Source organism: Calypte anna, chromosome 1 (assembly GCF_003957555.1).
Source record: "Calypte anna isolate BGI_N300 chromosome 1, bCalAnn1_v1.p, whole genome shotgun sequence".
Lineage (NCBI taxonomy): Eukaryota > Metazoa > Chordata > Aves > Apodiformes > Trochilidae > Calypte > Calypte anna.
Window position 1 is genome coordinate 113,080,494 of NC_044244.1, and position 72,089 is coordinate 113,152,582.

Consider the following 72,089-nt stretch of genomic DNA (forward strand, 5'->3'; position numbering starts at 1 on the left):
GTCTCACAAAAGGGTTTCTAGGAAGCCTCCCCTTTTTTAAATTTCAGGGAACTCAACCACAGAATTACTGCAGTGTTGTAGCACTCAAGCTCTAAGTACTGCATGTCCTTCTCTGCTCCTGGATGTTACACATTTGGGGGCATCCTGTGTAAAGCCCACCCAGTGTCCCACCAAATCACAAGGTATGCTGGCTAGAACTTGTCTCTGTATGTCTCCAAGGGACATCCCCCCACCTCCTAAGCACCCCATTCCTACGCTTGCTGCTGGAATTCACAGAAGCTTGAAGGCATTTGGGATCAGCATTTCCTTGTGGGTGGACAGGGCCACCAGTCAGCCTAAAACCCTTCTGAAAACTAGACCAGTATTCTGCAAAGAAAAAAAATAAGCTTAATGAAATAGTCTTGAAACAAATTTATAAAAGGAAGCTTGCTCGCTCTCTCTGCTAACTGCATCCTGGCTTGGATCCAGGGAGAGCTGCTGCTCTCTTTATTTCATCCAGCTGAAGCACTGTCAGGGCATGTCTCAGCTCCAAGAGCCACAGTCAGAGCTTTAAGAGCCTGGGAAGCCTGAGTAGTTAATCTTGAACACCTTTGTTGCTTTCCAGCTCCTTAGGCAAGGCACAAAACAAGGTGCCACCTTGGAGATGCTGCTGTTTCTAGAGACCCCTTCCTCCTTTGCAGATTGTTCAGGTGCAGACATCACATGGAGTGTTACCTGCAGCTGATAAACTAAATCTTTAATCAAGAGATGCGTTTTTATCATACAACCTGTGGGACTGTTGTCTTTTATAACCTGTCTTCAGAAAGGCAGTCCCTTGGGCATAGGCCAGGCACAGCCTTGTATCACGATTTCTGTGTCCAGGGAATTTCAGGCTTTCCCAGGCAGGAACACAGAGAATAACCACCAGGTTAGTAATTTTCCCTGCAAGCACCTCATGTACTCTCTGCAAATGAGATGCTCCTTGCACTCCAGCAGGACAGCCTTTAATCCTACATCCACTGAGCTGAAACAGCTCTGGTGCCAAAAAGGGTCTGTCCACCTTTCCCCTTTCCAGCAATGCTTCCACTCCCCTTTTCCCCTACAGCCAGCACTGACACAACCATGTGAACATCCCACTCAAGCCAAACACTTCTTCAGCATATGTTTTGCTTGCTGAACCCCCTGAACCAGCACACCATGGAGCCAGACACACAGCAGTGTCAGTACTAAAGAAGCAGCCAGAGCAAGCGGTCTGGTTCTTTGGACAGAGGGAAGGGGAATTGGACCTCTCCCTTCAGCAGCAGCCCACGGTTAAGTTGGCTTAACCACTTACTTCATTCTCTGTTCTTACAGCATGAAAGCTACATTTCATGCAAACACATAAAACTACTATCATGGGCTGTACAAACAAAGGATGCAACCAGAGACACAGCAGGAGGGTGGAGGGTGAGTTCCTAACCTGATTGACCGTATAGTGGCCACAGGCTTTAACACCTTCATTGCTGAGTCCACGGAGATGTGGCATGCTGACACTGAAGGCTTACACACCTTTAGCATGCACACAGGTTAGAAATGTATTCATTTTCCACAATAAATGCAATTCTACAGCTCTTTTTGGGCTCATAATCTTTCCATTATGTCCCTTCACCATTCAGGGTGGCTTGTCTGAAAGCTAGCAGTGGCAATACAGCCTCCAAGACTTCGCCCCTAATACAGTTAGGAACTACATTCAAATGCCTCTAGGACTGTAGGTTTGTGAACTTCCACGTAGCAGCTGTTGCAGTAGCTCATAAAATGTTGCCTTGACCTCAGCAGCTTCATGTTTGGTTTTGGTGAAAACAGCAAAGTCTTTCTCAAGGAGCTGTTCTGTCATCTCTGCTACAGGATTTGATAAGAAGCAAGTGGTAAATGTCACTGGCATCTTCACTTACCAGTCAGCTGAAACTCAGCTTGATACTTTTGGACTTCCACTTTTAAGTGCTTGTTGTTCAACTATTTCAGCAATTTAGATAAGCTGGAAGAATGAAGCAAGGACATACAACAGCCTTCTGGTAATGAATTTGCTTCAAGCTACTTGATGATACATGAAGAAAGGCATCTAAATCTAGCAATGACAGATGCTGAAAGCTACCACTGGTGATGAAGACCTGTACTCACCACAGTATATCAAGTTTAAAAGTAGATCTGAAAAGTGCTTGGGAGCTAGTGAGTAAAATGCTGGTATTTTACTTTAAGAACCGTGATTGGAATGGTAGATGTTGCTTTAATAAACCATGTTTTGTACCTACTCTTAGTAAATCACAGAGAAATTGACAATCTATACAGGGGAGGAAGGCTAGAGCTCAGCTTGCAAGCAGACTGAATTACTTCTCACTACAGATTTGAGGTTATTGGCAGACAGCCCATGTTGCCATTTAGTCCTCATAGCAAGCATGTTTGAAAAAATATTTTCCATACAGACAGACATACAGTAGCCGCTGAGACTCCAGAGAGCTGTCATATAAGCCCTCCTGCCCTTTGGAGGATGTGGAGTGATTTCCAGGTAATCCAAATCAAAACAGAAACTGCAATTATATCTGTACCAACAAATTGATAGTTCTCCACGTGGTAAATAATGAAGAGAAAGGCAAAATGTTCCTAAAGAATGAGGAGAAACACACTGCTTCCTTTTCTGCCAGGAGCTATGAGCACGTCTCCGTCTTGGAAGAAGAGGAGCATTTCTGACAAGGTACCGCACCCTGACCCCTCTAGGGCCTGGTGGCTTTGCCACAGGCAGTAATGACACACACACTCCCCAGTCACCATATCTGCATCTACATGGACAAGGCAGGAGTTTGAAGTCATGTAATTGTGATTTAATACTGCCATGTAATAGCCTGCTGAGTCTTGGTAACTGTTGGTGACCAGTCCTATTCCCGCAATGACATCTCTGTTCTGCACTGCTGCTCTTGCAGATCTGTAACTCTGATTGTATATGGCCAGAAGAAGTCACCAAACTAGAAAGGTAAGCACATTTTCACTTATTGTAGGGCTGTAAGTAAAAAGATCATTAGACTTGATTGTATATTTGTGACAAATACATAAACATTAAAGAGCAAAGAATAACAGTGAACTAATTCTACCTACCTTCAGATAAATCACTGCTTGTGGTTCACTGGATGTTGGTTTTTTTTGGTTGATTGGTTTTGATTTTTTAAATTTTACTTTTTAAAGCAATATGTAAAAACTGCCTGAAACATCATTCCTCTATTAGGTCAAATCAACACAAGGAGGGGGTGAGCATTTTGAGGACCGACCCTTCCATGGCACTTGACATCCAATGTCTAGAAACAAGATGACCAGGATGCAAAAATCTAGAGCCAACTTCACTTCCACTCACAGTCCTGAAACTTGATTTGAATAGAAACTAATATGTCTTTAACAGACTAATGACTTCATCTGTAACTGGGGAAATGTTAGGCAGAAGAAAATGATAACTGTAATGTTTGCTCATACTTGATTACTATTTATCTTCCTCTTCTCCTCTCTTTTATATTTTAAACAAGAATATCCTCCTATTTAAATACCTCTTAGGTTGCTACTAAAATAATCAATGAAACAATTTCCACAAAAAAACCCACACAGATTTACTCATTAAGGTATCTTCTTTATCTTTCTCTTCTGGCCTACGCAAACACACTCACCTATGAAGTATTTTTAGCAATGTATTTTGGTTGTGTGTTAGTCCCCCTTTAGACAGACCCTTAGGCTATTGCTTTTTTGAATGATCAAAATAGAATTGCACCAGCTTCTGGATGACTAATTGATGCAAATTGTACTGACACAGCTGCTGATTTTCCTGCTTTAAATTTCCAACTGTTTTGATGCAAAAGTCATTAAAAAGAGAGAATAACTTAGTAAATAAAAATGCCATTTTTCATGTTGTTGGCCAGGCTGAATCCACTAATAACTTTCAAAGTACTTTAAAAATTATTTTCTTTTAATCAGCTCAGCCAAAATTCAGTGGCTGTTGTTTTAACATTACTGTGTCATTGTCTGGTTTGGTCTAGTTTGAAACTGTGTCTGGACAGGAATTTGTAGAGTTGCAAGATCTATGGTGGTATCAGTACTCAGAACGGAGTGAGAGAGGCAAAGGGAAAGGAGGGAGAGGGGCAGGAATAGAAGAAAACCAGGGTTTTTATTACAAGACAACATATCTGTATTCAATATTAATCATATCACTATTAATCAGAAGTACCTTCTTGTTTTTTCATGTCATTAACAGACTGCTTTTCAGAAACCAAAAATCCTGTGAGAAGATCCAGAACAATGTATCTACATAATTATTTTCTCCTGACTTTCTCCCCAAAAAACCTCTCTTCTGCCAAATAGACTTTTAATACTAAATACTAACCTTCCTTTCACAACCCTTCTCCAAACCAACTTTGCCTTTTCCAAAGCCATTTTGGCAAAGCAGTTGTTTGAATTTTTACAAAGGTGATGAATGAAGAGCCTTGACCACCTCTGGCCCCCTTCACAAGAGAGCTGTGAGCTGTAGTGCAACACTGAGCAGCAACCAGAATCTGTAGCACAGAAGCAAGAAACTGTGAAAACCTGTAAATTAGAGATTTAGAATAGTTCCTTATCTACAGTCTTGTGTACGAAGACTGTGTGGTAGAGAAGAAGTTAGCACCACTAACACAGTGCCCTGAATGGTTCTGGGTGAAAGACTCAGTCATCTGTTTTCCCCCAGTTCAAGGGCTGATGGTGAGCATGGCCTTGAGGTGGGATGAGAGCCAAGGCTGCTGTCCTGGGGCACCTGCAGGAGTAGGGGAAGGGAAGGTGCCAGGTTGAGAAATGCTACTGTCTCCCATGCCACTTCATGGCCTGAGAAGCTGACAAGTCCTTCAGTGTTGCCTAAAATAGCTGGAGCACGTAGACAACTACTTCAGCAAATGTGCCTAAGGTGCTCAAGGGCAATTCTCCTGGGAATCTTCACTCTTTCCTTACCCAAAACATTTGCAGGTCAACATGTGAGGGAGTTTTAATTTAATGTTAACAGGAATAAAAATACAAGCATAAGTCTCATGATGATCCCCTAGAAAAACAGGCTGTCTTGTAGCTGTAGCCTTCCTCTTCACCAGACTCCTATTGTCCCATGTACTCTGTTAGTTCTTTAATCTCAGTAATAGACTCTGTAACATAACATTTTAAGAGCATTGGAGCTGGGATCACAGCATTTTCCCAGAGCTAGGGTGTGATTACAACATTCAAAGATGTGATACCTTAATAAAAATAAACTAATCTGCTACAACACAGGGAATATCTTGAAGCATGTTTATTAATTTTACTGGGATTATATGAACTGCTCAGATCTTTAGGTTTGTCTTGTATTGTGCTATAATTTATGCTACTGTGCAAGGAAAACGAGACCTGATTCCAGCCTGCTTAATCTATCTATGCATAGGTCAAGGATTAAGTGTTATCAGTGCATTAATAGACTTTCCTGGAGAGAACAAGAATTAACACATCATCAATAAAGGCAACCTTGCTAAAGTTAAAAATTGTTGGGTTTCTGAGGTCTGTTGCAAAGTATGCTGAGTACATTGGCTCTCAGCATTTTGTACCTCTGAAAACTCACTTCCAAAGTGAAATTCTGCAGTGAGATGAGAGCACAGGCCATCTGCAACAAACCTGTCCTGCTGACCAGCCCACAGGCAGTTGGACTGGGGTATCTCCTCTCTGTGGGAGCATAGCAGAGAGGGAGCCTCTGCCTCACAAGGGCAACAGAGAGCCCAAGACAGGGTACAGTGTTTTACCTTCGGGACATTTCTGGGTTTTGGTGTCAAGAAGTGAAACAGGGTGAAGATGTGAAGTGAAGGGTGCCCAGTGAAGATCCTGCAAGAGGATGTCACCAGAACTGTGTGGATACTGAGATCTCTGTGGGTTAGGAAATTATTTACATTCTATTGTTTAAAATCTCCCCTGCTCTGTTGCCTAATGATGGCAGCCTCCCAGGATGCTGCTTGGCCTCCTGTGACCCAGTCACAGAACACATACTGTTAGCACCTGTAGCCACCCACATTTCCATTCCAGATCCCAGGGGGATGGGTGTAATCAGTGCTTCATTGGCCTGTTGTTTTGTTTACCCCCACTTTATATGCAACAAAAATGTGTGCTGGGTTTGTACCCCATGCTTTTACAACTATGTTATAACTTGATAAATAGCTGAAATCAGCTAGACTTGGGGGGCTGGGGGTGGTTAATATTCAAGCATGTGGATCAGCCTCATGGCTTTATATTTATCTACACAAATTCTCATGTCCTGCTTACCAGGTACAAAAAGGCATTTGGAAGTGAAGCTTTATTCCACACAGAAAAAGATTTGTTTAACCTGAACAGTGTTGCTTAATGCTGACACTGGAAAGTCAGAAACCTGCAAGTCAGCAGGTTTCTTTTATAATCTCTTGAGGTTCTACTTCAGCTGTTCTCTGCCCAGCTTAAATGTCTATTTGCCTCATCACTGCCAATTTATTGTCAAGGGTAAAATTACCTACTCTAAATCCCTCTAATTACCTCACTTTAAGAAATTATTAAGATGATTTTTAAAAAAAGAAATAGGTGGGTTTTTTCATGCCTCCAGGATTTTACTGAACTAACATCCTTCAACCCTAAACAGAGGCTAAGGCAACTTATATCACAAAATGCTAAATTACAGTAATTGTATGATTTTGAACTGAAGTTACAAAAGTGGAGAATTTCAAAGATAGATCTGAAATTCCAATCTAGCTGCCTCTCTTTACAGCATCCTGCAAGCACAAAGACTACAGCCTTTGCAAAATAGAAGTGTACTGCCTACAGATCAGAAACCCATGAGCAAGGTCAGTACCAGCAAACCAAACAGGGCCATGGCCTGGGCTCAGACACCACCCCTGAATGTGCATAGTGCTTACATGTTAGTGTGCTCCCTGGTTTAGGTTCATACCCATCATCACTCTGCCATGCAAAGCCCATGCATGGTCCAGAAGCAGCACTGAGCCATGGCTGCCCTTGCTATGCTGTACAGACAAGGACATCTGCTCCCTGAGAACAAAATGCAGCAGAATGGGAGCAAAGAGTATTACCTCGTGTCCCTCAGTGAGAGAGACCTTACTCCCACATGGTTTACTTCCTAAAACAGGCATAGCTATTTAGTATTTTTATAATTATAAGCCCCAGGGAAAATACTTTATCTTTTGCATCTTGATTTCTTTTCCTTTTTCTCCCTCCTGCTGTAGACTGAGCTGTATCCTCAGTGCATTCTTCCACTCCCCTTAGCATGTCAAGAAACTTAAGTGAGTCTGACTGTGCTCTGATCAAGCTCAGCTCCTCAAGGGAACTGCGCAACCCAAATAAAATTAAATGTCGGGATTAAGATGAATAGGGGAGGATGTGATTAACACAATCAATTAACACAAGTTCTTCTGTGTGGAATAAGACCTACTGCATCTATGGTAAGTTGTCATTAAGTTACCCATTTTATCATCAACTGACATAAAATGACCCATCCACGTCCCTCTTTGGAGTCAATGCCTGCAACCCAGACAAAAGTAAAAACAGGTATAGCCAAGTTGAAGCCTTCCCACTGGCACAGTCATGACCCAAGTGCTCTTGGCAAAAAAGGGCTCATTTGCCCTATGACAGGGCCAGAAGCTGAGTTCAGATACTCACTTTTCCAGGTTGGAGATGCCTGTGCACAGGCTGAGTATCCTGCTAGGCCATGTTTGTGCAAATCTATGTGGGGAAAAAGGCGATGGGGAGCAAGAAACATGTAGTCTCCTACATCAATTTAAATATACATCAATTCCAGCACAGGGTGTCAGATCTGCAAACACTGAGTGTGGAGAACCCACAGACACAGTGCAGTCCTTGGTTCAGTTCTTCAGATGTCTGCCTACAGGAACTGAGGAGGGACAGTAAACTGTCTTCTTTAACATCTATCTGTTTTAAAGAGGAATTAAACACTTTGCTAAGACATTGACAGACCTTCTCTGGAAGCAGAGGAGTTTAGGAACAAGAGGCAGCCTCTCACATCTTCCTGGCTGCTATCTGTTACCATCCCCTTGCACTTCTCCATTGCCTTGTGTGTTCCATCCTTTCTTCTAGGCTGTTCCTCCAAACCCCTGTTTTCGTTGTTGCCTTTGTAATCACAGGTTCCTGAAAAGCCTTCCCACACACCCACCACCTGGAAGGCCCAAAACAAGCAAGGTCTTGCAAGGTCTTGCAAGGTTACCTCCAGCCATTTCAAGGCTGAGGTAACAACAGCCACTGCAAGAGCAAGACATGGGTTTTAGTCCTGACTGATGTGATCCCTTTGTAAGGGCCATTTCTGAGGCATGACAACCCCTCCCCAGCCAGCAGCTTTTCATCTCACAAAGTGTAATTTCCGTCACTCTTAAAATTAATACCAGTTCCAGAATTACTAACAGGGTTTGTCATATTTATCTCTGTAAACCGCAATCTTTAAACCTGAATGTGTTGGGAAATACCTTGAGCACGCATTCCAAGAGAGCAAATCTCTTCAGAAAGATTACAGGGAGATGAAAAGATGGGTAAATACTCTTCCATGAAAGCACATAGAGATATCAAAGAGGAATGAGGTTGCTTTTGCTCCTTTTGTTTGTACAAAAGCTGTTTGGCATCTATATTGTATGTGTTTTTTTGTTTGGCAAGTCTGCCATATGGCTTTTTTCTTCCAACTGCAGCCCTATGTTTTCTCAGAAACATAAATCAGAATGGCAGGTAAAATAACAAGTCTTTTGTGAAAAATACATGCACCTCTAGTGTTTTAAGAGCCTGTTGATGTAGCCTGTATAAGTTGTGTTTTGGAAAGAGTCCAGAGAGAGATAAATTTCCTTCACCCCCTTCAATGCATTGCTTTTCACCTTACAAAAACAACTTAAAATATTTACCTCAATTAAAAGTGGACACCTGCCTTATTTCCATAAGCTCTCAGTGCTTTAAGTAAAGCAGATGCTGTTGAAATTGTACTCTTTCTAGTAATTTTTGTTATCTAGATCCTCCCTTTAAAAAAAAATGCATGTCCTTACTCTGTGTATCACCCAGTCTTCAAGAGGGTCACAAAAGGCCACTGAAAATAAAATTATACACAACATCTGGAGGCTGCAGAGTCTGCAGTGCCCAACCTCCTTCCTGGGCTAGAGTCAGCTGTGCATCCTGCTGACTCAGACCTGCCATGCTTTCAGAGGAGTAAAATATGACTAAAAAGTGCTAAAGTAAGTGTTCCTCTATAATTAAAATTCACCAGCTATGTCTAAATGAGCTCAAAATACCTTTTCCAGAAAACACCATTCCTATAAAATGAGATTTTCCTTTCAGAACAAAGAATATTTTTAATAAATGAGGGCAAAATCACCTGTCACAACAGTTCTTACAAAAGATAGAGATTAAATTGTTTGAGTCTCTAACCTGACTTCTGTGAAGTTTTTCCTGGCCATGTGATGGTAACAACTTACCCCCCCTCATGAGTTTTCCCTGCTGTGCATGGACCCTAAGGCCAGGTTCCCTTTGCACCACAGCTTTAGTGTGGGTGACCAAGAGTTGTGGTCCCTCTCATTACCTGAGAAAGCAGCAAAAATCAATGGCTTCTTTGTACCTCTTTGCAGGATTATTTACATCAAAAAGAAGGTCACGCAGTCTCAGAACACACCAAAACACAGCATCCCTGCTCCTTTAGAGCTCTTTCAGCCAATTCCTCTGGTTTCTTCTATGTCACAGAAAGCTTTTCCCCACTGTCACCATGCTCCTGAACGCCAGGGGAAGGCAATGGCCCAGCAGCAGTTTTGCTCCAGAGGCTGCCTGCAGAACCCATGCGGCAACACCCAGAGACCAGGCTCAGGCTAGGAGAGATTTCAGGGGAGGTTTCAAAGGGGCTGCTGACTTCCATGCAAGTTGACCAAGGTTTCTCTGGTGTGATTCTCCCAGCTAGCTAGTTTTCCAGGCATGTTTTGTAAAATTACTGAAATTTCTCTTGACCTTCAGTAGCAACATTTTACTCTATTTCATCATATTTATCTTGTGCTAAACAGCATCAAAAGCATGCAGATGATCACAGAGGAAATCTCTCTCCTACTGGCATCATTTCAACACAGTCAGAAGAAAATCTCAATCTAAGCATTTTCTCAGGTGTTCAAGAAGCTATATTAGGAATATGGCCTTGAAGGAATAAAAAAAAATTATTCTGTCTTATTTCCAGTGTGAAAATATTTTATAATTGTCCTTATTACTGACCTAAAACTCAGGCCAGACTGAAATATGAAGAGTCTCCCATGTGGCAGACATTCATGGTCATGCTAAGCATTAAATGGATGGAGGAACAGATGAAAAAATGATAGCTGCAGATACTAACACTGAAAAGCATTCTGTATGTTCTCTGGGTTGAGAGGAGGGAAAAACATTATGGAAAGGGTGAATTGGGAGTGGGAGGCAAGGGCTGAGCTGGGACCTGCTCTCCTACATTCTTTTTTTTAATGAAGAAAAAGAAGGATCTAGGAGAGTGGCTATGCAAAGAGGCAGGGCAGTTGAAATGAAAGAGATCAGATCCCAGGTGTCCCTCAAAGAGCAGAGTCAGAAGAGAAAGTCTCCACCTCCAGAAAGTATACCACCAGATTTTCAGGATGCAGAAATCCATGAGGCAGCTCTTGGGAGCTGAGTGAGGTTGCAGGTTCAAGTCCTTTAAGGCTGAAATGCCAGGCTCCTCCATCCAGCACTCCCTCCCTGCCTACCCTGTGAGGGGGAGGAGCACCAGAGCAAGCTCCACCTTGCACAGCTGCAGCACAGCTGGCAGCACAGACATGGCTGGAGAGCAAGCTCCTCAGAGCATGCATAGCTTTGTTCTTCTCCCAGTGGCAAGAGCCCTAAGGGATTTTAAACAGTTAAGCTACATTTGTCATGTGTTTGAATCATGCTCCATTTTTCCATGTTTTGTGTTTAATGATGAAGTGGTTACCCAGCAAGACAGCCCCACTCAGGCAAACCCTTAAAAGCCATGATCACATTTGCCTCCAGCTTGGCTTGCTAAGACAAAATAATGGAATAATAAATCCTCCTCCCCTGTCACTGAGGAGCTTTGTTTTTCCAAAGTTAAATAACTTGGTGGTCTGCGGCAGTGCACAATTTACCCTTTCAGTATGTGAGTCACAATTGACTGTAATTACTTAAATAATCCAGTCCCTGAGCCCCATTTACAGTGGGCACCATTGCACTGTTTGGCATCCAGCCCATGATTTGTAGACGCATCTGAATCTCCCACATGCGTGCCTGGCTTGCCTACATAAAACTTAATATATTCCTACGCTCCTTCCAGAAGTCATATATTATTTACATCATCTCTATTGCAAACATACTAGAAGAGCTCTACAGTTTTCTCTGGAGTTCATCTGGCTTTTCATGTTTTCCGTGCCTGAAAGTACATTAAACATTCCCACTTCATCCTGTATCTCCCCTTTTCTGACAACACAGCCTCTTTCACAAAGAGCAGTACTCATCCTGTAAGTAGATGAAGGTCTGTTTACTCACAAAACACAGGGTGACTCCTAAGCTAGTAATTCTGAAAAAGCAGCTGTAATGGCAGTGAGAAACAACAGCAGAAACCTGATAGCAATGTTTCCTTGATAATGTTTCTAAACATTTGAACAGGCTTGACCGGAAGTGAAGAAAAACTGAAAAAAAAAAAACCCAAGAAGATAGCAGGAAGAAAACAAGATGAGGTTGGCTCTGCAATTATGGCAGCTGGTACGTTCAATGGGGAAAGCCAGAATGGAGAAAGAAGAGGAAGGCAGCCACACAGTGTTCCCACGTGCATGGCTGGGCTGCAAACTACAGCCTTGCAGCCACCCTAAGTTCAAGGAAATCACTTATGTGGCTTTTGAAGTCTTTGTCCTCAAATGGATCTTCTGTTGCTTCAGATATTGATCAGCTTAAAAACTGTTCTGGGCAAACACAAGAGGGAAAAATTCATCTGGAAGAAAAGTGGAATATTGCAGAAAGTAACATTTCTAGAGCTCACATTAAAACCAGATGTTCAACTCAAAAGTATTTGTGGTCAGGGACTATGTTGAGAAACTAACTGCTATAAATGGAAAAACCCAGAATTATAGCACATTGGATACAAGAAAAAATTACAGCAAGAGAAAAAAGAAGTCTGAAGAAGGATATATTAGGTGTCTTGCACTGACAACTGTTATTACAGGTTACTATCCAGGCAAGAAAAGGGTTGTATCCAGCTCCCACCTCTTCCACAGATGTGCTGCTGGATTTTGATCAGACCACATAAGCTCCACTTTAGTGTTGACTAAGGACTTGAGGGCTTTGCCACACTGGAGAGTTTTATTTTGCACTCTCTCTGTGCCTTAGCCATGAGTGCTGGATTCAGTCCATAGGCAGCCACTCCTGGGAAGGCTGGCAGGGCAAGGGCTGGTATGGCAAGGCACTGCATATCCATTTCTTCAAGGCCTCACATGAAGTGTGAGGAGGAAGAAAGCATCTTTCAGTCCTTCAGGGCCCTTCCCAGCCCAGCAGATGCTTCCCAAGGTGAGGATCCCCTTGTAAATGGGGACTGGGGTATTTCCGTCTGAAGAGCTGCAAGGGACAAATTTACTGATAGATTTAGGTCACTCACATGGTGTGGTGAAGGAAAATATGGAAAAGCATAGAAATAAAAACCAGTAAACACTCCAGTCATGAATTCTAATGAGAAAAAAGCATAATAAAAGAACAGCCATACTCCCCCCATACACAAAAGCAAAGATTCAGATGGCTCTATACCCTGATTGTGATTAGAAGGAAGCACTCAAATGAAGCATATGAGGAGTAATGCAGACACTGAGTGATCTTCCCCTGCCTCCCAGCTTCTGGTCAACAGAGTGACTTTAGAGCTGGAGGGCTTCATCCTGAACATCATTTTGAAGAGATACTGATGTCCCTGTCCTCTGCAAGTTTACCCCATCTTCTTTTGAACCCATTTATTATGTTGATCTCCATAATATCTGTAGCCATGAGCTGCAAAAATTCACCCCATGCTGGGTGATGAAGTGTTCCCTTTTTAAACGCCCAGCTGATTATTTCATCAGCCCTCATCCTTGTAGTGTCAGGAATAATAATTAACCTCTTTCCTCAACTACCCATAACCATTTGTAATGTTATCAGGCTTCATCTTCCCCAGGCTGAAAATACCCAGCATATTTGGCCTTTCCTCACACAGACACAACTGCATTCACCAAGCTTCCTTCTTCTTTTTTTTGGGCCACTTTCAGCTCTCTGTTTAGAGCTGTGGTGATGCATCCCCTGCATGATGTGCAGGATGCAGATGCATCCTGAATTTATGTGGTAGCAAAAGTATCTTTTTCGATTTGCTCTCTATTCTTTTCTTAATAATCTTTTTGACCGCCACTGAGGAATGAACTGATTTTCACAGGGAATTATCAGTAAAGACTCCCAAATCTCTTTCCTGAACATTAGAATCTAATTTAGGAACTGTCATTCTGCATGTAGCCAGGGTACTTTTTCCTTTGCATCTATTGACATTGAATTTCTTCTGCCATTCTACTGCCCAATCACTAAGCACTGTGAGATCCTTCTCCAAAGTTGAAGATGAGAAAATTGATACTGAAATCTTGCCAATTCTGTGTTAAATGCATTTGTAATTTCATAGGAAGCATAGTCAATACGTGAAGAATCCAACTCAGCAAAAACATACCTTTTACTGTCAAAAAGTCATGGGAAAGTCATATCATAGAGGATCTGATTTCTAGAGAAAATAAATTATTTTCTTCATTTATATATGGCTAAAGGAGTATAGCTTTCCAATCTAAACTCTGAAATACCTAGGATGCAAGCAAGGCTGGAAATGGCAATTAGGTGGTCAGCATCTCCTCATTGTCTCAGAGGAAATAAGCCTACACAATTCAGACAGTACTGACATCCCAGTCAGGATAGTTATATCCTGACAAGACTCTCAGGTCTGATCAGACTGTGAGCTGACATTCTTCAGTGTCCTAACATCCTGGTGTAGGGTACACTGCGGGCTTTGCTGTTTGCATCCCCCTGTACCACAGGTGGCTTTTGCTCACATGCTGCACCCTCCTGAAAAGACACTTTGGAAGTTATTTTAATTGATAATTTGCTGTATTAGCTTTGAGCAACCTGTATAGGCCATCCATATCTCCAAGCAAATAGTTGTGTCTCCAAAGTAAAGTCATGTCCCACTTGTAGAAGAAGAAAAATGTTATGTCTGTGCAGCAAGAGAGCTAAAGAGGACTTGCTACCACTGTAATGAGCAAGTATAGGCATGCATAAGGTAAAGCAACTCATATAAATGTACACTGTTATCTGCATAAGCCAAGAGGTAAACTGCTTGGCTACAGACGTCCAAACAGATCCTGCCCATGAAAAAGGTGTGGCAAGACCTGGGAGAGATTCGATGCTGCCTCTTGCCCTTCTCAGGCAAAATGCACCAGATTACTGCAGGCTTCCCCCCTTCTCCCCTCCCCATTGCCTTGACTCTAGAAGCTTTTAGTAAGCAAGTGCACAGGCTTGTGCTTTAGCATACATTCTTTTACTCATGTTAAAGGTGAGTTTGCTGCAGTCGGTGTCATCGCAATTCTGAAATTTCATGTGGAGTACTTCTTACTGGACTGCATTCAATTATTTATTCAGTCTCTATTTCTGTCCCCGTGAACACAAGAGCACTGACTTCAACACAGGGAGTAGCAGGCATACAAGATAGAAAGAGAAAAAATGTGAATTAAATTCCACTTAATCTCATTTAATCACATTTCCTCTCCTCCCTGCCCAAAAGAATAAGTTTTAGAAAAGAAATAGACCACGTGAAAAGGAAAACTATTAAGGAAGTTTCAAAGTCAAGATCATGCCAACTAAGATTATCTATTTCAGCACTTCCTGCCTTCCTTATCTCCTTTTAATGAACCTATTTCTGCCCTGGACCATGTGTTTGCCTGGCAGACACAGTCCCATTTTGAAATTTCTCTTGGTTAAATAAAAGACTATGAAGTAGTGCCTGGGATCAACACTGTTGCTACCTATTCCCTCTGGCAAAGCTGAGAGCACTGTGTGAGTGACGCCAGGAAGCAGATGTGGAGCTGGAGTAATGTAGAGGAAGGGGCTTGATTCAAAATGCTGCACATTGAAGTGGCTGATAAAACAAAGTGGTTGATCTGTTTTTATCTCCCTGTTTCTACAGTTCATATGCCTGGACACAATCCTGGAGACAGAGGGAGCACAATCAGCAAAATTTCTATTCATTCTTATCTTCTAAAGTACAGATTTAAAATCCTCTTGTGCAGCCTGACAAAGAGGCCATTGCTGGGTGACAATAAACTTGCTTTCTAGATGGAATCCATTTTTTTATTAAACATCTGAAAATAAATCTGATAAAATTTGCAAAATCCAGAAAACACAGAGGTCCCAAATGTGTGTTATGCAAAAGGCAGCAGTTCTAAAAATGTGTAGCTTTAACTGCCAAAGATTTTATCTCTTATGAAATTAGTAGCAATGTGATGCAGCCCTGGACAGCAAAAAGAGAGATGCTAATCCACTTACTCAACAAAGACTGTCCTCCAAAAAGTACAGAGGCTTGGGCTAGGGCAAAACTGAGCTTGAACAGTTCCTCTTCCAATGCAATAAATTACAATAGGGTTGTTACATAAATAGAAGAGTTGAAGGAAGGAAGGAAAACAAGATTCCTATGCAAGACAGCAAACAGGAATGAGTAGGACAAAACACCTTTATCTAGGCAAGAGAAAAGCTTGTTGGTAAATACAGGAAACTGATGCTATGAATAGATAATTTCACAGCTGATTCCTTTTCTCGCCAATTGTTTCCCTTATTGTGTTCCAATAATTAACATGGAAAAGTCTTTATTCATTGTAGGAAAGCTGTATAAATAAAAATTAAACAGAGACAATTAAAAACAATTGCAACAATGCTCTAGGAAGAGAAAAAGAGATAAAAGGCAGTTCAGAAGAAATTCCTCCAAGGCCATCAATGGCAGGGTCAAACCTCACTCTCTGGAAAAGAGTGTGTCTGAGCTTCCTTGGAGATGATGCTCTTACCTGCTGGTGCATCCCCCTACCATTGCCTTCACCCAACATAGGACCTGCGTTGGGCCTCACTGTGATGAGTCCCCAAAAGTCTTTTCTCAGACACCAGCCTGGTCCAGCTGCCAGCACCACAGTGCCCTGGGTTGCAGACAACCAGCAATGTGAAAGTAAAAGAAAAAAGATAAACACAAGTGTTTATCTTCTGTCATAAGATCAACTGAAATGCAACACAGTCCTAAGCAGAGAGAAGACTATCTTAGATGTTGTTGCCAACCAGTTCACTTTCTTACTGTCAGATGAAAAATGCTGGCAAGTCTTCATCTCTTTCTGTTTGACTGCTGAAAATGTTGTTTTCCAGAGTTTTTTTCTGTCAAAGACATGCTGAAGTGGACATAAACTGAGGTGGATGCACAGAGCCAACCCAGACACTGCTGGAGGGACATGCAGCACCATTTCCCCAAGCTGCAGTGATGCTGAGCATGATTTCCTCACACTTTCTTCTCTTGTTCACAGTAATTATAGTTCCCAAGGATGGTTATGCTCTGGCAGGCAGGGTGCATCTTCAGTGCGGTGAAGAGGCGAGGCCTGAAAACAGACATCACAGCTTTTGTTTCTAAACAGGGCAGTCACAAATGAATCTGAAACGTTACAGCACTAAAATGAAAAGCACATATCTCTGGCAACAAATAATTATGTACCAGCTTGCTATACCAATTAGCATCACAGGATTTTTTGCACCTCTCCTCCGATCTGAAAGAGAAGAAATACAGGTTTCTGACAGCAGAATATGGAAGAGCATCATTCAGCATTGTTAAAGACCATCTAATCAGCTGCTTCCCTCCCACACTGGCCAAAGAAGGATTTGCTTCTCAAAATACTCTTTTGTCTCTGTAACTCTTTAGGAAGGATTTTCTACTTATTGTCTTTCCCTGGCCCAGACCAGCTCCTGTCTCAACTGGGCAAAACATCCTTGGGAACTAAAAAATCTGTTGTGAAACGTACCTTGAGAAGTGCTGGGAATATTACATCAAAACACTGTGCTTCAATGCTGCATAATAAATGCTTCATTTCAGAAATAGCTACATGTTCTGCCTGACATCAAAATAAACAATTCTTATGAAATGACACTATTTATCTAAACAAAATCTTAGGGATTAAGAAGTCTCAAAACAAATAAAAAATATTTCAGTTTAAATAAAATATTTGAGCTTCATAAAAGAATCCTTAAAAATACTCTTTTGGCTCAACAGCAGGAGAACATTTTTCCATCCCTTTGGTTCAATTGCCATTCTGACAAAACTAATATTCACCTCTCTCTCTTCTGCAGCACAAAATCAAAGCAAGAATACCCCTGTCTTCCCATACAATGCCACATTCTTTCCTGAGAAGAATTTCTGTTGAAGCTGAGATGTCTTGAGCAAAAAATCTATAAATACATATTGAGGAAGGTGACTGGGGACAGCTGTGAGATGTATAAAGGGCAATTTTCCCACTCAATGAGAGCAGCAAAATTGGATTCAATTTATTTCTCTGCCAAAGACTCATAACCATATATCCAGATGTCTGTAATTTTCCAGAAGAGGAACACCAACCCTCCGTCAGCAGGGAAGCTGGACTTTGTCTGGAGGAACTCTTGTGCAGCCCAATCTGGAGGTGATGGTCTGCAGATCAGATTGCAAAGACAAATGAGAAGGGCAGAGCTGGAATATTGCTCCACATTCCCAACCCAAAGGTGCCACATCAGGTCTCAAATAACTGAACATCAAGCAGACTGGGAAGCTCAAGAAAATGGCAAGAGGGTGACAAGTGCTACCCCAAGTTCATAGGGCTGACCTTGCTTCTGCTGGACTGTCTTCAGGATGATGGGGCCCTTGCTCAAACTCATGGCTGACAGAAAATCACAGCACAAATCTCCTATCAAAATTACTGCCACTGTTGGACATTTTAATAGATGCCTAAGGTCAAATGTGCATCCAGCTACCAATGCCTTCACACAACAGGCAGGAGAGGTCCTGTAAGTCAAGATTTAAAGACATCTGTAGAAAGCAGAAGGGAAAAGTCATTGCCAATGTGGTAGCTGTACCTTTATCACTGGATTATTTGTGATAAGTTTATCTGAATATCCAGGTATGAGAGAAAATGACAGATTTTAAGTCAAACCTCTACCTTATTATCTACAGTAAAAACAGCTTTAATTTTATGTATGTAAATATCTTCTGCTTAGACATCATATCCACACTGTAATTTCAAATAAAAAACATTTAAAACTGGAGCTAACAAGGCTTAAAGTTAAAAGCCTGATGATTAATCCATCACTTCACCTGTCTTCTGAAATTATCTATGTTTAGCCAAATAACTTATTAAAATTCTACATTTACATACAGCAGCACTGAAAAAAATAATACACTGTGACAAATGTTTCCAGAGGGGGAAAAAATAAGGATTTGTAAACTATTGAGAAAGCTGTAGTGAACAAGAAGCTCTCAGAGATTTCATAAGCAAGCTTATGCTCAGCTTTCTGAACAACACCTTGCAAATTTTCTGAACACATTCAGACTGTTGTTCATTTGTGGCTGTTGTCACCGGCAAGGAATCACAGCGAGGGCCACTGGGGTGGCTTCTATGTTTTCTCCCCCTAGAGAAGATTCACACCAAAGAAGATTCACTGCAAAAAGCACACAGCTAGAGAACAGAAAAGTGAGCACAAAAAACTAGAGAGAGCTCAAAAGCACGTTCCATCATGAAGCATGGTGTAGGGCTGACAAACACTGCCCAGCATAAGTGGAGTTTCTTACAAAAGCAGCCTGAGAATACGCAGAAGAACTGACTGGGAGAAGACCAGGAGCAAGCATAATAAAACATACTGCCAGCTTGTGAAACACAACCAGAATAGCACAGAGTGCTGTGACACATAGTCAGGGAAACAGGCTCATTACCTCATGCATATGTTTGGAAAATGTTTCCGAGGGAGATTTTCTGGCGATAGGTAGGGTTTGTTCCTCTCTCTCATTTAGCTAGGCAACACTTTCACTCATTAAGAGGAAACATAAACCAGTGAAAGCAAAGCCTGTGACATTTGCTGGCTCATGTCTAGGTTTGAGCTGGGTGGCTGAAACTGTGTCACCAGACCTGTGAGCTCTTTCTGAGGTACAACAGAGTCAGCTTGCCCACAGAGGAGGACCTGAAACTACAGTCAATTCAAGACATTTTTTCACACATTTACATAGAATGTCTTGCACTTCTCTCACAGTATGCCTGTATATAAAACTCTTAAAACCTGGGAGGGGTGATTTACAAGCACATGACAGCAGGGCACCAAAGGGAAGATAGAGGTTGTTGAGGGAAGGTTGTTCCTTGGGCAGGCTGTGTAAGTCATTCGTTGGCCAGGTTTATGGTTTTTGCTGACTGTTGTGATGTAATGATTAAAAGAGGCCCGAGTTGCTATGGATTTTCCTTCAATGATACAATCTATCAATGTCCTGTTAGTTCTATTACCATTCTATGAAGTTGGTTTTGGACAATGTCTAGGAAATGGGTGGAGTGTGCCATGCTCTGAATACTCCCTGACATAGCTCTCCTTGTTGTGGACTTGGTGGACTCCTAGCTGTCCACTAAGACCTCAGAGGCCTGGTCTGGGCAGCCTGTGAATGGTGAAGGCACCAGAAATTCAGTAGCACAGTTTATGTTGGCATTGGTCTTTTCAGTCTGGTATGATTTTGCAGTCCACATTTTAATCCCAACATCATGCAGAACTTACACTGCAGAATGAGCCAGAGGTGCTGTCCTATTTCAGTGCTGTTAATGTAATTTTTTTCCATTCATTTATTCAAGCACCTTGTAAGCCTCAGCTAAGATTTCACCGTGACAATCTTGCAGCAAGCTCTGCTATTCAGCTGTGTTGGTTGGAGGAATAGCTCCTGAGCTTTTCTGAACCTTCTAACCACTGTGTGGCATTTGTTGTGCCCCAGTTTTTGAATCAAAGAAAGTCTTCTGGGAAGCTCTGAGCAGTCCCTGCCCACCCTCTCTATACCACTCACAACCTGCAGTGTAGCCCAGCTCCCACTCAGCCCTCTCCTTTCTGGGCTGGACAGACTCTAAAGCAGGACAACCACCTCTGAACACGACTGAGCTGTGACAACAGGCACAGAGGAGCACAGTTTGCCAACCTCAGGCATGATGTGGTGCATTAGGTACTCTCTGGAGCTAATACAGTCACTGTGCTGCATGCTACAGTCATGCCTCAGACACAGAAATCCCTGGTCCATTGTCAGAAGGTTTCAGTGGGTTGTTACCTGGCATGTCCTTGCCCCGGGACTTCTGGTTTCAATGGAAAGCAATAGTGGCAGCAGCTTTCCAACCAGCTCCTTTCAAAACTTCAGCCTTTTGCAGGCATGTTTGTTTTGACTGCTCCAAAGTTTCTTCTTCCTTTAATAGATGGCAAATATATTAACCAGCAAAAACAGAGAGTGCATATGATCTGGAGGGACAAAACAGATGGCACATGAGTCACTCCCATTTGCAAAGTCAGTGATGAAAACATGCTTTTGCTTTAGCATCCTGCTGGAGTCTTTTTCAAAAGACAGTCACAGAGCTCTGCCTGGCACCAAGTCCCTGCAGTCTTCCAGGTGAAAAAGGGATTGCCTCTCAGTTTCTTTCTTCATACATCAAAAGTGATCCAGGAAAGGGCTTGGAGACTGTTAATTCCCCAGCAATGATGCGTAGGGCTGAAGTGATGCTACCAAGACACGGATTTTCTTCCCCAGAGCCACAAGCTCTCAATATTTCTTCAATATATTAAGCTTCCTTGTTAGGTTTTTCTACCTGCTTTGCTATTTGCTTTTAATTCCCTATGCCTTACAGCACTAGGTATGTTCCCTGTTTTCTTTTTTTCCTTTTTTTTTTTTCCCCTACCCCCATAATCCTTCTGTGGGTAATGGATTTTGTATGCTAACTCGCACCTCTGAAATATCATGAATGACACAAGTAGGAACAGAAGACATTGGTTATGCTCTTGCCAAGAAGGATTGTCAACCTAAAGGAAATAATGATTATTTGTCCTGTATAAATGGGATTTCTGCCATGAACAATATTGGAAGGAAAAGGCAGTGAGCATTATTACTTTGCAGTTGAGTATTCATTGTGTTAAAACAAAAATAACCTAATTTTCCTACCACCTGGAAACTACATTATATATTTGAGTGAGAATACAGTCCTGGTCTGCAAACACATTTGCACTTGATTACTTTTACACATTACAAGAAATTTCCTTGAAATTCAGTGAGTATAACATTAATAGTCTTTATTCATGTCTGCAGATGACAGTCTTGGCTTACAGGAATAGGCACAATGTAGTTATTACTAGCAAACTAGTTTAGTCATTTTTACCTCATAATTCAGAGAGAGAGGTGATTGTTGGAATCAAAGGCATATAATCAATTACCATATTATTAGTTATTTCTGATTTAAGCCACCAGATCTGAAATTCTCTATATAGCAAGATTCTCATTTGCCTTCATAACTCCAGATATAAATCAGATTCTTTTTACAAAAAATAACAAGCCACATTTATTCCCACAACTATCTGAAAATTAAGACTCAGATTTCAAAGAAAAATTGCAATTACTGCAAAACAGAACATTTCACACACAAATAGATGTGAAACCTTCTAAAAATCAAGATACATACACAGAAACATGATCATTTTTTTTCCTCTTTCCTTTTCACACTGACACAGTAATACTCATAACATCAAAATTGTTCTGGTTTTGATTTTCATTTTCCTTTTTATAACATTCAATAATTTTAAATTTTCTTCCCCTCTGGAAGAGGAAAATTAAATAGTCCCTCCTTTGTGTCACACTTCAGGTATTAGAAAGGTTTTTCAAAGTTTCAATGGCAACAAGCATCAGAAGCACTTGAAAATGCAAAAAAATTTGCTTGTGTGGGCAGAGGTGCCTGCTAAGCTTTCATTTTTCTGTCCCCAGTTGCAACGCAATATTTGACACTGTTAAAATTTCAAAGTAATCAGACATCGGTGTTTTAAATGTTCACATAATTTCCTTTAGAAAAAACTGTGTAGTGTCAGAAAGAACAACATTCAGAGAAAATCCTGATGGTGGCAGATGCTGGTTATTTGCATTGAAGTGTCAATAGTAATGAGCACCCATAAAACAATGGTTTCTGAGTACTTCAAGCAGCAATGCTCTAATAAAGAAAAATAACTTGCACAAGCCCCATAATCTGTCTCTTACAGTTTCTCCTCTTAATGGAGAAGATCTGGTAAGGAGAAATAAATATTTTAAAGTGGTCACCGATGCTGTGTGCCCTCATCTTCAGACATCTAACCTATGGAACTTTAAAGGTATCTGATTATCACCCATTGTGCAAGGCTCAAACATGTTTCATGTGCAAAGCCTTCCACCAGCATATTTCTTGGTACCTGCAACATCATATATGCAAACCACACCATAAAATAGTCACACATGCACACAGATTTCACAGACCAGCAAGCAGAATGAAAAGTGCAGCCATTCATAAAGTTAAGAGAAGAACTAGTATAAAAAGAAAGTCATAGATACAAAAAAAAAAAAGAAAAAAAAAAAAAAAAGAAAAAGTCTGTAAGAAAAGGAAACCTGATTTCTTTATTGCTAATGATGCAATGCAATCCAACTCTGCACTAGTAAACTGGCTTTGATCTTTGTCTGTCTTACCCTTCTATGCACACAAATATAATAGCTGATTTCTGCTGTGGTAGCAGTGTTTTCTACTGCAAGCGGAAGGGATTCATGGCCTCTCAGGCTTGGGTTGGTGCCAGGTCATGGATCTGTTGCCAAAGTCTTTGTAAATGCTGTGCAGTCACTTTACTCTCCAGCACTGATGTAGTCCACCCCTTCTTTGGTCCCTTCTGCCTCTGGTCATCCTGGGAGAGGGGTCTGTAAGACATCACATGCAGGCTCTGCCCAAGAAGGGCTTTATTTACATGATTCAGGTAGCTCAAGTAGAAGGGAATGCACTTTCTCACCTTCTACATACAGATAACTTCCAGCAGAGTGTCAAGAGACAGCCTGAGCCCCACAGCTTTTGCTGAACAAGCAAAACAGTGGAATTTTGAGGTGTAAAATGTAGAAGAAAATCCTCCTTCAGGTCATATGTAAATGCTTGTGAGCAGGTGAAGGTGCACGACTTCAATCAGCCTGCCAACCAAAACCTGCAGAACAGAAAAGGTATCAACAGAAATCAGAAATATTACAAACTTTAGCAAATTGGCTAAGCTTATCTCAGAACAGTACAGAACAGTCTCAGAATAGAATAATGTCTGAGCTGAACAAAGCTTAAAAAATTCAAAAAAATGGAAATGGGACAAAAATATAACTGAGTGGCTTACACATCAGTAACTACGAGCACTAGTAACTACCAGTAACTACCCTAAGCCCACCATGCCTTTCTGCAGGTAGCATGAAATACGGCTCTGAGAGACACAGATAACTTGACCATATCCACTTCAATTCGTGGAACTGAGGCATTGACATCTGATTATGTCTTAAGGTATTGATACTAGCTATGCTATCTCTTTGACAGACAACAAAAAAAAGATATGTGGCCACATGGTGAACAGCTGCACTACCTCACTGGATGACATTTACTTCTTGCCTCCAGAATGGGAAAACCTTGGTATTCATACTATCACCTACATTTTCTCCATCTGAGGAATGATGTACGTATTAGGGAATCACAAGTTGCGACGTTACTAATTTTTTTCCTTGCAGAATTCTCTTTGAACAACAAATCTTACTTTCCTTTTCATGTTATTCCATATGAAGAACACTATTTAAATAAAAATAGCATAGCTTTGTTTATTAATATGAAGCAATGAAGTACCTGCACATGTAATCTCTGGGTCTGGAAACTTTAGCACCCCACTTTGAATGTGGAGAAATGTGGAGGTACATGTCCAGGACAGTGGAAAACTGCTATTAAAAGGAAGCTCCTGGTTTGAGCCTGTGATGGAGGGAAAGGAGAGATTGTATCAGAGTTCGTTTTTCACCTCTATCATAGGAGGGTTTGAGTGAGGGATGTCATTTTGTTAACTTAATTCACTAAGTTATTAAGGAGGGAGCATTAAAATAAAATGAAGAGGCTTTTCTATGCACAAGATGGGTATAGGTCCCTCACGCAGGATTGATGGTTATGCTGACCACAGCTGTCAGAGAGAGACTCAGGGTGGACCACTGCACAGCAGGGCATCCTTCAGGTCCCTCACAACCCCTACTCTCCTTTGGAAGTCTGCAGAGGTTCTGGTCCACCTATCACAGTGCTGAACCAGCCCTTGTCCTCTCTCCTCCCCATCCTAGTCACCGCCTTCTCACAGGGTGGGACAGGCATGAGGGCACAAGGCCAACTCAGGAATGAGCCCATATGTCCTAGGAAGAAGGTGGTGTTAGTTGGGCATCCCATATGGCACAGGGGTGAGGGGAGGGACATGGTAAGTGAAGGAAAGCACACATCCTACGCACACACCCTCTTAACACCATGTGTCCTCTTGGGCCTGTGTCTTCTACAGAGCCCCTGGCACAGCCCATGCCCTCATTTCTGTTCCAGTGCTGCTTCAGGCTTCTGGGAGGAAGCTGAAGGTCACAAATACCACCCTGCTTTCCTGCTGATGGCTCCCTTTGGAAGTGTTTCATTTGTGCCCATGGTAACAGCAAAGTCAATAGGCCTGTCCTTATATACATACCTTGGTCACTCACAAAAGTGACATCAGAGAGGGATAAAGTCAAAATAAATTTTGAATGTAAAAATTACATTTTTTATTCCAAAACCACTTCAAACAGACAGGTTAATGCAGTATTCAGTTTGCATATCCATCTTAGCTTTAAAATTCACTTTCATTACACCATCAGGACCAGCATAAAAGATTTTAACTTTGTAAAACATCTGCTATTATCAGGATTTACTTAGCTCTCTTTAGCTATATATCATGGTGCAAAAGGGAACAGATCGAAGGATCACTGAGCTCAGGACAAGACTCGTGCTGATTCAAACCACCTGGTAAAAGTGATTTCCTTGAGTACAGGGCAAAAATCCCACAAATCACTATAAACTAATAAAAATGTACAGCCTACAGGAATACAATGAAATATGATAACCAACTCAAACTGTTGAATGAACTCTACATCCAACAGCTGCCCAGACTCCTTCGTTGATTAGTCAACACCATGCAGAAACGCTTCACGTGAATAATTTACTGTTCACATAAAGATCACGCTATTATAACATTTTCCTGTTCACTAAGAGATAATAAAAGCCATACTCCAAATCAATATTTATTATTTTAGCTTTCCTTCCTCCCTACTGTTAAGCCTGACAGGATTCTCCTCCCCATTTACAGCCTGCCATTGCTAACTGAGCCCCTTTTCAACCTCCAAGATAAGTATCTGTAAAAGACCCATATATCATGATAGCAATAAACCAATCCCTCTAGGCACTTAATCACAATGGAATAATGTCAAGGTTTGAAGACAAGCTGCTCCCTGAGGAGCAAAACTACTGAACCTTAATTTCCTGCAATTCAGTGTCCCACAGATTTCCTCTTCCACCCCAAATAACCCTTCTTTTCTTCTAGTATCATACGTTCACCACATGCTCTCCAAGTCCTTTCATAGTATCCTCCGTGCCCCTGTAGCATTTTGCCTTGGAAGATCTCAGGAATAATGTGGCCAACAGGTCCAGGGAAGGGATTCTGCCCCTGTACTCAGCCCTGGTGAGGCCACACCTCGAGTACTGTGTCCAGTTCTGGGCCCCTCAGTTCAGGAAGGAGATTGAGGTGCTGGAGCAGGTCCAGAGTAGATCAAGGAGGCTGTGAAGGGATCCAGCACAAGTCCTGTGAGGAAGGGCTGAGGGAGCTGGGGGTGTTCAGTCTGGAGAAGAGGAGGCTCAGGGGAGACCTCATCACTCTCTACAACTCCCTGAAAGGGGAGGGGGGGGGGGTCAGGATCTTCTCCCAGGCACCTATCAATAAGACAAGAGGGCATGGACTTAAGCTCTTCCAGGGGAGGGTTAGGTTGGATATTAGGAAGAAATTCTTTACAGAAATGGTGATCAGGCATTGGAATGAGCTGCCCAGGGTGGTGGTGGATTGTCCATCCTGGAGGTTTTTAAGAAGAGACTAATGTGGCACTCAGTGCCATGGTCTGGTAACCACACAGTGGTGGATCATGGGTTGGATTTGATGCTCTCAGAGGTCCTTTGCAACCTGGCTGATTCCATGATTCTATGATTCCATGGCGGAAATTTCACCTTTGAATCTTGGCTCTCACCAGGAAAAAGTGAGAACGTATTCTTAAAGCCACTTTGGCATCAAGTGGTCATTTTGCACCCTTAAGATTATCATTTATATGTTAATGGCATGTTCAAGGCTGCCATTCAGCTGTCAGTGAGTCCCCAGATAGGTACTGAAGTTTTCTTGGGTCACATCAGCAATGGCTCAAGACTGAAAAATCTGTCAGGCCTCCTGCTGCAGCTGGGGCTTTTGGGAACTGAAATGGAGCCTGGTCTCAGCACAGCAACCAAGTTTGAACAGTGGAAAAAAAGCCAGTTTAGTAGTGTTTTTCACCAAGGTGTTTTTCACACCTAGGAGAAAGCCCCGGCCCCACTGCTGCCACCAGCACAGGACGTGCACAGGACACAGGAGAACAGAAGCATTGCAGGGTGGGGGAGGTATGTTAATCTTCCTGGTCTTGAGATGTCTCACATGGGAAACCTATTTCAGGAGACTGCTCACAAATAGGTATCTTGCACAGCAGAAAATGAAGAAGAAGGACTTCATAGCTTCACCTTGACCCCAACATAAGACATAAGCACAACACTCTTTACCAGCTTGGGTCAAGGCTGGCTGGGAGCTCTTTACATTGTATGAGACAGAGATCTGCTCTAGCTTACTTTGTACATCCATCTTGATCAGAAGAGACACAGCTCATCTGTCATTAGCCTCCCCGTGTGACTCTCCTCCTTTGCAGTGGGGACTCCTCCATGTCCTCACATGGCATAAAGAGAGGAAGGAGCTGTCTAAAGGCATAAAATCAAGAAATTGTGACAGAGATGTTGATAGAGACCATAAAACCTTAAACCTCCTATAGAGCAAAGCACTCAGAGGCAGAGCTGAGGCAGCACAGGCCTTTCCAGCCCTTAACCAAGGGCTATCAGTGAACATCTCAGGGAACCGTGGGGTTGAAATGCTGCTGCCCACAATGTGCAGGAGCACATCTCTGCTACTTGATGTCTTGCACAAACCTCTCCACTTATTCCTCCCTGAGCAAGCCTCCTTCACCGTGTACTACAGCCCTGGCAGCACTTTCCTGTCTCTGAGCAGAAGTTCAGGCTCTGAAGATGCTCAAAGCTGCTCAAGAATGACAGGACACATCACGTCGGTAGCTGAGGAGGTAAATTGTGGGAGTGAGATTAAGGTGAAAAATGGTAGAAGTGACTGAGGCCAGGGTCTCACGTGTGGTGACGGATCTACTCCTACCCCAATGGCAGCATAGCTGTGTGTGGTCACACTGGGACACACGTCAGTGAACAGATACAGATGGAAAAAAATTGTTCATCATATTTTTCAGATGAGACATGTCTTGTTGATAACAAGATAGACAATGACAGGAGAGAGAGAAGGCACAAAGGAGGGTCAATGGGGAGGAGAAGGAGTGGAAGCTGATTAAGATGGCTGGTAAACACCAAATCCTATCTTGAAGTCACTTGGCATTCCTCGGATCTCACTGGAAAAGGGGATCTGGATTTCACAAACACACACAATTTTATTATTATTTTTACCCACAGTTCATATCTTTGCATTATTGTAATTTCTTTTCAGCTTTTCACCTTTGGGGATATAGTGTGCATGTGTGTATGTTCATGAACAAAATGAGAGCTGAAGAAAAAATAAAGGGCAAGGCCAAAGAATGTATCTCTTATGGGTTTCCCAAATAAATAACTTCATTTCCCTGATAGAGACAGCCCTTAGTTGACTGGAGTTCATATTGCAGTATTGCTGTATGGCAGATGTTTGATTACTTTTTGAGCAAGCTAAAAAAACTGTATTTGTCTGTCACTTATTCTTTTTTCAAAAAAATATCCTTACATCATTGAGAAGAGAGAAAGGGGGAGGAAAAATCTATACTTCCCTTGAGATTACACAGTGCATTTGAACTATGAACCTTCCAAATGCCTTATGAGGAGACTTTTCAAGAATTCCGGTTATTGAACATTCTATAAATGTCTTCATTTTATTTTAAATAAAAATAAATCTAAGTCTCACTCTGTGCAAGAACAAAATGTGAGAGAACACATATTGTGCAGACACATATTGTACAGTACTGCCAACATCTGCTGCCATAATTAAAGAAAGCAGAATTCAATGCAACAATAAAAATTAGAATAAAATGCTGAAAATATGACTTTTCATTGTTTGCATTCTGATGGGCAGCCTCACATAACACACTTGAAGAGTAAAAGGCTTATTTTTCAATGACGAAGTTCTGGTGCTCTGGGCTTCAGCAACTCTCATTATCTTAATCTTCTATCTTAATAAAAGAAAAAATCTTGTATATTTTTCTGTGACCTTATGGGATACACCCACAGGTACTGAGGGAACTGGCAGATGTGGTTGCTAAACCACTGTCTATTCCAAATGCCATGGCAGTCTTGTGAAGTCCCCACTGACTGGAAAAGGGGAAACATAACCTCCATTTTCAAAAAGGCAAAGAAGGAGGATCCAGAGAATGATAGGCCAGTCAGTCACACCTCTGTGCCTGGTAAGATCACGGAGCAGATCCCTCTGCAGGCACTGCTGGAGCAGAAGAATAATGAAGAGGTGACTGGGCATAATCAACACGGATTCACCACAGGCAAATCATACCTGACCAACCTTGTGGCCTTCTATGAAAATATCACAACATCAATAGACAAGGGGAGAGCAACAAACATCATTTACCTGGACCTGAGCAAATGCTGTTCCACACAACATCCTGGTTTCCAAGCTGGTAAAACATGGGTTTGACAAATGGACCTCTTAGTGGAATAAGAACTGTCTTGATGGCTGCACCCAAAGAGTGGTTGTCAATGGGCCCATGTCTAGGTGGAGGCCAGGGATGAGTAGAGTCCCTCAAGCATCAGTGTTGGGACCTGTGCTGTTTGACATCTTTGTTGGTGACATGGATGGTGGCATCGAGTTCACCCTCATCAAGTTTGCTGATGACACCAAACTGTGTGGTACAGATGACATGCTAGAGGAAAAGGATGCTATCCAGAGGGACCTTGACAGCCTTGAGAGGTGGGCCCATTCCAGCCTCATGAAGTTCAACAAGACCAAGTGCAAGGTCCTGCATCTGGGTTGAGGCAATCCTAAGCACTGATACAGGCTGGGCAGTGACTGGCTTGAGAGCAGTGCTGAGGAAAAGGACTTGGGAGTGCTGGTGGATGAGAAGCTCAACATGAGCCAGTAATGTGCACTTGCAGACCGGAAAGCCAAGCAGATCCTTGGCTGCATCAAGAGAAGCGTGGCCAGCAGGTCGAGGGCAGTGATTCTCCCCCTCTGCTCTGCTCTCGTGAGACCCCTCCTGGAGCACTGCATCCGGTTCTGGAGCCCCTGTTGCCAGAAAGACATGGACATGATGGAGTGTGTCCAGAGAAGGGTCACGAGGATGATCAGAGGGCTGGAGCACCTCTCCTGTGAGGACAGACTGAGAGAGTTGGGGTGATTCAGTCTGGAGAGGAGAAGGCTCCAAGGAGACCTTATTGTAGCCTCCCAGTATCTGAAGGGGACCTACAGGAAAGCTGGTGAGGGACTTTTTAGGATGTCCTTTTTAGGACAAGGGGGAATGGATTCAAACTGGAGGAGCATAGATTTAGAGCAGGTTTTAGGAAGAGGTTCATCACCATGAGGGTGATGAGACACTGGAACAGGTTGCCCAGAGAGGTGGTGGAAGCTCCATCCCTGGCAGTGTTCAAGGCCAGGCTGGACAGGGCTCTGAGCAACCTGATCCAGTGGGAGGTGTCCCTGCCCATGGCAGGAGGGCCGGAACTACATGATCTTAAAGGTCCCTTCCAACCCTGAAAATTCTATGATTCTATGATTCAGACTTTCACTATCTTTTACCTATATGTGTTTTAGAAATAGAATAAATTATTATCACAGAAACACACCTTATTTTTCTGGTAAAAAAGCATTGCCTCCATGTTAGATAACACATTGCTAATGCAGCATAGTAAGAAATTATTCTTTTATATCAAATTTTATGAAAAAGAATGGGGGTTTTAGGTGTTAGATTAAGAAATTGACTAGGTTTTTCAGAATAAAACAGCGATAAATTATAAAATTTACAAATGAAGGGTCTAGAAAGTCCTTAGAGGCATTTGGTTGAGATTGATTGTGGGTATTATTTTTGCATAGGATCACATTAAAATTTGTACTGTTGCACTGTTAATCCCCATATAAAATCTTATATGCCTAGAAAGCAAAATTCCAGTCTAAATGTTTTATTCTGCCTATAATCTGAAGTTAAGTGGTGTGCAGCCATTTTTTATAGAATAACTTCTCCCATTGGTCTGAATGACAGATTACAAATAGAAACCTTTGCCCTGAGGAATTTACAGTCTGCTAGATGAGTTATATTACAAATGGTAAAATAATGTATCCAGCAAGTTTGGGGGGGGTTTTGATTCCACTTTTTAGTGATGAAACACCAACACATCTCTAAAAGGAGTTTGCTAAATGATCATCACTACCAGGCAAACACCTCACTGGAGCATATGAAAAATGGCTACCACTGGAAAAAAAAAATTCTGGTAATTAAAGGCCATGATTAGCTCAGAAAAGTGAATTTGGCAGCGTCAGCCAGCTCTATCTAAATTTAAGATGGCTTATTGTAGATGCCATATTTTTCATATATAATGCTCTCAGTTACCACGGGATAATGAAAACATACTCAAATTCTCCCACCTGGGAGTTCTAAATTAATCTATACACAGTCTGAGCCTTGTGTTTAGCAACCAGTGTGCATTAGTCAACAAGAATCAAGGGCATTTTTCCCGTGCCTGAGAGTTAAGGAGACTTAACATGTCAATTTTTCTAACTCAGTTCTTTACAATACAATCCCATCACTGTATAAATTACTGATAAATAATAATCCCCTTAACACTATCTTCACCTTCCATTAGCCAAAATGTTCTTAACCTTAAATTGCAAAATGAAATGAAGTAATATTGCTCTATCATATATTAAATGCACTGTTCATCATTTTACTATTTAATAAAAAAATGTAACAGGATTAAACCTGTGGGTTCACTGTTACAGGATTTTAATCAGCTTCTGTGCTGCACGATTTCAGCTGGAAACAGGGGTGAATGAAGGCTCACAGATCAAGTTTATATTTAAAAATATTTCTATATACAACCACAATTTTATTTGATTAATTATTTTGGAGATGCAGTTAGCTTTTAGAAGTGTAAATCAGTAGAGGCTAACTTTTTATACTATTGCTATTTACATTTCTGTTACTGTTAGTAACTCTAGCTCTATTTCACATTTGACAATTATATGTAATGTGGGAATATTTTCTACAAATTATAATAAAAATGTCAGATACCAGGCTAACAAAAATAGGGCGAATAACACAGCTCCACCAACTAAAATATCCAAGCCTTTCAAGAAATCCCCCATAAAAAATGTAATGTACAAAGATTCCTCCCTCAAAGAGCAGCAAACTCAGCTTCTCTGATGACGGGAAGGATAGATTATTTAATCATGAACTGAGAAGAGAAGCTTCCGTCTTTGTCACTGTCTGAGATGACAAACAATAGTGATGTGGTCTGCTGGCAACTTTCTCTATAGATTTAATCTAAATACCACCTTTGCGAAGTGGTGGCTTCCCCATGTTGAAAATACACCCAGGGCCTTTCTTCTGGCAATACTGTTTTTTTAGATTTTTATTATTATTATTATTATTATTATTATTATTATTATTATTATTATTATTATTATTATGTAAGTTTGGTTGTTTTTTTTTTAGTTTTCAAATGTATAGCTCAAAAGAAATTCTGAACAGATATAAGAAATTATCACATAAAGTTCATTGCTTACATATATACCACAGACACACATACATATTTCCCTTAATTCCTACTGCTTTTTTCTTCTCCATCATCAGTGAAATTATTCTAATCTCTGTCTTTCTTTAAAATTTTTGAAAGCTGTGATGAAAGCTCACATGTTTGCCCAAGGTCAGTAAAATCAAAGAATCACAGAACTGTCTGAGTTGGAAGGGACTTTGAGAGATTATCTAGTCCAACTCTCCCACTAAAGCAGGAGCACCTAGAGCACGTTAGACAGGATTTCATCTGGGCAGGTTTTTAATATCTCTGGACAAGGGTATACCAGTGCCTTGTCACCCTCATAAAGAAGTAAAGAAGTATTTCTTATATTTAAATGGAACCCCTATGTTCCAGCTTATGCCTGTTGCCCTCATCCTGTCACTGCGAACAAATAAGTAGGGTCTGGCTCCATCTTCCTTGCACTCAGTCTTTAGATACTTGTAGGCATTAACAAGATCTCCCTTCAGCCTTCTCTTCTCCAGGTTAGGGTCCCAGCTCTCTCAGCTTTTCCTCATAAGAGAGATGCTCCAATCCCCCACACCTTTGTTGCCCTCCACTGGATTCTCTCCAGTAGTTCCCTGTCTTTCTTGAACTGGGGAGCCCAGAACTGGTTGTAATATTCCAGCTGTGGCCTCACCAGGGCAGAGTAGTTAGGGCAAGTAATTTTTGTTAAGTACACTCCCTTTGCATAGTTTGTAGGTTCCCAGAATTCCAGTCTTCAAAACATCAACATCATTGAGCCTCTAAAAGGCATGCAGACAATTTGTGCCTTGTATATATGTAAATACCAAGCCAACATACACTTCATTATTCTAAGTGAATCTTTCCCAGGTCTATGTTCAAATTTTCCAGAGCCCTGGCAAGAAGCAGGTTTGCTGAACTCAAGAAAGATCAGTATTTTCAGCAGTGACTATGACTGGTTTTATCCACCAGTCAAAGCCTGGAGGACAAACAAAACATAGAGATTTGTGCCCATGCTCCAGAGGATTATGTCTGATTATTTATCGTTTTAACGTAATTTTCCCAGTTCAATTTTTCTTGACTGCTGAAACTCACAACCAATACCTCTGACCACAGAGTGTATGCTTGTACTGGATGCACCATGGCATTTCTCACCAATTTCAGTGCTTCTGGTAATTATCAGCCATTTTTAAGTTGGATCTGGCAGCTGGTTAGCTAGCTGTCTTACAGACTTGTTTATTACACAAAAAAAGTCCAGACAAGCATGGTACTGAACAACTCTTGACAACTACATTAATTCCAACATAAAGTTATTTGCATGAATGTAAGAAATACAAAATGTTACCAGGTTTTCATTTTCAACACCTTTTAGATGTCTGTCTTATACTTTAAGCCGATGCCTGATTTACAAAAATGAGTCATTGCAAAGGACTGAGTCAAAATGCTCTTGGCTGATATGAGAACAGTATTCACAGAATGTTTAGTTTGGAAGGGACCTCCAAGACCATCCAGTCCAACCTTTGACTAACACCACAGTCAAATACTAAACCATGTCCTTAAAGACCAGGTCCAAACACCTTTTAAATGCCTCCAGGGATGGTGACTCCACCACTGTCCTGAGCCTGACAGCCCTCTCAGTGAAAAAATATTTCCTAAGATCCAGCCTAAACCTCTCCAGGCACAGTTTCCATCCATTCCCTTGGGTCCCATCACAGTTTACTAAGGAGAAGAGGCTATTTCCCTCCTCACTCCAACTTGAGGTAGTTGAAGAGAGCTATAAAGTCTCCTCTCAGCCTCCTCTCCTCCAGACTAAACAGCCCCGCTCCCTCAGCTGCTCCTCATAGGACTCCTTCATATTAGCATGGGATTAACTCCTTTCTTGGCTACAGAAAAGTCAGATTTGATGTTGCCCATTTGGAAGAGGTGTTTAAATGGATCAATGATGTCTTCGTGGAAGACACACAGGGGTGCCCAACTTTTGCTTTGCGGTAGTGAATACTGCCTAGGGGCATCCCAAGCCCACACAGTATCCTTGAGACAGTGAAAACCTGCCCTGTCAAATAATGTGATGGGAAGCCTGGAAGTGTCATGACAGACTTCCCAGGTGGATCTCACTGTGCCTGAAAGGGGCAGGGTTCAGCAGTGGTTTGTCTTCTGTCCCATGGGCCACTGTACAGCTATGGACCTAGGGCTGTCCTAACCTGTCCAGCTGCAAATGGGACATCTGTCTCCTGATTCAGGGGAACAAGCAGGGCCAGCCCTTCTCACCCCACTGGTTGTTGCTGCAAAACCAGACAGCAGCGAGACAGACCCTTAGGCTGCCCTTCTGCAACTGCTCCTGTGCAATTATGCCTAAGTTAAGTATTTGCATTCACCTGTTACCAGGCACTGGCGATGAATTCATAATAAAACAAACTTTGATAGGCTACAGCAAAAATGCAAACAGATGGCACAAGGCTTCGAGCCCAGCAGATGTGAAGAGCTGTCAGAAGCAACTGGGAAGTGCTTTGCCTTCACAGTGTGGTAGGACAGGATGGCTCTGGGCTATGCCACACAGCCTTGCTGAAGGCATCACACCTTCCAGCTGATGCAGGCTGCAGCACAGGGTTCCCAGGGAGCTTCATTAGAAGCTGAGTAAGGGGTATCTTTTAATAAGTGAAAGGAGGGGGAGGAGAAGGGAGAATCACTTTCTTCAGCAATTGGATTCACTCCAGAACTGCAATGTGATCACAGGACTCTGTTTCTGACTCAAGCGTAGAGGAGGATTATAACTGCTCTGAATTTTGTATTAAATGGAGCACGTTAGAAAATCCTGCTCACATCTGAGAAGCTGCCTGTCTAGGCATTAAAAAAGCATGCCTCTTTAAACTTTACGAAAGTAACAATGGATGCTTCACTTTGAACTCCCAATTACCAGCGTTCAAGGGACAATAGAGCCATGCAAGGAGCTTGCTATGTGTAATTGATGTTATTTATTACATTCTCTTCCACTCTCTGAATATCTACAAGCAGGCTGAAACTGTTACATGCATTTGTTTATTCAAATGCTTTTGATTAATGCTATGCAGATTTTTTTACAAGGTGTATTTATTCATCATAAATAATCAAAATCTGTGTAGTTTTGTGCTTAGCTGTAATTTGTTAGGGGAAAAGAAATGGTTTAACAAACTAGTAAGACACAGAAATACTTGTAGGCAGAAGTTGCTTTCTATATTTATTTATCTGTGTGGCTTGAAAATTGACTCTTGCCCAATATTCATGTCAGGATAGCTATTGTTCCTAAAGGTACAGCATGCAGACATTGAAGCTGTAAGCATGTTCACTCAAACTGAATTAATTTAAAAAGTCAGCCACTGTTTGCATACTTTTAATTACATACTAAAATTGGCAGTGCAAGCAATAGGAAAAAAATCCAAAGAGAGAAGTCAGGCATGCCTTAAAAATTAAACTGTTTGCTAAATCCCCAGCAGACATTATCAGAGTTGGCCCTGAAGGATAAAGAGCAGAATAAAGAAAACCAGAAAACAGTTCTCATTTTTCCAACTTCCCAAGTTGCACCCAGTGGATCTTCCCTGCATCACTCTTGCTTTGTGGAGACCACCACTGTGTTCACAAAGCCATTTTCTTTGCCTGGAAAATGTGAACATTCCCTCTGAAGAGCACTTGAAGTGTAGCAGGGGGAAATACTGCAGTGGAAAGAGGTTTCTCTGATACTAACCATAATGGATTCCTTTTCATTCCTGCATCAAGGGACTTGCTTCAGAGCAGAAGAGTAGCCAGGATCCTTCAGAGATAATCACCCCTTTCCCTTTTGCCCTGTATCAAATGGAAACTAAAAGGAGATTTATTCTTTTTTTCCCTTGGCCTCTGCTCTGAGGCACCCACCTCTGGGCCACAGGGGCTCTGCATCATGTAGGGCTGGGGTATGGGGAATTTGTGGGCTAAGAGTTAAAGCAGGAGAAAAGAGAGAGAGGACCCCTGGATTATAGTCTTTGCTCTGAGATAGAGGTAAATAGTCCTTTACAAAACTTCCCCTTTGAATTATTTTTTCCATTCCCTACCAATCCCAGCTTATCTCCCCAAAACGGCCTTCACTTTTAAAATCAATTTATAAGTGATCAGACAGCTAAAATAGCTTCTTACAGTAGGTGTCTCTAGTCAATGACTGATTTGCATTAAGAAAGATATGACAGCCAAGTGTGAAGAGAAAAGAATGATAGTTTAATTTTAGAAAAATTCCACATTCATCTGAGAAATGATTACTAAGCACTGTGTATGTTCATACATAAATTATTTCTAAAAATATGAAAAGATATTAAAATGCTAAATATTTTCTTGCAACGGGAGCAGGAAAGCTGCATTCAGATGCCATGTCTTTCTGTGGGAAGGGATGGAGAGGACTGATGCCCCAGGTAGACACTCAAAGGTCCCATGGCACTGAGGGTGACACTGAGGTGACACCAACATGCAATTCTGGAAATAAATAGCAAGGTGCCCAAGCAAGAGGGCTGGAGGGCAGCGGCAGCCCACTCTGGCTGTAACCTCTGCAGAGCCAAAAGCAGCTCCAAGGAGAGTGACACAGTCGTCAGGGGGACGTGCCAGGGAGCCAGGTGCCAGCTCCTGAAATAAGTCATACAGCTTGTCAACAGAGCTCTGTCATCTTTACCCAGAAAAAGACTAATAGTGGGCTGATGCTTGGCACTGACAAATTATCAGGTTGCTGGGACTGGGATTTGGATTCATTGTCGAGTTTCGTTTCGATTTTTTTAAGGATATCTTTATTTTACCTGAATAAGGTCCTTTTTCTTTTTTTCTTTTTTGTGGTTTTTTTTGGTCCTCTCATGGTCTAAGCAGGCAGAAGGCAGCCTAAGAACTCCCACAGAGGAAGCCCAGACCTTGCCAGGGGCCTTTGCACAAGTGCAGGACATGTGCAGAGGCAGCAGGGTCCCCGCTGCAAGATGAATTGTAAGCTCAGAGCCTACAAGGGAAGGAAGGGAAAGAGTCAAAAGGTGAGAAAGGTGTGTGAGAAGGGAAAAAGACAATGAAAAGGTTGTTGCAAGACCATTAGAGCCTATATTGTTTCTTACTGGATGCATCTCATTTTTCAGTGTCAAGGAGAGGGTATGTACATGTACACACTGACACACCTTGGGAGAACAGATATCACTCACTGGCAGTGACACATTTTTATTAGCTGGATTTCACAGAATCATCCCTTCTGTAGGGAATAACTGCATGCATCGTAGCTCAGGTTTGACATGAACATTAAAGGCAATACGTATTTTGATATATCAATCCAAATTTGTAGGCAGCAGAGGTCAGACTCGATGAAAAAATGTTAAGATTTGTTTTTATAAAAAAGTTAAGCTTGTGGCCCTCTGATGAGGATCCTACTATCTTACATAAAGGTCTGTTTCAAACAATCTAAGCTTGTGTTATCTGACATTTTAATTAGCCTAATCTCATTGACTTGGAAACATCTTGTCTTCTTGTATTATAAGGTGTAGAGCATTTGACCCTCAGACCATTTTGGAAAGACAGCAAATTTCCATTAGTGTTGACTTCATTTCTATAAACTAGAACTCCGTTATTTCACATATTAACTATACCCACCACCTAACTACCATGAAGTACAACACAAATCTCTTTCCTGGCTCTATTCAGAAGAAAATTGTTGTATAAACAAATTACACTACATGGACAGACAGACCTTTTTTTCAGGATTTTAGTTCTTAGGAGACAACATAGAACAGGAACTTCTCTTTCCAGAAAAGTATGCCCATGAGTATCAGCAGAATTACTCCAAGTTCCCTGACACAGACTTTCAATAAACTTCATACCAGAGGTAGGAATAAAGTAATTCTTTCTTACATGGACTGGTCGAAAGACTGAAAGGCAATGGGAATCTTCTAAGCAGACTCAAGAGCAGACATTGTTCTGAGGAGGCACCTTCAGCTCCTTAAACATTTACCAGTCTTCACCCTTTATTTAAGCCCCTTCTACCAATCTCAGTGTGAATTCAAGAAAAGCAGAACACTTCCAGAAATGCTGCCTTTGGGTGGGTTTTTTTAGCTTCACTGCTGAGACCTTCAATGACTAGCAATTGCCACAGCAAAGATACCAACCCTTGTTCTATGCTGCTGAAGGGTTATCAAAACATCATTCATTACTGCGTATTGGCCTGGGCCAAACCCACCTCATTGGAGCAGTATGTTTCCATGAACTCAGCACAATGCAAGCACACTACTTATTCCTTTGCTAATACAGCACTGTCTGTGTAAGGGATTTCTTTGTCTTGTGAAAATAATTAAACTAGCCTATAAAGAATTACACCATTGTAATGTGGCATAGAACCATTTCATTTTCTTCAAATGTGCTTTGAAATTATGCATAATGAAAGATTTTTCCACCCAGGACAATAAGGGGTAAGTTCCTTTTTTCACATAATTTCCTTTTAGAATTTTTTTAACAGATTTGTCCTGAAACAGGCAAATAACAGTTTAAGCAAAACATTTTAGACAGCAATTTCAGACACACGCAGAGTGGTCAAATTCTGTGTAACAGAATGCTTCAGTGGTAAATAGATTATGCTTTCTTACACCAAAAGCTGCATATCTAATTTAGTACTTGGCATTCTGAGCAAGAAATTAAAAGATGGCTGGAAGTCAGCTTGGGTTTTTTTTTCATCAGGGAAAACGGTTCATAAGATGGGTTTGAGTCAGCTGTCTGAAACTGGATTTGAAAAGTGCCATTCTCCATCCAGCAATGGCTCCAATTTTCCATTGGTCAGGGTGGAGCCATATTCCAGGTGATCATCTCCAAAGATTCACATTAATTTGTTAAATCTGTTTTCTTTCACAACTAAGACACAATGTATGGGTTTTCACCCAGAACTTCTATACAACAGAATGTCCTCATTGCCTCCTTTTCTCTTGACCAATTCTTGATAAAACTACACGCCAGTGCTTTTGAAAATAGCTCAGCATGCTGAAGAGTAGCAGGACCCACATGCCAGAAAATATCTCAAATATTTTCTTTATCTCTAGATGAAGCTAAAAAAAAGAACATCTCTCCTTTCTTCTCCAGGTAAAATCTTCTTTATTCACCATGTGGAAAGGGAATTTAATGATGTCCTTTCTTTCCAGATACCTCCTTTTTCAGGGCTGCAGCAGGATTAGTTTTGTCCAGACCCATGCCCCCCCTGTTCTTCATCAAACCAACGATGCTAATTTAATGGGCTGTTCCTGTGCAGGAAACACTCTTGTAGATCTACATCCCTGCCAGAAGTATCTATGGGATGGATTTTCCCCACCAAGAGTCTCAGAGAAAGCCACTGAGATAGGAAAACTGAGCCGCTTGTCTCTATGTAGGTGCCCCATGATATTAAAGTGCTTTTCAGTCTTTTGCTGCTGGTCGGAAAGGCCTGTGTACAAAATACAGATTCTGCCTTAAAGGCCTGGGTAATTAATTTTTCATCCTTACCTGACCACACAGAAACAAGGCAAGATGAGCTCAGGCTTCAACCCCACTAAAGAGTCCCCCAAAGGTTTTCACAGGACACACACACTTCAGAGAAGTGGAGCAAATGACAACATAATATGGGAAGCCATTGTCCACCTCTCTGGGTAGGTCTGGACTCCTTAGCCCTGGACAGAGTTGTGCCCAGACAGCTCTTTCCCCACCCCTTGCATCCATATCAGGACTGCCTGCAGGCTCAGAGGGGATATCTCCACCATCCTTAAAGGGTAGTCCTGCGAGGACATAGAGACATCACACATTCCTAGCCCTACTTCAAGTGTTTCTACCTGGCGACAAACAAACCAGACCCCTCACAGTGCACAGTTAAGCTTCCAGCCCCAGGGTGGTCTCTGCTGGGTGAGAACCTCGCTGCTTTGAAAGCCCGCTTCTCCCTGAGGTTGTACTTACATGGAAAATGGATGGGCTGCAAATATGGCCCTGAACACTGTGGTCATCACCTTAAATGACTGTCTGGCACTGTCAAATAAACTTTTGCTTTCTTTGCACATCTGAGCAAAGCCATACAATTTTCCAGTGCAAGGTGACATTCTGCTATTAATACATGACTATGGGAGCCAAAGACCTACAGGAGACCCACTGTGGGCATGAATGGCAGCTGGAAAGAGATTAGCACTGCTCTCTCATTTACCCAGCTAAAATCCAAATATTTACTCCCAAACTGAGTTCAGTTGCAGCTAGTACGTACCAGCTGGTTATCCCATTGAGCAAAGAAAAGAGGGAAATGGATTTCTTCCTGTTTTCTTTGCTGGTCAAAAGATTAAAAGCAATATAGTGGTGTTGGTCCCTAGGTATTGTCTGATTAATATCCTGTTAGCCAGCTGCCAAATAGCCAAATTCACTTCTCTATCTGAGAGACTGTTTCATAAGCTTAAATGGGCTTTATTAGTATAATACTAATAATTCAGCACTTATAATCCATAGAGAAGTTTGTAAGTAAATATAGGCATGCATTGCCTATCAAGGCTCACTTTTGCTTTTCTTCTGTGTAGGCAAAGAACTACAATGCATCAAATATTTCACCACCATAGTCAGGTCAGAAGGGTCTAACTTTTACAGGAACAGTGTTATGAAGCAAAAAGGTCAGAAGCCCTGGTAATTCCTTTCTCCCAGCAGCATCTACAACCTTGTCCCTACTGGTTTGCAGTGGTGTTGATCAGGTAAAATGGAACACAGAGAAGTTTTCTTCCCTATCTCCACGTTTCTTGTCCGGTTAGTGAAGTAGGACTTTTCTAGCTGAATGCTGTCTGCTGGCCCATAAATCAGGTCTTTCACTTGTCTGACTCTTCTAGCACATTTCACATTAATAACCATCCCAAATTCTCCAGCATGTCATTTCTTTGGTCTTCTTTGTAGCAGAGGTTTACAGCCAAGTTCAGTTTAGAAACCACCAGCAAGACGCTGGAGTCAGAAGCCCAGAAGGTAACTGAGATAATTTTTTTCATTCAACGTTATTCATCTGTTCAGGAGTGTAGTTATGACATGCAGATCTTTTGCCTACTCTCTGCATCAGCCACTCTTGTCAGCAGGGATTTTAGAGGAGATAAATCCTCTCTGTCACCTCGGGCAGTAGTTGCTTCCCAAATAGTGCTCCTTGAGGGACTGGCATGGCACAGAAGAAGATAAATGTTCTGAGGATACTCGCTAAAAATACCGTGTGTTAATTCCCCAATTAAAAGTCTCAGGAGGAGTATAACGAGTGATCTGTTAGCAATTCTGTAGGTTTGCAGTTGTCTGATATCCCACAACTGGGAGCTACTGCCCTCAGGTAGCAGCTAATTGGGCCCCAGTTACCACAGAGCCTCACAGACCTTAATGTGTGCATCCTCACTACTGCTCAGTAAAGCAAATAAGGACTCATTTCAGTTCAACAGACTGGGAGCTGCATTTCAGAGAAAGGGGAAATTGACTTCACAGCATTATACTCCACATGCAAAAACAGAGTGAGTCAAAATCCAGGTCCTGACAAGTACTTTCTACCTAGGGCAGAAACTGGCCACAGAAGGTTTTTTGGGTCCAACCTATTCATTTACAAGGACTGCAAAAATGCTGCTTCCATGTCAATTCTTTTTACCTAGCTTGTCTCAACGAGCTCTGACAAAAAAAAAAAAAAAAGAAAAAAAGCCTTTTCTTGAGTGAAGATCCAGTAATTGCTCTGTCTTCTCTGTTTTGTATTACGTTCTGCCTCTGTCTCCACAGACAGAGACAGTGCTTCTTCTCTCACACAGGCAGGCACGCAGAGCTCATTACCTCTCCCTCCCGGGCTTGGTCTTTTATTCTCATAAACTGCTGTAATTCAGCGTTAGGGGGTGCTTAAGAACTTGCTCTCATGGTTTTGGAGGCTTGGTACAACCAGGGAGCTCTGTTACTTGTGAAGCTTATCTTGAATACAACATGGCTTTAAGACCACTCACCCCCTGCAAATGCACTCAGGCTGTAGCAGTGCTGAGATACCTAAAAAAAATTATTTTTTTTTTTTAAATGCTTCATCAGCATTGGTTTCAATAGGATCTGGATACTTAATCTGCTTTTGCACTTCTGAAAATCCTATTAAGTGCCTCTTTACTTCTCTAGGTGCCTAAATATACTTTTCTTAATTTGGGTCTAAGTGATTTGCATCCGTCATCAAGATTGTTGAGAGCACGGCTTGAGGGGAGACGCCTCCCTGTCACAGCTCTTCCGTGCAGTCTGTCACTTCTTCAGATACCTAAACTGGGAACCAAGATCTTGCAAAGACACCGTGACAGTGTGAAATATGTCTATTAAACTGCAAATACTCTTTGTCCTGTTGCCTCCTTGTCTCCCTACACCTCCCATCCTGCACTGAGCACACACACCCTGCCCCCCCAAAAAAGGCCTCACCGTGGGGTTATCAAGGCTTCGTCTTCCTTTCCACCACTGAGCCAGACTTAGACTGCTCTCTGTAGCCAGCCCCAGCTGCAGATGGAGCCCAGGCTCCTCAACAAGAGCAGTGAGATGTATTTTGAGAGAGGTTAGGGGTGGTTTGAGTGCTCAGGTGCAGCAACCGGGACAGAGGCAGTGTTTCACCAGGCTAACAAATACAGCCCTTACAGAGAAATGTGACCAAACCAGGCAGTGTGCATAAACATTTACTTCTAAGGATGTCCTAGAGAATTAAATGCCTGTGGCTCAGGAATGTCTGCTCAGCTTTTCTTACCCTTCTTGGTTTGCTGGTACCAAAAAGCAGTCACAGGTAAGAAAAGCTGAGGGAGCACACATATGAGAGGCTCAAAGGAGCTGAGGCTCCGTGACAGGGTTTGTGTCAACAGGACAGCCAAATACTCTGGAGAAATGGCACTAAAAAGGGGCCTGTGCCTTTAGACCCATCACTGGATGAAGTAACTGCTTCCTGCAGTCACTGGATGTAGAATGGGGGATAAGAAGAAAGAGAAATGGCCGTCACTAGACTCTCCTATGGGCAACTTCTTTGGAAAAATGCACCCTCCTGCGGTCTTCAGAAGCTCTGCCCGAGTTCCACTGCAAGCCTTGGTCAGAAAGGAGAAGAGAGGAAATTAACACCTCTGGGAATCATAGTTTCAACAGTCTTCTGAGCACCTTTTGCTGTTCTAAAAATGAAAGGAAATTTTGAAAGGAAGATTAAAGTTAGGATGGTCTGATTTTGATACAGAAGAACAGCAATTTAAATAGACCAATGAAAAATGGGAACATATTTAGAGATCTAAACATTCTTTAAGAGAAATATAGAAAAGTGAAACACAGAAATGCCCTGAATCTGGTCAGCTAATTCTCCTATTACAAACCCTATGTTGCAGCCCAGAAAGTTCTAATAATCCAGAGCTTAAAAGTCCACTTGGACTTTGCCACTGATTGCTCTCTGTATTAATTCAGTTTGCTAATAACCACAGTGCAGCAGCTGAAGTTCACCAGCATTCACAACAGCCCTACGACACCCAGAAGTGCAGTGTCTGTCCTGTGTGCTCAGTCAACAACTGCTGCACTTCCAGGCCTTCCCTTGCAAAGCGTTGGCTTGAGCAAGACATACAGAACGTCTGTGCTTCAATGCCCTGTCTGAAATACCATAGTAACAATAATGGCTCTGCATAATCCTTATGGATTAATTAATTATCAGTTGCAGTGGACACTGACAATTGCACTGTTGACAAATCACCTTTTGGGGAAGAGTGAATAACTCACCCTTTTGAAAAACCTAGCAAGCTACAATTTGCTGATACTCAACAAACAGGCAGACAGCCCAGATCCAGAAAAAGAAGAAGAACAAAAGAAAAAAACCCAAAACACCTCTGATTTTGCTCATCCTCCCATTGTATCTGTCTCAATAAGCAGAGAGAGGAAGAAAGAGTTACATTTGTTCCTGGCAGGAAGTGATGAGATGGTTCTTGCCTTGGATCTGCCAGGCTTGCAAGGATGATCTCCAAGCTGGATTTCCTCAGGGAACAAATGTTAACTAACAAACAGAGTTGGACAGTCTTTCTGTCTTAGAAGAGGAGCAGGGCTTCCCTCAGTACTGCTTTGGAGTAAATAGTTTACATGAGGGCTAAAGCCAGGGGCCAGAACATAACCTAATTAGGCCAGAAAGGGTGATTAGCTCTTTATTTTGAAGATGTTCAAACCATGCATTCACATTATACACTGCCCTGGGAGAAAGAGGATGCTGTTTATACTCCCAGATCTAAGGGATCAGCAGAGTTTATTTTCCTCTTCAAATGAGGGCTTGTTCGACTTACATTCTTTCAGCTGTGATTGGATCTGTTTATTTTCACTCATCTGCAGGAAATGGGAATATTTCAGTCTATTATTCTGAGTCCAGGGAAGCAGTTTGTGTTGCTTAACCATGGCAAATTAGTCACAGCTTTCACATGCTACCTCAAAAGATTTGTTTAATAGCGGTACCATTAGTGACAAAAGGATTTACAGAAACCCATAGTGCAAATTCTGCTTCTTGAACCTTTTCCAGAAGGCATGAAAAACTTTGTTAAACTCACCCAGATGACTGGTAATCCATCATGGGAGATGGAGTTGATCAAGTTCTCTTTCTTCCCAGCAGGCACCTCCATGTATTGATGCTGAGCTGAGGGGTTTAACGCAATATTTTCAAGCTCACTGCTTCTTTACTCTATTGAATTAGCTGCTGATTTGTGAGGGAAGCAAAGCACTGAAAAAGGAAAATGCAGATGGGAGAGAGGAGAGATGCAATGAGGCTCCCCACATCCGGCTTCTGGTCACACGAGTGGCAATGGGACAAAGACATCTTCACAATACGTGTAGCACACCCTGCCAAAAGCTACACTGGGATCTCATTTCAGTGTTTCCAACTATTTGTTTGAGTTGGCTTCCTATTTAATTATAAAATGATCCCCTTTGCTAGAGTTTGTTAACAGGATTTGTTTGCATGCTTTGATCTTTTATTTTTAATCATCTTCTAATCTTGGTAAAATTCTCTGTTGATAAAAGTGCTCAAATTATAGCAAATGGACTACGAGATGACAGTATTTCCTAGAGAGGGTTTTAAATCCTTTGAAGTTAAGCTTTTTTTACAGTCAATTAAATTATTTAAATTATATCTTACTTATTTTAAACTTAAATCAAGACTGTTTTCCAAATGGTGGAACTTAAAATTTTTACAGAACCCAGGCAACTTCCAACACTGTGAATCTAAATTTTATCTTTTGACTACAGTCAGTGGAAGAAATAATCAAGAATGCACCAAACATCAAATACTGTGATGAAGACAGAAATTACTGACAACCAATTACAAAGATATGGAGCAGCAGAAGGTACAGTGGATTATATACATTATGGGATACCAGACTAGGTTACTTAGGGATGTACAATAATAATTTAGATTGTTGATCATAATAATCTCATGCTGGTCTTAACTGTCTGGCTGTAATTTAATGCTTCCCCAGCCTGTTTTCTGAATGTGTTTTCTGGTTTTTGTACTTGTTTATAGTTCACAAATTGTTCGAGGCAAAGTGAATTTTGCTATTTGTTTGCACCATACCAGCTCTCAAGAAGGGAAAGGGAACCTCCATGATCTCCTTTGCTGAAAATAATTAAAAAATCATTAGTGGATGCAGTAGAACTCCTTCTCTAGCAAAAACCAACTCAGCTGAATTCTAGTTAAGTTAAACAATATCCCCCATCATTCACCAGCTTTCATGATGGATTATGGAAAAGTTTTATGGTGTTCAAAAATAGCATCATGCTCCTCTCTCCTCCTCCTCTTCATCCACAGTACTGTCAGCTATTGGAAGATTGATCTGCCACACACAGAAGTTCCCCACTACAATAAACATAATCCTCCAGTTCACTGGTTTAAGTGAGTCCAGATGGATTAGTTTTCAGAGTAATGAGGGGTTAGATGCTTCCCAAGATATCTAGACAGCCTTCCTTCATGGACTTTTAAGATGAGCCACTACATGAGAAGTTAAGAAGTGCTCTGAGACAAGCAGCTGCCTGGGGCCATTTCTCATTCAAAACCCAGGGAAAAAACTTCTTGAGGTGCAAATATTTCTCTTGTTTTTTAGTTTTGGTTTGTTGGTTTGTTTTTTTCCCCAAATAGCTTAATTTTGTATCTTCATTATTACAGAAAAAAAAAAAAATTCTGTTCCATTTCCAGACATTCCATGTGATTTCCAGGGCAGCAAAACATACAAAGGCAAGATCACTTTATCTTCAGGGTTTTCATACAGTGGAGAAATGATAGCTCAGAGGGTCATGTGTATAGCATACCATGCATCCCAGTGGCCTGGCACACTGTTGCCATTCTTTGCTGTTTGAACAGTAAGATGACTCAGTCCCTAACAGACTTCCAAAGATTTGTCAGGCTCCAAAACCACATGCAGGTAAGTCCTACTTTCATGCATCCCTGTTTTCATGGGCTCCTTGGCCAGCCACTGCCTCCTTGTGCCACTTGTCTTTGTGAAGTGGTTCATGAGTCAGGAAACTGGGAGAGTGACAGCCCAAATGCTCAATAGCTGTATTTTCCAAAATTGGAATGCCCCAAACTTGCCCCCTGTAATGTAAATAATAGTTCTGGGTCCTGGAAAAGCTGAGGAAAAGCAGCCACAAAAAGCAGCTCTTCTTTTTCCACCTATGGTCCTCCATCAGAAAATCTTCTGAAAGGGAAGGTCACAGCTGAACTGTGGCAGTACCCTTCTTCATCTGATAATTCCTTTGCCTGAAGAAAACAGGCACTGGTTAAATAAAAAAAACATCTGTCTTGTTGAATTTTTGTCTGTTTCTAATGAGCCCCTTGAACAGGACCAAAGAGTCCTAGACAGACAGTAATTTAACCAGAAGCTTGAAATGAGCTATTCTGAAGTTGGAAGATTTCAGTATTTCAATACAATTTTTCTATTGTTCGTAGGAAAAAAAAAAAAAAAAAAAAAAAAAGTGGTTAAAAACTGATTAGATATTTACTTCTCCAGCAAGACCAGACCCACAGGGACAAGCATTCCTAATATCTACTTGAGATTATTAACTACTTTCTAGCCTCATTAAAAACTGGACACATTTCTGTGGAATTTACTTGTAAGTTTTTTGAGACATTTTTAGAAAATCCATGGGAGTATAGCTGGATTTCCTCAATACACACAGGAATCTATGTTAAATTGGCTAACAAAGATGCTTGGATTGGAGAACAAATTACACCACCCAGTCATTTACAAAATGCCTACAAGAAGAGAAAAACAAAGGCTTTTGTACATTTTATTTCTGTGAAGAGAAATGAAACATTCTTGTCTCCAGAGATCTTCCAGTCCCCATTTCCATTCTTCAGTTTTATCTTCCCTCCATAGATTCAGATTTCGAGGATCAAAATTAACTGTTTTTATGAGAAGAGGTGTTTTTATGGCAAGTGGAGACAGTGTCAATCAAGGACCAGGTCCCTGAACATGCGACCATCCACAGCAAAATGATCAGCACAAGCAGACAAGCTGCCCAGAGGCCACTGGGGAAGAGTGCCCTGCAGGAGGTTCCCCTGCAGCATTGATGTTTCCAGCAAAGCAGGCTTCTGAAGGTCTGATAAACTATAGCAATCTAATCAATACAGCAGTGGGGGGTCTATATTGTTGTTCATCTCAGGCAAAAATAGAAGCTTAAAAGCAAATGTCTCTCTCTTGTGACTTCAACCTCTTGATCACATGAAAGTATCCACATCTAGCAAAATTAATCTTTAAGGCTGCTTGCATTTCCTGAGCTGCTCAGGAGGGAACACTCTTCCCTTTCTCTTGTACAGCATCTGCCCAAGTGAAGGGTGGGAGCTCAAATTTTGTTTTGCAAGAGCAGTTCCCCTGATGATGAGGACTGGGGGCAGCACTTGCTGGGATGAAAGGAGAAAGAAGTTGCATGTGTTGAAGTTGAGGGGCTCTAGAAGAGTCCAGTAGAGACAGGGAGGCTTAAGCAATTCACCTCAGGGAAAGTGTCTGGCTGTGTTTTGTCTTAAAAAAATATCCCAGCTGTACGTCACGGATGTGCCCTACATTGGAACCTGACCACTAAAGTTCATCCACATCTGCTATCTTTTAAGTATACTTCAAGAAAAGTATACTTGATATGGCACTCAGCTATTTGTGCTTTGGAAATCCAGCTCCCTGGGAGTTATTCTCTCATTCTGTTTTATTAGTTTTCACAGCCTCTCAAGACCTGTGCAGTTCAGCTCCATGGTAACTCAAGAACTTGCTTAGTTGCCTTACATATTGATATAGACAAGGAAAGCACTGTGCTAATACACTGTTTGAACATCTCTAAGATATATTTAAAACATCTAAGATGTATGTCAGAGTAGGATTTACAGAGGACACAGAATAGCATTGCCTTGCCTTACTGTCATAACAATTGTTTCTTGGGAAGTTCTACCAAGTCACTGATGGCTTTGCAACAAAGGAAGTCATGATAAACTTTTGTCCACACTGTTAAGCAACGTTCATTCTCCCTGTCCTCGAGAGATGACAATTTTTAAAAGTTATTAAAAAGTGGAAGAAAACCAGAAGAAAATCATTTCACAAATGGCAGCAGTACATGCCCATGTTTTGCCCTTACACAAGTACACAGAATCAGAAGCATTACCACAAATAGAAAACTTAGTCAAGCTTTCCTCAGGGGTGACTAACAATAGGACAAGGGGCAATGGTTATAAATTGCAGCATGGGCAGTTCCATATAAATATTAGAAAGAATTATTTCACTGTGAGGGTGACAGAGCACTGGAAAGGCTGCCCAGGGAGGTTGTGGAATCTTCTTCCCTGGAGACATTCAAAGCCCACCTGGATGTGTTCCTGTGTGACCTGCTGGAGATGAACCTGCTCTGGCAGGGGGGTTGGACTCAATGATCTTTCAAGGTCCCTTCCAACCAGAATATTTCTGTGATTCTATGAAAACATAGAGAAGCCATAGCAATGTCTCACATAGACCTGTTTTCAGATCCCTGGTTCCTGAAGTTTCATCCTGATGCTCAGTCACCAGCTGGCTAGGTCTGTACATAAGCTGTTCATCACCTTGGATCTCTTTGTGGGTGTTTTTGTGACATATGATTGGTCCCAGACAAAAAAATGGGCAAGCTGTATTTCTGGAAGCATTGTGGGGATTCATTAGTTAATGCCACAAGGACCTGGCATGGAATATCTAAACCCTTAACAGTATTCTGTTCCTTCTCACCGTTGTTAACTTCAAATATCCTTGGGATTACCTTTTCTCATATCAGAAGGAAGATTACTGGAAAAGTAGTAAAGCCTACCAGAAAAAAATGTTTTTCCTACAAGTTTTGGAGGAAGAAATAAAGCTGCATGTTATTTGTATTGAGCATGCAGATTTTCAAAGAGCAGGAGAAGGATCAGCTTTTGCTATTTCAGCTGCAGCTAGTGACCTGAGTCATGCTAGAAGAAGATGAGATATTTGTTCCAACACAATATCAAGAAGCTAAAAGCCTGTAACAACATGTTCTGAGATCTTCTGGCCTGGTTAATTTTTCAAAGGACAGTTCTACTTTGAAAAGCCCATGTTTGAAAATTGCAAATGAGTAATCAATGTTGTCAAAACACTGTACCCATCATGCCAATGAGCTTTCCACCTACTGCCATTTGGATTTTAAAAACCTTGATGCGTAATCAGTTCAAAGCAACTCACACCACAGAAGATCAGCCTTAACTGTTCTGGTTCAACACACAGGAGAGGCCATTACAGAAACACATCTCTCCAAGGCAGCTGACAAAACAGATGAGGTGAAGTACCTAATGTCAAAACAGAGAGAATAAACACTGGAGAGCCTCTCAGGCCTATGAAAGTATTTCTATTGAATATACCTACATCTGCTGCTGAGCACAAAACCTCTTCCAATAGCACCAAAAAGCTGGGAATGTGTTGGAACAGAGGGGAGAAGACCACTGCAGATGGCTACACTACTGTATATGACAGAATAAACACAGTATCATGACTTCCTCTTCTAGCAGAGGTCATGCAAGTACAGGTACCAGTCACTGGTTTCAAATCTGCAGGTGAAGAACTTCAGTTGGTAGTTTCAGAGAGTTCCCAGCAAGGGTACCTTGTCCTCCTGCTCTGGCAATCTTTCCATCTGAAAGACACTGTTGTACAACATCAGAGATACCATCTTGGGTGAGTTTTAGTTGGTGGTATGCAACTTATTGGCTGGTATATGTTCATATGTTGTCATAACAGCTAATTTCTGAAGTTAAAAGAAAGGTATATGCAATAAAAGTGAAAACGGTTGGGTTTTATCCATGTTTTAAAATCTGTATGGCTCTCTAAGATGAAGCTCTTTATTGCTATTGCTATTACTACTGTAATTATGCTTTTCATTTTGAAGAGACAAAAGATATGAAAAGAACTAGGAGCTGAAAATAAAAAAGAAAAAGAAAATTTCCCCAAATATATATGATCTATCAATTCCTTATCCAATAAGTGGCCCATCCATCAAATTCATCTTTCCAATTTAGAGACCAGGATGTCATGCAGGACACTGTTGGATACTTTACGGAAGTCCAAGTCGATGAACTCTGTTGCTCTCCCATTGTCCACCAATACTGAAAGCCCACTACCCCACTGCAAAAGGCCACCAAATCTGTCAGGCACGATTTGCCCTTGGGGAAGACAGAATGCTTGCCACCAACCACCTCTACGTTTCCATGTGCCTTGACAGGTCCTTCAGGAAAATCTGCTCCACGTTCTCACCAGGCAAAGAGGTGAGCCTGGCTGGTTGGTAGTTCCTCAGGTCTTCTTTTTTCCCTTTTTGAAAATGGGGATTATGTTTCCCCTTTCCCAGTCAGTGCCAACTTCACCAGTCCCAAGTACAATTTCATGTAAGGCAGAGAATGGATTGAGATATAATCCTGAGGAACAGGACTTCGGGTTGTTTTTTGGTGAGACGCTCAACATGAGCCAGCAATATGTGTTTGCAGCCTAGAAAGTCAACCATATCCTGGGCTGCTTCAGAAGAAACATCAAAAGAAGTTCAAGAGAGGTGATTCTCCCCATCTATTCCACCCTCATGAGACCCCCACCTGAAGTACTGTGTCCAGTTCTGGAGCCCCAAATACAAGAAGGACATGGAGCTGTTGGTGTTAGTTCAGAGATGATCATGAAGATGATCAGAGGGCTGGACCACCTCTCCCACAAATACAGGGTGAGGGAGTTGGGACTATTCAGCCTAGAGAAGGGAGGCTCAAGGGAGACCTTATAGAGGCCTTCCAGTACCTGAAGAGGCTACAGAAAAGATGGGGAGGGGCTTTTTACAAGGCTGTAGAGTGATAGTACAAGGGGTAATGGTTTTAATCTGGAAGAGGCTAGATTTGGATTAGACATTACAAAGAAATTCTTTAGTGTGAGGGTGGTGAGACACTGGCACAGGTTACCTAGGGAAGCTGTGAATGCCTCATCCCTGGCAGTGTTCAGGGTTAGGTTGGATTGGGCTCTGAGCAATCTGGTCAAGAGGAAAGTGCCCCTGCCCATGAAGGGGTGTTGGAATCAGAGGATCTATAAGGTCCCTTCCAACCCAAACCATTCCATGAGTCTATGATTCTATATATAATTGTGCAACATGTAAAACTATGCCTACTACTGCAGAAAATAAATTGACGTGATCAGGATCCAGATCCAGCCTATGTAGATAAAAATGACTAATAAAAGATACTTTATTTCTGCAGACATCTGTTGTCTGCTACTAAGTAGGGAACTAATTTCTAATTACATAGATCTTACATTAAATGTTTGGCATTATTTGGAGTATCCTGCATTCTGTATCTTGTTTTAGCTACCTAACTCATCAATATTTTGCTTTTCTAGCAAAGTAGAGCCAAACTATGCTAAGGCAAAAATAAACAGCCATCTGATATGTAAGTAAACAATAATATAGCAACGGTAGTGACCCATTATTTAAGGTTCCACAAAAATTTTTGCTTTAAAGTTCATTATATTAAATGATTCAGCACATTTTTTCTCTGCACTGCTCTGTGGTGAGTTCTGAATCAGAGGAAAATATTTGGAAGTTGCAGGTTTTAGAAAGAACTGCTTTGTCAGAACACGAAATCAGCAATTTCTATTAGGTTTTACCTATTGATTGTCCAAAACAGACAAAATTGAACTGAAGTTTTCTTTCTGTGCATCCTGACAATGAAAACAAGGAATATATTTTTGCCAAGAGCCACAGGGAGAATTTGCTACCAAAGTGATCTCCACACTCGGTATAATCCCATGAAAAGCTTAGGGAAGCAGTAGAAGTGCATCACCTGTTGTATTTCTAATTCTGTCTTGTTTTGACAGATGGAAGTTTTATGTATGCCTGGGCACCTATATTAATCAAATTTCCATGAAAGTCTCCTATCTTTGCCCTTGCATCTCTGTAATGGAAAGTAAAGTTCCCAGCCTATAAAGATCATCCTGAATGCCACTTCTAGCTTATCCCCTTTTATGACTATTCCTGTCAAATTTTGGCAATGAATACACTCAAGCAGTCATTTAAATTCTGCTGCTTTCCTAGAAAGGGAATTTGCTATAAATTATATTGGGTAGCCTCGACTGACTTATTTGTTCTCTTTCAAATGCCTGATCCTATATGTGTTTCCATGTGAAAATTTTTTTCCCATAAGCATTGGTTCTCCAAGATTTGGAAGTGAAAATACTTGATTGGTTGATTTTATTTAAAAAAAAAATATGTTGAAGACAGCACATTTCCATGCAATGTTTCCACCTCGCTTAAATTCTACACTTTCTACTGGGAAAAATATCCATTGGGATAATAGATATTTTTCCATTCTCTATTCATGGAAGCAACAGTACATCTTCTTGAGGTTTCTCTGCAGTTCAGATGAGGGCAGTTTGTACCAATCAGCTTTTTTACTGCCTTAAAATTAGGCATAGGCATGGGAGATTCAAAGAGAAGTTCCTTGGTCCCAACTGAGGGAGCATTAAATTATGCTTAACTTCTTTTTTAAAGTACATTTACATGCTTCTCTGGGTTGGAGTTATCAGTTTTGACCACAACTGAAGTTGTGCAAATATCATCATGCAGAAAGCGAATGCACAAACTCTGGAGTAACATTTCATGCGTCAGCAAATTAGAAACTTCAGCTATTAGATGGTGAGCATGCACTGACATGGGGCAAAACTAAGGATGTTGCAGACTTTGCACTGCCTTCTACCTGGGTTTTTAGTACTTGTTTCATCTCTATTAAACAGCCTCACTTTTTTCAAGAAAGATAAATTCTTGCAATTAAATCAGCTTTACAGTTACCTAGTTTGGGAAGCTCTTTATGGATCAGTGCATTTTCTCAAATTACACTGTATAAATATTATTAAATGTGAGGTGAAATTATGCTTAGTGAGTAAACCAAATATATGTGCAAATAAATAGATGATCTTCACCAAGAAACCCTTTTCTGAATACATTCAGACATATCCATTAATTTGTCCTTGTGCTGGCACTGAGCCATAATTACACCTCAATAACACAATGAAGAGCACACAAGAATATAATCCCTGGGTTTTAGTGCAGATTGTACAGAGCAGCATATAGCTACAAGGCCACAGCATCAGATCCTGGTCCTGGCAAAGACTGGAAGGTCCTATTCTTTAAAATTCATGATCGCCAATGCTGAGATTTTCTTTTGATTACTTTTTTTAGAGTTTTTCTTGTTTCAGGTGGAATATTAAGGAGACACTATTTCCACCAGTGTTGGCTCAAAAGATTATGAATATTTCCATCTACCTGCTAGCTCTGTATTTTATCCTGTACCCATTCCACCTACTTTGAGATACCCAACTGACATGTTTACTTTAGAAACCTCACCACCCAAGATATATACATCATTTGCCATTTAAAACCTGGTGTAGTCACCTGGTGGCAGTCCCCACTGGTCCCAGAAACTCATTTTTCAGCCTGTAACCTGCAGGCCTGGAGGTATTTATGAAATAGTTCTCAACAGTATTTTCAAAGGTGAAAAAAAAAGCCCCACAACAAAAAATCCCATAGTCTCCACCTTATAATGGTAAATTGAAAGGAACTGTATGTAGTGGGAGGAGCCTTTCTTGCTCCTGAGGCTCGACGAGCTGCTGGTCTCTCCATTGCTTCACACCAGAGTGAGCTTCTCTCTGTGGGTGTGTGTCCCACCTTTATTGGCCCCCTGGTAATAGGGGGCCTGTCCTAACCTGGCACAGGTAGACTCACACCCACTCTTTGGCAACTCGAGGCACCTGGTTTATCTTGTTTCTCTACATTTCCCCCTTTTTTTTTTCTTCAACCCTGATTACAGAATTTTTACAAACATTTAACCCTGATTACAGGATTTTTACAAACATTTTACACTTAAAGCTTACAGGATTTAACCCTAGCTTCTAAGACTGACACCGACTGACACAAACATACACTTATAGCTTACGGGATTTAACCCTAGCTTACAAACATACACACAACACTGATAAACATACACTTATAGCTTATGGGATTTAACCCTAGCTTCTCACGACACAACACTGATTACAGGATTTTTACATATTTTTTTTCAACTGACACAAACATACACCTATACACTTATAGCTTACGGGATTTAACCCTAGCTTACAAATACTTTTCACAAAGTCTCTGCCTTTCCGACTTGAGTTGTTCTTCTCCCTCCTGTATCTGCTCTTCTCTTGGCTTCCCTCTGCTCAGGGGTTTCCAATCCAAAGAGCTTGCTGGTCATACCTTTCAGGGAGAGTGTTAGCCCAGGCACTTTTTCAAATCAGGGAGAATGTTCCTGTTGCCAGCTCCTCACACTGCTGCTTCTTTAGACGTCTGCATGTTGTCCGCATTCTCCACCAAACGTAGTGGGAGGAGCCTTTCTTGCTCCTGAGGCTCGACGAGCTGCTGGTCTCTCCATTGCCTCGCACCAGAGTGAGCTTCTCTCTGTGGGTGTGTATCCCATCTTTATTGGCCCCTTGGTAATAGGGGGCCTGCCCTAACCAGGCACAGGTGGACTCACACCCACTCTTTGGCAACTCGAGGCACCTGGTTTATCTTGTTTCTCTACAACTGTAAATCAAGTAAGAATGAGAAAGATTTTGTCTGCTCTTACCCACAGCAGTGGCTAAGTAAGTAATTTGTCCTGGCTTTGCTGTATAATTAGCCAATTCTGGATGCTCTGAGGAGCAAGATTTCAGCAGACCTTAGACATCTTTGTAAGGCTGTCCATACTTCTAAGCAGAACATGAAATACTTTCTTAGCAAATGTCTCATCACAGTTAATTGCATCCAATTTTTCAGAAATATTCACATGGTTATCTCATAAGCACAGTATAAAATCATGAAAATAGTTGTAAAAAGAGTAGAAAAAAATAAGGACAACTTACATTTTGCCTCTGCTAAATTCCTAAAATCACCTATCTGCAAAGCTAGTGATACAATGAAGGGTGAGAAAGCCGAGGACAGCTACAATATGTTGTCAACATCGACAGAAACAAGGTGGCAGGTAGCAGGTTAGATAAATTAACCCAACGTACACATTGTGGTTTCATTAAAAATAGAAACAAATTTGAGTTTATGAAATTGACTTTAATTAGCTTTCATACTGATATCTAAAATTTTCAGAAAATGTTGGCAGAAAAAACCCTAAAGACAATATTGTAAAAAAATTTTATTTTTTTGTACAACATAATCAAAATTGAAATAAGCCTTAGGTTGAAAATCAGAAATATCATCTGGCTTCTAATTAGTTGGGTAAAATTTGGTAATTAGGTAAAAATGAATTCATATTACATTGTGCTTTGAAGAAAAAATTATAATAAGTGATGAAACAGCTTACTTGCTGTGCTTAGCAGAATTCATGTTGCTATATATTCAAAGATACTGACAATTTTTTTAAAAACTATGTCATTAAAAGAAAATCCTTACTTCTAAGTAGAAGGTAACCAAGGAGCCAGTGAAGTCACTGGCCTTCTGATCATTCATACTAGTGAACTTGTAGGTTATTGCCTTGCAAGCTCAGTTTTGGACTTTGTAAATCAGATATTTCCAACAAAGATCTGATGTTAAGGGAATAATCCAAGCATTATAAATCCAGGCTATTCCATGTAAATCAGCTGCAGTGACCTCCTGGTTTTCTTTTACTACAACATATAGACACAGCCTTGGTAACTTACTTTGACAATCAACCTTGCCACCCTACCCTCAATTTTCTGGTACACAACACCTCTTCCACAGTTATTTTTTTTTAAGGATGTTTCAAAGGCTTTTCTTTTAAAAAATCATCAGAAATTAAGCATGAAGGCTTTGTCAATACAGCCACACCAGTAAAGATCACACAGCATAGGAATGCTGTACACTTTTACCATGGGTATGAGTTTTGAAGGTATGGATATTTTTGCTCAGATATGTAAAGCTAGAGGAAAGCTTAACTTTTTTTAATTTCCTCTTGCCTTGTTTGACTCCTAAAACAAACTGGAAAAAAAAATTGTCTGTTTACAGAAATATTAGTTCTCAGTGGGTGTGCCTGCAATTCTACATTATTTTCTATATTATTACATGGTTTCACTGTTGTCAGAGTGATTTGCTGATGACTCAAAGCCAATGGCATCCTGGGGTGCATCAGAAGGGGGGTGGTTTATGGGTCAAGAGAGGTTCTCCTCCCCCTTTGCTCTGCCTTGGTGAGGCCACATCTGGAATATTGTGTCCAGTTCTGGGCCCTCAGTTCCAGAAGGACAGGGAACTGTTTGAGAGAGTCCAGTGCAGAGTGACCAAGCTGACTGAGGGAGTGGAACATCTCCCTTATGAGGAAAGGCTGAGGGAGCTGGGTCTGTTCAGCTTGGAGAAGAGGAGAATGAGGGGTGACCTCATTAATGTTTATAAATATGTAAGGGGTGAGTGCCAGGGGGATGGAACCAGACTCCTCTCAATTATTTCCAATGAAAGGACAAGGGGCAATGGATACAAGTTTGAGCATAGGCAGTTCCACATAAATATAAGCAAAAAACCTTTTCAGTGTGAGGGTGACAGAGCACTGGAAAGGCTGCCCAGGGAGGCTGGGGGGTCTCCTTCTCTGGAGACATTCAAAGCCCACCTGGATGTGTTCCTGACCCTGCTCTGGCAAGAGGGTTGGACTCAATGATCTTTTGAAGTCCCTTCCAACCCCTAACTTTCTGTGATTCTGTAATTCATAATTGACAGTCAGGCATGAACAGAATTTCTCTATCTCTTCAGCATACTCAGAAAACAGAAACATGGTGACAGTATCTTAAGCATAAGTAGGGAATAATGATGTTAAAATATCATTTCAGTAATTACCAGGAAGAAAAAATGCAATTCACAGGTATTCAACAAAGTAAGCCAAGGGTAACAAAATAATTCATGCATTTACACACAGTCAAAGTGACACATGTTGAAAGGCCAGCAAAACCAAGCTCATGAAATACGATTCCTCTAGATGGAATTCTTGAATTTGAAAGATGACAGTCATGCAACAAAAGCATTGAAACTAGGAAGTTATTCTCTTCCTCCATCAGTTATTTCTCCTACTGAAACACCTCCTTACAGGCAAATGGGCTTATCTCACCTACTCAGTACATGGCCTGATGAGACACAGCACTTCTGTGCAGAAGACTAGAATTTAAAGGACTTGAATAATATGGCAAAATAAATAAAATTATGATTATGGTAGGGGTTTTGACAGGTGCAGAGAGCTGTCTTTCTGTGTAGCTCCTTTTAGAATAGGATTAAAGCTGTTAATCGAGTATTTTAGATTTGACTCAGCTCTTGCCACTGAACTTCCTAGTAGAAATTGCAAACCTGCCTGGACTAGAAACAGGATTGGTTTTTAAAATAAGATTTAAGTTACTAAGTGAAGCAATTATATAAATACACTTGAGGAGTTGATGGGCAACAGAAAATCAAATTCAATTTTAATAAACAGAGTCTTTGTAAAATTTTAAGAAGTATTGACACAACCCTAGAGTGATGACATCTTTTAGAACTAAACACTAAAAATATATGGGCAAAAAAGAAAAAAAAATATGTATTTACAGACCTCCAGCTTCTGAAAGATGCCAGCAGTAACAACTAGACACCACAAATATATTCGATGAGAACACAAAAGCAGATGAAATGGAAGTGCTAAATTAACAAAGAGCTTTGGGGATAATACATCCCACCTGAAGCACTTGCAATGTAAAATAGAAGAATATGAAGCAGCTACTCATAAAGCCTCTGTAGTTGCACTGAGGAACCAGTTACCAGCTGGATGGGTCAGCCCCTTGAACCCTCCATCAACACTGCAATAAATGTAGCTGCCATAACCAAGATCTCTGTGTTAGAGCACAGCACAGCACAGGGTCTGGAAATTGCTAGTAGAGACATTTTAGAAGGCACAACAAGGTAACGGGTAGCAAATGTTTATTGTGCCTGTGATTGTGGAATTTTTGTTCTGTGTATTTTTAGTTTCACATCTTGGCTGCTGAAAAACACTTTTCTTGAGGCTATCTTTGAAACTTATAGAGAAATTTTGGCTGGCAGAAAACATAACGTGTGTGACCTACTCTGGCACATATAAGCATGTGCTGTAATCTCTTAGTTATCTGTTTGCTTCTGGCTGTTGTTAGAGGTACCAGCTACTAAACTCCTACTGCAGCTTTGAAAGGTTGCTTTTCTCCTAGAATCTCTCACAACAGTAGCAATGTTTTACTTCCCCATCTCTGTGAAATCCTAGGACTACATCTGAAGTTGCCGGTAGCCAAATATCCGTGCCCATGAGCCGTGCTCTGGGAGCTGCTTTTCCCCTCACAAGGCTTCAGTGAGGATCCCAGCTCCTTCAGTCAGTGAAACTTACAGCTCAGCTGTGACTCACAGTAAAAATTAACAGCCAAAAAGATGCATGCACCAAATCATTTAAAAGCCTCCCACCCCTACGCAACACAAGCAGTGAGAGTGGTTCAGCCCAAAATGAAGTCCTTGAGAGGAGTAAATTGCTGTGTGTAGGATTATTGCTCCAACGCATAACAAAAATAAAAACAACTGCTCACGGGGCAAAATTATGCAGCAGATCCAAACTGTATTAACTGATCTATTTCTAATTCTGACACAAACAGCAGGAAAGGACCAGAACCACCTACATCCCTATGAAGTGCAATAGACACCCCTGTTACTGCTGCTGGAGGGAAGAGTCCCTGCCCATGGGGCTCATCTTCCATCCTGGCACAGCTCTGGTACAAGTTAAGCCAGAGTGTGGGGTGGCCCCTGAGTGACACTGGTCCTGCCCCAGGTGCTCAGTGGGTGCTCCTGTGTGCCAAACCAACCAGAACCATGCAAAGTCTGTAATTGCCTGGCATCACACCCTGATGTGCAGCAGCAGCAGGCAACCCGGGTGGTGATAGTTTGTCAGAAGACATTTTGTAATTGCAATTGTGTGCTCCGTACTCAGAAGCCAGATGCCTGGGGAAGGGGGCAAGGGAGGGAGGGGAAGGAGATGTAAATCTATAAATAAGTAATGGAGTTGTGGGCTATGAAATTCCTAGATTAACATAGGAGAAATTCTTCCAGCTGCTGCATTAATGCCAGCACAGCCTTCAGCTGTTTATCAGTTTGAAAGGGCTCCTGCCTCTCACCACAAAGGCTGTGCAGGACTTGTCTGCCTCCCCTGGGCTTTTCTTCACTTCTGGACACAAAGAATTAATTTGTCACTCAGACTGTACAATCAGGATCTTGAGCTCCACAAACAACTGCTTAAATATGGCTCTGCCCCACCTAACACCAACCTCTCTGGTCTCAGAGTGTGACTTGGTCCTCTCTGCCTGTCTGAGAAGTTTGGGGGGAACAAGAGGCACAAGGGGCCACCTCAAACCTATTTCAGTTCTCACAGTGTGAGCTCACAGCTGATGTCAGAGACCCCAAAGTTACAGCAATAACCCACATGCTTGAGACAGGTTTGTGAGAGGATTTACCAGACTCAGAGCACACCATGGGCCATTGGTTGTGAAGCAAGGACCAAGACAAACCTGCAGAAGCCCTCCCAAATACCGCTTTTTTAGGGAGGAAGTGAAAACTCCTGAAACATTGCAGCACCCATCTGCAGGCTGTTCTAGCTCAGCAGGTGCTGGTTCTGTGTCTTCTGCAGAGCTTCTGCCACGATGTGGGGTGGCCAGCAGAGCCGTGCCTGATGTGGTGGCATCTTTCCAAAGCTATGCCCCCATGGCTCCCTCTGCCCCCACTGCCCAGGGCACCACTGTAATCCCAGGTATCCCTAGAGCAGCTGCTTACCGTGGTGGGTGGCTACAAGCCTGCTTCTAACCCATCTGTTGCAGGGACAACACACACACATTGCCTTGCCCAGATCAACACAAGACTTTTCCCCAGGTTTCCCTGATGAGAACAGACCCAAAGTGCAGCATGGAGTTCAGGCTGCTGCACTACTTGTGGAGGTACCTCCAGCTACATTTCTCCTGTCCTTATCCATTTTATAGTCCCTCTCTGACTGATTACCATCTTCCATCATGGAAATATCATACTCTTTGTAGTCACTTTATTCTTCTGCCAAGGATGCTCTCAAGCTCCTGTCACTAGAAGCACCCTGTGTTCTCTTCATGCCATAGATCTTTAAATGCAGTATTTATATATTACTTTAGCCTCACATATTTCTTCCTAAAATAACACAGATGTCTCTACAGACCTTCACAAGGCCTTTGATGCACTCCAGGCATCTTGCTTTTTGGTCTATTATTCAGTAGCACAACTAAAATAATTGGGCATTTGTACTGCCTATCTGTACTTTTTTTTTTTGTTCTCTCTGAACAGGATGAGTGGTCAGGTGTGATACAGGGCTCAGAGGAAGCTGGAATAAAAGAGAATACATGACTGTGCTAGGAATTAAGGTAGTTCTTCTTGTTTGCCCCTGTAGCAAGTTGTAAGGCCTACAGAGGAGAAAATCATAGATAACACCATTCTGAAAACAAGCAAAGAAGATGAAAGAATGGAAAAAATATAAAGTCAACGCCCACAAAAAGTGTGGAGCTCCTGAAGCAGCATATCATTCCCCTCAAATTACTAGGTAAAATCCCTGGAGATTCCTGTCTCAAACAGACCATCAGGGAAGTCCACAACTGTGGTGTGTGTGTGAGAACAAACTTGTTGTAGTTGCTTCACTGCATGTTGCCTCCTAATAGACAGGAGCATCCTGGAAGGATTCATGAAGTGGTCAGACATCAGTCACTAAGCCATCTGGGCTGCCCAGGACGAGCACTCCCCATTTGCAACCTTGGTCCTTAAATACCAGTTGCCCACAGCATGTCCATGTTACATTTTACTTTGCATCTAGTCTTTGTTGTGGAGTGAAATAGTTCTCTAGACAGGGAAAGCTGAGTACAGATGAGAGGCTGGAGATGGTGGGGACTGACCCCCAGGGTACAGCCAAGTTAAACATGATGTTTTTGGCCTGCTCCAGTTCTGCAGGAGTACCCCAACAGGGCCATCACCTTGCTGCAATCCCCCACACCCATCTGCTGTGTCCCCATATATATATATATATTAACACTAAAATGTGGTAACAGAAGGTTGCAAACCAACCTTCCCATTTGCTTCAGTATTTTCTGCCTATCCATGGCATATGCACAGTGTTTGAGAGTGATGTCTGGAAAAGACAGAGACATGTTTCTTTGTGGGTACCACATTTATTGACTGGGATTTGTAGGTGGGAAAAACTGTTCTGAAAAAATACAGATATCAGGAATTATTTATGCCCTTTGCTAGCTCTCAGTAGTATCCTCCAGCTGGGCAATACAACCCTGTCAAAGCAGGGAGGAATACATCTTGTGATACATGTGTTGACATAATTTCAAAGTATTCGTGAACTGCTAAAAAAGTGCTTTAGGCTCGGGGTTAGATGTTTACTAATTGAATAGAGTAAAATCATTACATATCTTTTTAATGCAGTCAGCATTTCAACAATTACAACTGAAAGAGATAAATAAAAACACAGAAGAGGAAAAACACAGAATGACTGTTTGAAAAAGACTAAGGGTTTGAAATAGGGTCTACTGCTTGTAAACATCATTCAGCTGCACCACTGTATCCAAGGAAGCAGCCAGGGGATATGCTCCTGATGCAGTGAGCTCCAGGAAGATATTTCTGCAGCATCAGGGCATGCAAGCTCTAAGGTCAGCTGGGAAGACTTGCCCTGAGATCACCTCTTGCATAAGGTCCAAAGGAGGGCAACCAGGCTGGTGAAGGGACTCGAGCACAGACCCTATGAGGAGAGGCTGAGGGAGCTGGGGCTGTTCAGCCTGGAGAAGAGGAGACTCAGGGGAGACCTCATCGCTCTCTGCAACTCCCTGAAAGGAGGGTGTAGCCAGGTGGGGGTTGGGCTCTTTTGCCAGACGACTTTCAACAAGACAAGAGGGCATGGTCTTAAGTTGTGCCAGGGGAAATTTAGGTTAGATATTAGAAAGAATTTCTTTACGGAGAGAGTGATCCGGCATTGGAATGGGCTGCCCAGGGAAGTAGTGGATTCTCCATCCCTGGAGATATTTAAAAAGAGACTGGATGTGGCACTCAGTGCCATGGTCTAGCAACCGCAACGGTGGTTCAAGGGTTGGACTCGATGATCTCTGAGGTCCCTTCCAACCCAGCCAATTCTATGATTCTATAATTCTATGATAATCCCACTGAGTAAGGGGAGATGAGTGAGGCCAAAGAATGGCTCCTTGAGAAAAATACAGTAACACCAGAAGCAGAAAATGTTCCACTCTGGAAAAAAAAAATTACTCTAGAGGCAGAATCTTATAAAGATAATTACTCTAGAAGCAAACTCCTGTTTTATTAAGTGTAAATATACTCTAATGTTAAATCCAGGTGGTAACGGTTAACATGTAAGAAGTATTGCATATTGGCTGCAGCACTTTAGAATTGGCTCATTTTTCATTAGCATTTTAAAAGCTTCACAATAGGCAGCAGCACTGATACAGAATGCTTGGGAATTAACTGTATCAATAGATGCTAATGCAAGTTTTTAAAAGATAATAATGCCTTCCTTGTGCTTGTGATGAACAAACAGTAGAGATCCCTAATAGCAGCATCAATTCCACCTCACAAATGAGGAATAATTAACACAGGAGAAAGAAACCCTGGAAATCTAACAATAAAAGCATAAAGTTGATAGTAAAATGGACCAGAAGCAAAGGAAAAGCAAAATCAATAGCATATATAGCCATATTAATTAGTTCCTTCTTCATTCTACTGCATATGTCAGAATCCAGTGCTTCCAAAAGCAGGAAAGCTTGCAGTATCAGGGCTCCAGACTCTGAAACTCATCTTTCTGTGACAGAGCAGTCATCCCCAAAAGTCACTAAATTAAATAGAGACAGAGATGGTAACATTTTTTTTCCCAAGGTTGTAAGTGTGTTGTGAGATAGCTGTCTCCCTGGCACTGCTCTGGATGGAACTGTAACACTGCTTCCCTCTTATCTCTGCAAATTAACATCACAAACTCTACAAGATACCTCCCTGATGGGCTAAATGGACCTGGTGGCGACCCTACATGCTGACAGGAGAGGGCTGGGGTAGGCAGCAGGTGGGCTTCAAATCCCCTTCAGCCCCTTCTGAGGTCAGTGCCTCTCCCTGCAGAGAGAAGCAGTAGGTCCCCAACTCTGGGAACCTCCCGGATGCTTGGTCCTTGGGATCAGGCAGGGATATCGATGATCATTTTTGTCTGATTTGGATTTCACAGGCATGCCTGTTTCAATGCAAGTAATCTGGACTGTGAGTACACGGAGTATATATGGTGAGGAAGGTATAGGTGATTAAAACTGCAGCTTGCACGTCCACTTGGATCTATGCACAATCCTGTGAGATGGGCAGAGCCCACACATACAATAGACATCGGTCCAGGCCGCTGGCACATATCCCATAGCAGCCAGGGATACTTTGATGCTTTGTGACCTGGGGACAGCACAGCCACAGGTGGCATACAACAGACAGATGAGGTGAGGATTTACAGCGTAGAGTCACAGCAAACTCTGCTTTGTTCTTTGTGCTTCATCAAGCGATTCCAGGCAGCGTCCTCTCTTTTTTACCTCTTGTCTGCTGCTGAACACTGCTCTTTTCATAAAACTGCCTATTACATCCAAAGCACTTTCCAAACTAGTAATAGCTATGTCAGACCCTGTTGCTGTGCATGTAAAGCTTGGAGAAACCCTCCATTTACACTTCTTTCTACCCATTGGCACTGAATTTTACCTGCTGTTTTACTACGTGGTTGTTCAGTGTCATGAAATCCTTCTGCAGCTCTCCAGACAGCTTTCATTTGCACTGCCCATGGTAACTTAGTGACATCAGCCAGAGATTAAGTTATTTTGGCAAGTTATCTGAAATGTCGTCTTCTACCCATAAAAAACAAAACAAAAAATCATTCTGTCAAATAAACAATCCCTCTTCTGTGAGCACACCACTCCAATTAATGGAGGTTAATTGTGTATAACAAACAACCATTCAATGCATTCATTACACTAATGCGATTTCCTTTTTAGGGGATTATTATTTGAAGAACTATTTGAACAGTTTTTTTCACTCAGCTTTTCACTGCAGCAAGGAAATGTGCTTGAATTTGGGAAAAATCTTTCATTCCAAGCGAAAATGACAGACTGCTCTTAAAAGAAAATGGGTATTTCGTAGAATCACAAAATTATTTGGATTAGAAGGGACCTTAAAGATCATCTGGTTCCAACCACCCTGCCACATCCCACTAGACCAACATTGCTCAAGGCCCCATCCAACCTGGCCTTGAATGCAACAAGGGAGGGGGCAGCCACAACTTCCTTAGGCAACTTGTTGCAGTCTCACCACCCTCACACTAAAGAATTTTTTCCTAATGTTAAAACTAAATCTACTTCCAGTTCAAAACCATTTATCCACTAGTTGACTTTTAGATCTCCCTGAGAAAAAAAAATCAAAGCAACTACTTTCAAATACATTAATTTACTATATTTTTAATATATACGTGTGTGTGATACTGCAGTTGCACCCTGCATAACTGACCCTTAGAAAGCAATCTCTCTCCCTGTGTCACCACCAGGTTGCCACCATAGAGCTAAAATCACATAGTTTTCAGAGCAATGTGCTAGAAAGCCAGTGTTAAGTAGCAGTAAAAATGCTTTCCATTCTTTTCCTTTAAAGTTTTCACAGTTAAAACAATTTGGCTGGTGAAATATTGTGCATTAGAATTAAAAGGCATGCATGACCAGAGACAGTTGCACTGATCTGAGTTTGGCACTGCTGCAGCCACAGAACTATGTCTTGTTAATTTATAGTTAGGATGAGTATTGGTCTTCTGCTCCCCATTTATACCCATGTTTTTTGTAGTGGAACAAAGCAACCAGATGCCTCTAATTACCAAGAAGTGGGTGTGAGCTGGTATCAAGTCCACCTGTGCCTAGTTAGGGCAGGCCCCCTACTGAGCATGCGCAGGACCAGGGGGCCAATAAAAGGTGAGGCTCACACCCACAGACTAGCTCACTCTTGGGCTAGTCAAGAGAGAGGCCGGTAGCTCTTCAAGCAGCAGACTGATTGAAACTAGTTCTAGTATGTGAGTGATAGACTTAGAGCAAAGCTCACAAGTCTCTATTGCAACACCTAGTTAGACCTCGAGGTGCTGATCCCTAAAGAAAGGTTCATCTCGCAACATCTGGTGGAGAATGCGGGCACAGACTTCGGTCTAGCCCGTGTTCCAACAAAACCGAAAAAAGGGATCCAATCTAGCGCAAACTGCGATTAGCAGAAGACCTGAGTTTTCGGGTAAGAAGATTCATTACCCTTCCTTCGACACTATTAATTAACCAAGAAAAAAGGAAGATGTCCAGATTAATTACAAGGACCCATCTACAGGTCAGTGGATAGGGCCCAAACCACTACTGTTTACCGGGAGAGGTTATAGCTGTGTCTCCACAGACTCCGGACCTCTCTGGGTACCCAGTAAGTGGACATGCCCTGCCGCAAACAGACCTGTAAGGAACAACGATGCAGCATCCAGCAGTTCAAATTAAATAATCTTGACAAATCTGCCTGCTCGGACATTACACGACTTTTCTTATTTGTTGGTTAAGCCCCCCCTAATAAAAAAAAATAAATAAAAAAAAAAAAGGGCGGGGGGGGCGAGAAATGTAGTGGAACAAAGCAACCAGATGCCTCTAATTACTGAGGAGTGGGTGTGAGCTGGTATCAAGCCCACCTGTGCCTAGTTAGGGCAGGCCCCCTACTGAGCATGCGTAGGACCAGGGGGCCAATAAAAGGTGAGGCTCACACCCACAGACTAGCTCACTCTTTGGCTAGTCAAGAGAGAGGCTGGTAGCTCTTCAAGCAACAGACCAATCGAAACTAGTTCCACTACGTGAGTGATAGACTTAGAGCACAGCTCACAAGTCTCTATTGCAACACCTAGTTAGACATCGAGGCGCTGATCCCTAAAGAAAGGTTTGTCTCGCAACAGTTTTTAGTGCAGACTCTACCCCAAATAACAATCTAGTCTTTTAAGTATTAGTAAAGGGATCTTTAAACTATTGCATAAGGAAATAAAGCCTGTTTTGGTCCACAGATATCAACAAGCCCTTAAAGAAGGAAGGAAAATACATTGTGTGATCTTTGTCGCATTTTCCTGAGCCCATCCTCAGCATTTTAATATCCTGCATTTGTGTAGCTTTCATTTAGCTTGCAGAGATGTTCGTGCTGATCCTTTTTCATTGGTGCGTGCCACATACTAAACTGCAGTTATAAAGAAGGCTCTGTCAGGCCAGGAATTCTGCAAGGATCTATAAAGACACTTCATCCGAAGAAGCTGGAAACTAAGCAAATTAAGAAACACAGTGGCAACAACTTTAAACCCTGTGCACATGACTTTATGGTATTTAACTGCCACTCATTTAGATTACACTTGCCCCTCACATCTGGGTCAAACTCCATCCCGAAGTTAAGATCCTTCAGTGAGGCTGTCCATGTACATGTGGACATGTAATCATCACTTGTTAAAGATGTGTAAAAGCTATGTGTTTTCTCAAGAGGGAAATGCTCTGCAGCACTTATAGCCATTTAGGTTAAAAAGATGGCCTGTATACATACTATATACTATAGTATAGTGAATACAGAGAGAAATAAGAAAGGAAAGATAATTAGAAGCTTTGGCCATAAGATATATTAAAAGCCTCAGGTACTCCACCACACCAAGAAGTCAGCTCATTCTGACTCACTTTCCACAGGGCCAGTTTCATTTATCTTTTCCAAGCAGTATGTCTTTAACTTTCAAGAAGGGCTTGGCTGTGGGGTACTGAAAAACAGCATGGGCCAAAGGGCAAAGAATGGTGCATGAAACCCACTTTCATTATGTGTGTAGGTTCATTTCTCACTTCAGCTGTGTCTGCAGAAAAGATGATTAGAAGCATAGGCGTGAGTTATGAAAATATTTGACTGCAACTAGTAAGATGTTAAACGAAATGAGATGTGAGAGAAAACACACCTCTTAGCAAACATTCCACTGCTGCTCCGGCCTTATGCATCCTACTGAATTTGCCATCTCTTTGTGTCTCACATGTAGCTCCTTCTCCATGAATGGAGGGAGGATCCAGATGACCCCTGTCAATTAAATAACAGCATACTATTTTTACCAAAGATAAATTCTAGTGTGCTGTTGATGTGGAATTAGCTGGAAATATAATCCACTTCTTTTAGACCCCTTCTTTATAGTTTCCTGACTAGTCACATATGCAGCAATAAGACAAGAAATAAAATATTACTCCAACGAAGCTCATACTAACAGATTACATCCTGAGAGATGACTGCCACACTGGATAGTTTCCCAATGCCAGAACTTCCAAAACAAAGCTTTATCATGTGTCTTGGATGTGCAAAACACACTTAATAGGGCTAAGAACACTTTATTAAAACAATTTAAGCAGCAAGAGTAGAAAAGGAATAAGATGTTCCAAAAATAAATATTTAGTAAGTATAAATAAAAAGGGGAAAAGTGGCAAAAATCATCAATCTCACTTGATTAAGTTATACTTCTTTAATCAGCAAATTGCAATTTTGTTTCAGACTGAAGATTGTTGCTAGGAAAAGGGTAAGAACAAACTAAATCATCTAGCACTTACACAAAATGTTGCAACACCAGCAGGCTTATTGTAATATAATAGAGTAGTAGAGCAATTTCACTGAGATTAATATTTATAGAGCATAATCAGGTTTTCCTTATTTAAAATATCGTTCAATAATTTGTGCTCTTTAAAACATCTTCAAAGTAGATGTAGAGTTTGAAATAAGTCTTGACAGAAAGGTATCAAAACCCTGGCAGGGATCTGGAATGACATTCACTGCTCCATTGAGATCACATGTGGTGTGGTCCCTGCAAGTCCTGCACTTCAGGAGCAAGGATCTCCCTTTCTGATCTGAAGGTATGAACACAAGAAAGATGATGGGATCAATGTCTGCTTTCTATCAGAAGAACTGGCTGCATTTTAAGGTGTTAACTGTTAGCACTGCCAATTCTGACCTCAACGTTTTCTGCTATAATGAGCCCTGCTTCAGATCCCAAAATGCATGCACATTTCTTTCATAACAGGGTGTGGGAGTGTTAAATGTTTAGCTCTGCTCTTCAGGAAAGCATCTTTTACATCTAAGTGTGTATAACTCTTGATCATTTTATTCTTTGTCTTGTAATTTCTATTCTTTTTACTGCATAACAGTATCACTTTTGAACCTAATGCTACTAACCAAGGTATGATTTTGTTTTATAAGCATGCAGGAGAGCATGTCTTCAAGGTATGTCCTGCCTATAGACAGAACAGAACCATCACCTGGTTCTGGAGGGCTCAGAACTTAATTAATACCATTTCTCTGGTATTAATAGAGATTCTCAGACCTGCTCCTGGGACATCTCAGTCTCACTCTGCATCCAGAAACTGCTTGGTGTTGCCCAGTGCAACCTGGGTTCAACCCAACACCTTCCTTAGATTAGCCTGGAGAAAAACCCCACACCTCTTCTCTCCAGAAACATCTTAGCAAGCCAATAGCTCCCTGGCCTCCCTTCTTTGTCTTCACATTTTAAGAAGGTCAAATTTCTTGTTTCTGGAAGCAACAGCTGTCAGCAGTAGACTTCTTCTGACATCATTTCACAAATGAAAACAACTTGCAAGGTATCATAGAATCATAGAATCGGCTGGGTTGGAAGGGACCTCAGAGATCATTGAGTCCAACCCTTGAACCACCGTTGCGGTTGCTAGACTATGGCACTGAGTGCCATAGTCCAGCACAACATTAATAAAAAAAAAAATTCAGATTTCATTTTAGAAAGCACTAATCATAGACTATAGCATCCAGTACAGTCTCTGTTAAGTCCTCAGAGGTGCTAAGTACTCAGATAATCTTTAAGCTAGAAGAGTATTTTCCTCTTTTGACTTGATCCAGAGAAGACCAGGCTGATTGGTTGCTTTTGAAAAACATTTTTGTTCTCTGCCTTTTTTAAAATATCAGCCAACCATGTCAGTTCAGATTTGTTTGTAACATGAAAGAAGATACAACCTGGCCATTTTCATTGTTTGTTTTATCATTTCCCTGCATCAAACAGTACTTTATTTCCTTTCACCTTCATATCTTGCCTGGCAATCCAGTGACTCACAAATATATGATCTTCATATCTTTAAGAAAGATACTAATAAAAATATTGGCTTGACTTAGGGAGACAACAATAAACTGTACTTCTAAATATGAGTATGCATTGAAAATCAGGAATTTGCTTTAATATTCACAGTGCCTTTGGTCCCTGTAAATATTCATACCAAGTGTGCTTTTTTTCCTACAAAGACATCCAATACATTTGCAAGTTCATGTAAAGGCTTTGGCACTTTTATAGACAACAAATAGCCAACTAATTACAGAATGAAATAAATGGCAGGGTACTTAAGTGGCTATTCCAGCATTAGAAATAATAAAGTACAAATGGATGACAATATAAATACTACCACATGCAGGGGAATCAGAGTGTGACAAACTCATCTCTACCAGCATATTAATCTGTATCTGACATGTATTATTGTTTGGTTATTTAAATAAACAGCTGGATTTCTCCATCTACCGTGGCATATATGAAAAGGGAAGATGTCTATTCCTACATCACTTGGTTGAAACTAGAGAGGAAACAATAATTATGTTTTTAGAAAAGGGACCATATATGTACTAGATCACTGATTCTGTATTAGAGCTCAACAGTTACTCCTGTATATCTCTTATGGTTGCTTATTTTTAACTTTTATATTTAATTCTTTCTTTCTTTTTTCCAATCTGAAACAATTAATCACATTTCACATGTGAACCTGGAAGGGGCATCAGCTGGAGAACATTCATTTAGCAAACCAGCTGGAAAAGTGCACTCTTGAATGTAGACCCATTCCAGAAGCTCAGTTCCTGGTGCCTTGTGAAAAGCAGGGAGAAAACCTCATGGCTTGTGACTTCTATCTTGAGGAGGGAGCATTCACAGTACCTGACACTGGTTTTGCACTGATAAGAGAGATTGTCAGGTTGCAGACCTGGAAAGGGCCTCAGCTTCGTTTCTTCACTTGAGGTGCATGAAACGAGCAAGAAAACCCAAGCCCTGTATGGAAGTGCTGTGCAGCACAAGTGGCTGTTTGAAAAGGTTGGGAGAGGGGACTGATTTGTGAAACTCTTTTCCCGTGTATGAAACACTTTATATGTTGTATTTTTGACAGGTAGAAGTGCCTGTACATGCCAAGGCTTCCTTTTCTCCCTCATTTAGGAATTCTTGATTTTAACAGGAGGATATTGAATGTTGCAACTATGAGAAAGGTTATGTGGTGTCAATCTCAGGATGTAGAAGGAACTTGTACAGAAAAGACTGCAGGCAAATTAATGTGAGCTGTCAATTTAAACTCACTGTTGCCTGGCATTTGTAGATCTTATCTAAATTATACTAATTTTTTACTGTCCATACAGTCCAAGAAAGAAAGAAAGAAAGAAGGAAAGAAAGAAAAATTATGCTTTTAAACTGCACTCTTGTGTCATCTGGAAACAGCTACCACACTAGAATTTCCAGGTCATGGCATGTAAAAGTACCTCTTGTCCCATTTATAAATTGTATATATCTACATAAATGTATATATTACCTCTCTGACTGCGCTCAATAGAGCTACATTCAGAGGGAGAGAAGAAAGAAGAGATAGTGTGAAGAAAGGGGACAGGGGTAGAAAATAAGAGAGCAAAGGACAGACAGACTCCATATCTACTCTCATCCAAGCAGAATTAAATTATTTCTTCAGTGGTATCTTCCAGACACATCTAAAAGTGCTTTCATTGACTTTGTCCTACGCTTTGAGATTGTTCACATTGTTAGACCAACACCCAAACACAAGAAAGCAATTATTTTTGTGAAACGTGCTTCAAATAGTGAAATATTACTGACTATCACTGGTATCTCATTATAAATGCATTGCCAAAATGCAATTTATCATATGCAAACATTACAAACATTATAGTTGTCAACATTTAAAATCTATATTTGTGCTTTTGTGGGTAATTAATATACAGAAAGCATTCCCTCAGCTAAGGAAAGAGAACACCTAGAGGAATAGTTTGGTAATCTTATCTTCTCTCAAAGGCAAAACTGTAAAGATTTTAGTGGTGACTCTTTCTGTAATATATGCAAGCTGTCTGAGATAAACACAGGAGAATATATATGGCATGGACTTTTAAATAAAAGTTAACTTGTTGCCCACAAGTACAAATCTTTTCTCCTTTCACTTGCTTCTTCTGGTACTTTCTGACTCCTGACTGTCAAGAAGTAAAAAAGCAACTAGCATTAAAAATTACTGTCAACACATAGCAAATAATATATATATACAGTGCTCCTGCCAC